At 44.0% G+C, this 55,169-nt stretch overlaps 1 protein-coding gene and 1 long non-coding RNA gene across 3 annotated transcripts; both read right to left on the reverse strand.

Annotated features, from left to right (window-relative positions):
• Positions 1 to 26,333: 26,333 nt before the first annotated feature.
• Positions 26,334 to 26,846, reverse strand: LOC125534383. Of its 2 annotated transcripts, none has more exons than XR_007294465.1 (3): positions 26,816 to 26,846; positions 26,682 to 26,742; positions 26,334 to 26,489 (listed from the first exon to the last, which is right to left on the reverse strand). It is a non-coding gene; the product is annotated as an uncharacterized LOC125534383 (long non-coding RNA). The 2 variants fall into 2 exon arrangements; XR_007294466.1 differs by having other exon boundaries at positions 26,682 to 26,739; positions 26,816 to 26,830.
• A 1,053-nt stretch (positions 26,847 to 27,899) lies between these two features.
• LOC125538239 (glycosyltransferase-like KOBITO 1) lies at positions 27,900 to 30,330 on the reverse strand. Its single transcript, XM_048701514.1, is given in 9 exon segments — positions 27,900 to 27,965; positions 28,043 to 28,110; positions 28,113 to 28,167; positions 28,268 to 28,376; positions 28,471 to 28,528; positions 28,626 to 28,770; positions 28,930 to 29,073; positions 29,435 to 29,554; positions 30,253 to 30,330. Coding segments are annotated over 7 exon segments (624 nt in total). The 5' UTR covers positions 29,053 to 29,073; positions 29,435 to 29,554; positions 30,253 to 30,330.
• Between the last annotated feature and the right edge of the window lie 24,839 nt (positions 30,331 to 55,169).

The raw sequence follows: 55,169 nt of genomic DNA on the forward strand, positions 1-55,169 counted from the left end.
TTTCACGGTCATTTAGCTCTCTAAACAATTAGGCGAAAAACAAAAAATGATGTCAGAACATGTTGAAAATTGATGACGTCGCTTTGAATGCTGCATACTAAACTCAAAAGAAGTCCGGAGTTCAAATAAGTTTAAAAAACATTGAAGCGGCCATGTAACAGATGAGTTCTCGTCCGAAACCCTGATACTCTAAAAGAGTTTGTCCAGTTTGTACACGAAATGCGTCCAGTTTTTGCCGTGACCCTCTCTACTCTTTCGCGCATGCTATGCGGGTGATATGATGATACCATGCCAAGTTTCAACATTTTCAGGATTCATTTTGTAGTGATTTTCAATTTCACGGTCATTTAGCTCTCTAAACAATTAGATAAATGACCGAAAAACAACAAATGATGTCAGAACATGTTGGAAATTGATGACGCCGCTTTGAATGCTACATACTAAACACAAAAGAAGTCCGAAGTTCAAATAAGTTATTAAAAATAAAAAAGAGGTGCAATGCTGGTTAATTTGCTTCAAGCCATTCAGAATAGTGTAGACTGCACTGCACATAGCTCGGTGCAATTTATGCTATTCCGCAAGGCTTGAAGCTAATCAACATGTAGGTGAGCATTGCAACTCTTCGTCATTGTCTGTGCACTCACGGCTTATAAACCGCTCATACTGCCTCTCTCTTGGCGAGGTGGGACAAAATCAGCTTACAAAGAAACTCTAGTACCGGTTCATGGCATGAACCGATACTAAAGGTCTTCGTGGGGGCCCCGGACTGACCATAGCCTGACACAGCCTCATTAGTACCGGTTCGTGGCATGAACCGGTACTAAAGGTTACCCACGAACCGGTACTAATGATGCCCGCCCGCCTAGCCGTTGGAACCGGCACTAATGTCTAATGGTCACATTAGTTCTGGCTCAAATTCAAACTAGTTATATTAATTATTCAACTAGTTCAAATCTCTAGTTCGACAATTTTCTATCTAGCTAATTATCTAACATTCGACATTAATCAAACATTCGATCATCTAATTAACTTTTCTAAAAAATAGAAAATAAGTAAAAAAAATGTGTGTGTGTGTGTGTATGTGTGTGTGTAGTGTGTACGTATATATGCATGTGTGTGTATGTGTGTATGTGTGCGGCCCCGTACGCCGCCGCCCCGTACGTATGAGCGGGGGCGCCGGCGTACGGGGCTGGGGCGGCGACGTACGTACGGGCAGGGGCGCCGCCATACGGGCCGGGTGCGACGACGACGGACGGCGGCGCGGCGGGTATACGCGAGAGCGAGAGACGTACGGGACCGCGGCGGGACGACGACGGACGGCGGCACGCGGCGATCGGGGCGGCGGTGCGAGACGGCGACGACGACGGGCGGCGGCGGGGACAGCGACGACGATGACGGACGACGGGCAACGGGCGGCGAGGACGGGTTCGAGCGGCGCGCGAGAGGTTGGAGATGAAAGAAGTGGGAGATCTAACTGAATTTTCGTAAGTGTTGTATATATAGGAGAGGCCTTTAGTACCGGTTGGAGCCACCAACCGGTACTAAGAGGCGGGAAGAGCAGGCCTTTAGTACCGGTTGGTGGTTCCAACCGGTACTAAAGGGTGGTCTTTAGTACCGGTTGGAGCCACCAACCGGTACTAAAGGCCTCGCGCTGCCATCCCAAAGTTTAGTCCCACCTCGCCGGGCAAAGGGCAGCTGCACTGGTTTATAAACCCAGCCGCGGCTACCTCTTCGAACTCCTTTATATAGCAGGCTTCTGGGCCTAATTAATTAGGGCGCGCTGCCCTGTGAGCCTGCTGGCCCTTCTGGGCCTGCATTTGCACACCCTAGGTCTGGCAGGCCCACTGGGCAGCGCGCCAACAAATTTTTTATATAGTTTTTCTTTTCTGCATTATTTATTTTCTTCTATTTATTTTTGAGTAGTTTTTTATATAGTTTTTTCTTTTCTGCATTATTTATTTTCTTCTATTTATTTTTGAGTAATTTTTTGTATAGTTTTTTTATTTTCTGCATTATTTCTTTTCTTCTATTTATTTTCTTCTGGAAATTGAATGTTGCATACTGAACAATTAGGTAAATGACCAAAAAACAACAAATGATGTCAGAACATGTTGGAAATTGATGACGTCGCTTTGAATGCTGCATACTGAACACAAAAGAAGTCCGGAGTTCAAATAAGTTTAAAAAAGATTGAAGTGGCCGTGTAACAGATGAGTTCTCGTCCGAAACCCTGATACTCCGAAAGATTATGTCCAGTTTGTACACGAAGTGCCTCCAGTTTTTGCCGTGCCATAAGTATTGCACATCTAAGTCATATGTCATTGATCTTACATTAAGATTCGTGTGAATATTTTCTTTTTTTTTCTTTTATACTTAATTCACTCACTTAGATGTGCAATAATTAGAGCACATCTAGATGTGACCTAGACACACCCTATCAAATAAATAGAATATCCCATCGAGTGCGGCGATGGCGTGGACAAGCTCGCCTGCTCCCGGTACTTGTACCAATCGGACAGCGACGCGTTTCAGGCTGTATTGAATGTGATCGTATAAACACACACCAGACATCCGCATGCAACAGTGGAATACGAAGACGGTTCCGTGTAAACAAATTGTGGTCCCAATGTGCTCCTGAACCATTGGTACATGTCTCTTAGAGCGATACAGAATCTAAAAATAAAATGACGAGAATTCAGAAGATCATGCACATACCTAAAAATCATGCCACTTTAATCGCACGATAGTCTCATTGATAAACACTAGTAGAGTGCCCGTGCGTTGCCACGGGCTTTTGAATATATTGCTGGAATTATATAAACATAATACATGTTAAATTTCACGTGAAGAGAATAGATAGCACAAGCAAAATCGGCTAATAATTAAAGTTAACTTCACTTGCAATGTAAATTGATAACAAAAAAGGCAATCTGATGACTTATACATATAGAGAGATTATCTAACTAAAATCAGTTACAAATTAAGATCCATTTGATGCGCTTAAGAAATTCTCGCACAATATTAAGAATATAGACTTTAGCTCCATTCACATGAAATTTGAACAAATATAACTAAAAAAACCCTCCTCAACTCATACCCAACCAGCACAAGCAATATATATAATTAGCACGAAGAATTCACGTCGAAAATCTTAAAATATGTAATGGAGAATACTCATTGGGCACAGTGGATGAACTAATTCTTCACCGTTCCACCAAAGCATAAAATAATATAAATAGTCACACACATCCCTACAATTTTCGAATTAATATTATTTTAAATGTTACGATAATGCAATATATAAATTTATTGTTCGTCTATGCTCATTGGAATACCAAGCAGAAATTAGCATGTCCACATTTTGGTAGTTGATAGGTTAGTCTGCTGGGGTGAACGTTTGACATGGGCCAGGTGATAGTTGTTGATGTGCTAGGTTCCTCAAAAATTAATTAGCATGTCCACATTTTAGTAGTTCTATTATTCATGAATGCAATATTTGATTAACATTTTTTTAGAAATCACGTAAGAGGGATTTCCACCACATACCCAAACACTTGTTTTTCATTTTCAATGCTCAAACGTGAAAACCAGGATATTGTCAAGTGGAGCATGTGTACGGTTCTACCGTCAGAGTAAGTGTCAAGTATAATCCTTGGGCAGGAATTTACTAAAGCTAGTGCTTAACCTAACATTAATAGCTTGATAGAGATTTGCCTCAAAAACTCCATGGCCAATGAACTGCATAGTCCAACAGAACAGCTTTGCTACCAATCCCACCTAGGAGAAAAATCAATAATTTATGATCAATCAATTTGTGTTATGTGATCTTTTTTGTTTGTTATTCCCTCTATTTCTAAAAATAAGCCTTTTTAGATATTTCATTACGGACTACATACGAATGGATATAGACAAATTTTAGAGTGTAGATTCACTCATTTTGCTCCATATATACTCTATATTGAAATCTCTAAGAAGGCATATATTTAGGAACAGGAGGAGTACGAAGCATCTTCAACATCACAAACTAAAGGCTTATATTTAGGAACGGAGGGAGTACAATTGACAATCAACAGCACAAACTATGCTCCATCCTACATCCTAAAAGCAAATAAATGAAAAATTTCAGGGAGTTAGAGCAACTGCAACACACCGACCCATTTTGTCTTTTCGTGTCCGCGCAGACGAAAAAGTTTGCCCAATGCAGTCATCGCCGCCGCAACGCCATCGCGTCCGCTCCCCCGCGCACGCATGAACAACAGATGCATGAGCAACATATGCAGTCACCGCTGCCGCGCAAGCAGGAACAAACAGCAGCCAATCACCGCAGCAGCAGTTGCAGTCGCCGCCGCCGCGCAGTTCTGCCGCCGCGCTCTAGACTCCATGGATCCCAAAATGGACCTCGCGAGCGCCGTGACAGGCAGCGCCCGCCCATGAAGGAGTCCCTCATGAGCTCCACGACGAATAGTGCCACGCCACAGCATCCCTCCGCGGGCGTGTGCTCCTGGTCGACGCAGGTGGCAGCTGCGCCTGCCTGGTGCTCGCGAGTCCGGCCCGGCCTCGCCTCGTCGTGCCGAGCCACCTCCCGTGCCCAGTCGCCAACCTCCGCGCCCCCGCGCACGCAGGAACAACAGATGCCTGAGCAGCATCTACAGTCACCACTGCCGCGCAAGCGGGAACAACAATGTTGAAGTATAAAAACAGATGCACCACATCACATAAGCATGTCCGTGGTCATAGCATAACACAGTAGCATTGCGCAACACCATATCCAAACCATTCGCGCATCCAGAAGTTAAAAAATCTCACCCACAAAAATGAAATATTAGTGGCACACAGTGGGAGAACAAACCTTCTGGCGCTTGAATGTACACATATTGTAGAAACACACATGTGGAGAAAGAAGAGAAAAACTTGTATAATCAAAAAACTGGTAAAGCTAATTATATATCCCCATGAGCAAAACAAACTGATAAACGACTAAAAACCAGTTATGTTTCCTAACTTGTGGCAAACATTCATTACATATGGCAAAAAAAAATGACCACCTGTTACAGTTTTTAGGTTTCTTGTGAAACCTTCTGACAGTGGTTTAATAAAAAAAATATAGTTCCAAATAGAAACTTTGAGAAAGAGTAATGCATATTGATCATCCCAAAGGGTACAGTGCAGAGAAGCAAGAAAAAACACATGGATAAAGTGAACTGCTCTGGTTTCCGAAACACAGCAAAAATGTACAAACAAACCTACAAAATTTGACTTCCATGAAGGCTACAAGACTACATGGATAAAATCCATCGTCCTACAAGAGCACTGTAACTATTTTTGTCCCCACTCTAACCTATCGTGGATTTATTTTCAAGCAACATTTCGTCACAAACCAATCTAATAATTCTTACCATATCAATAAATTCCTGGTGAAACTAAATAGGAGAGTACTTAACAGTTCATTTCACGTCCATCCACAAACATTCCTAGCTAGCATGCACGTGAGAAAGGTATTAAATCTTTCATACAATCACCACAATCTACATTGGCTAGAAACAATAAAAACGATTGGTGCCGGTAGAAATAATGAGTTGGCCAAGCTGCGTGCCCGTTACTGTGATACTGACTTCTCAAAATAAGGAATCCTCCAACAGTGATAAAAAGTAGAGTAATCTCCTCAACTGAAGAAGGCCAGGGATGAGACTGACATTTTTCTGTAAACTGGCTTTTAGTTATATGTATGATAAAAAGAAAGGAACAAAGAACACAATAAAAGTGGCTACAAGTATATATAAGTATAAAAACATGCAACTACAGAAGTACCAATTATCTAACAAAAGTACGATGATACTTTCCCAAGATGATTGTCGATTGATACAGTGATCTAATCCTCTAATTACCAACTTGACAACTAACCTAATGTCTACAAACACAAAGCAAATACTCTTGGAAAAAAAATCAACACACAGAAAAATACAAATGTTCACTACAAGAAATATGTCAACTTATGACCTTCTGTCAGTGACCCTCGAAGAATTGGTCATAAATTTATGACCATTTTAGACCAATTGGTCAAAAGCTGTTCAGGGGGCTCCAAACCCTAAACCATTGCGACCATTTTGGTCAGAAAGGTCGTAATTTCCTTACACGAAATGGTCACAAAGCAAACAGTGCTAGTCCGCTGCCTTATTTCTAGTTGTTAATGACCAATATAGATGGTCATAGCCTTGTAGATTGTGGTGGGTTGTGATGACTAGGCGACATCTCATCAGTTTTGCCTATGTGTCATGTCCATGTGGCAGTTTTTGCCCTAGGTTGTGAAGCAACCTATATTTCTATCATTCCCAAAATTCCCAAAAAAATCTCATAAATTCTTTGGGGCATATCTTCATCAAATATGTAAAAATCCTTCCTTGCCTAGTTCAAAACTAATTCAACAATATTCATTTTCATATTCTGTTCACAACAACACTTTATGAAGGAAGTGCTATTTATATATTCTTGATTGCCCTCGGAATTTTTGGGCACTCTTTCCTATCCAAATCATTACCGCATGACAAAATTCAGCTCCATTTGCCTAGCAAATCTTCTTCGGCAAATTTCCAAAGTTTTTGTCCACCTAGAAGCATTGTGACGGAAGTACCTTTTTTATATCTCTAAATGACATGAAATTTATACAGTTCCTTTATATGTCCAAATTATCACCCTCCTCCAAATTGCAGCTCAGTCAAATCATCTATGTGAGCCCAAGTTCAATTTATATTTTATGGCCAAATTGGCACGTTGCAAAGAAAGTGTTATATAGACCCCTCCTATTACCCTCAAACTTTTCGGGCACTCTTCCATACCCAAATCATTGCCACATGATAATATTCAGCTCAATTTTCCTAGTAAATCTTCCTCGGGAAATTTCCAAAGTTTCTACCTCGAGAGAAGCTTTGTGAAGTAAGTACTAGCTAGGCTTACCCAAATGATCTAAAAATTTACCAGCGCATGACCATACCTAAGTAACTTACCTACACCAATTTTGAGCTCATTTCATTCATCCAATCTCTCTCACTAGTTTTCCCAAGTTTCTGTCCATAGAAGAGCATTGTGAAGGAAGTACTACTTTGGCATGTCCAAATGGTATCAATTTTCTACAATGCTTTCTTATGCCCAAATAACCATCCTTCACAAAATTTCAGCTCACTTCAATCATTATTTTGAGCCCAGCTTCAACATTCATATTTTTGTCCAGCGTGGTACTTTGCAAAGCAAGTACCACCTAGGTTCCTCCTTTTGAGCTCAAAATTTGTGAAGACATTCTCCTTAGTAGATGATCATCCTCAGCCAAAACTCACGCCCATTGGCCATGTGCATTTCCCATACCGCTAATCAAACACTTGGCTGCTAATTCATGTTTGAGCATCGATCGGTCTCCTCGTGAGAATCTTATGTTGTAATTTTCTTCCTAGCACCAACCTGGGGAGTGCCCAACCCACTAGACATGCCTAGACCGCCCAGAACACATGGCAACATTACGGTCACGCGGTGACCACGCGACGGGCATGCGAGTTTACGCGCTCTAGAGTTGGGGCCCTCGGCCACCATCCAAACCTCGACGTATCGCCACCAAACCATGTATTTATGATTAAATAGGTCCTTATGTAACTAGAAATGATTTTTGGAAAAAATAAATAGCAAACTATGAGGCAGCTGTAGTTCAAATTTGACCCGCTTCCAACTGAATCGGCGGAAATTTGTCTTTTTCACGAGAGGTGGATCAAAACTTTTTACACCCAACTATTTTGTCAATTGTGAATTAAATATGTCCTAGTATTTTAGAAAATTGATTTAGTCCAATTTTGCAACAATTATTTGGTAGTTCCTTCACAAAAAAACCCCCTTTCGGGCACTCGGAAAATGAAAAATGGTTTTTTCGTCCAAAGAAAATGAAAACTTCCTTAGGCAACATTGTTTGCCATTCCAATATGCACCCTTGTGCACAATATGAGATCATTTGAACAAACTATGCCACGAATGTGGCCATAAGATAGATCATTTGGCTTGAAAGCCATGAATCTTTAGAGATGATAGCTCATTTCTGAGAACACCTTTTTAAAATAATTACCGTATTACAAGTTTGTTATTTTTCTTAGGAACTTGGCCACATATAATGACACAATGCAAAGGTTTCCCAATTTTTTGATTTTTTTTTGAATTTTTTTATGCCCGTTTCAAAATGCGGTCAAAACGGCGGGCTTGACCGTTCCTAGCTAGTGGTTGAATCTTGGAAAACTTTTGGTGTTTCTCTGATTAAATAGATACTTATGTACCTAGAAATGATTTTTGGAAAAAATAAATAGCAAACTATGAGGCAGCTGCAGTTCAAATTTGACCCGCTTCCAGCTGAATCGGCGGAAATTTGTCTTTTTCACGAGAGGTGGATCAAAACTTTTTACACCCAACTATTTTGTCAATTGTGCATTAAATATGTCCTAGTATTTTATAAAATTGATTTGGTCCAATTTTGCAACAATTATTTGGTAGTTCCTTCACAAAAAAACCTCCTTTCGGGCACTCGGAAAATGAAAAATGGTTTTTTCGTCCAAAGCAAATGAAAACTTCCTTAGGCAACATTGTTTGCCATTCCAATATGCACCCTTGTGCAAAATATGAGATCATTTGAACAAACTATGCCACGAATGTGGCCATAAGATTGATCATTTGGCTTGAAAGCCATGAATCTTCAGAGATGATAGCTCATTTCTGAGAACACTTTTTTAAAATAATTGCCGTATTACAAGTTTGTTATTTTTCTTGGGAACTTGGCCACATATAATGACACAATGCAAAGGTTTCCCAATTTTTTGATTTTTTCTTTGAATTTTTTATGCCCGTTTCAAAATGCAGTCAAAACGGCGGGCATGACCGTTCCTAGCTAGTGGTTGAGTCTTGGAAAACTTTTGGTGTTTCTCTGATTAAATAGATACTTATGTACCTAGAAATGATTTTTGAAAAAAATAAATAGCAAACTATGAGGCAGCTGCAATTTAAATTTGACCCGCTTCCAGCTGAATCGGCGGAAATTTGTCTTTTTCACGAGAGGTGGATCAAAACTTTTTACACCCAACTATTTTGTCAATTGTGCATTAAATATGTCCTAGTATTTTAGAAAATTGATTTGGTCCAATTTTGCAACAATTATTTGGTAGTTCCTTCACAAAAAAAACCTCCTTTCGGGCACTCGGAAAATGAAAAATGGTTTTTTCGTCCAAAGAAAATGAAAACTTCCTTAGGCAACACTGTTTGCCATTCCATTATGCACCCTTGTGCAAAATATGAGATCATTTGAACAAACTATGCCACGAATGTGGCCATAAGATTGATCATTTGGCTTGAAAGCCATGAATCTTCACAGATGATAGCTCATTTCTGAGAACACTTTTTTAAAATAATTGCCATATTACAAGTTTATTATTTTTCTTGGGAACTTGGACACATATAATGACACAATGCGAAGGTTTCCCAATTTTTGATTTTTTTTTTGAATTTTTTATGCCCGTTTCAAAATGCGGTCAAAACGGCGGGCTTGACCGTTCCTAGCTAGTGGTTGAATCTTGGAAAACTTTTGGTGTTTCTATGATTAAATAGGTCCTTATGTACCTAGAAATGATTTTTGGAAAAAATAAATAGCAAACTATGAGGCAGCTGCAGTTCAAATTTGACCCGCTTCCAGCTGAATCGGCGGAAATTTGTCTTTTTCACGAGAGGTGGATCAAAACTTTTTACACCCAACTATTTTGTCAATTGTGCATTAAATATGTCCTAGTATTTTAGAAAATGGATTTGGTCCAATTTTGCAACAATTATTTGGTAGTTCCTTCACAAAAAAACCTCCTTTCGGGCACTCGGAAAATGAAAAATGGTTTTTTCGTCCAAAGAAAATGAAAACTTCCTTAGGCAACATTGTTTGCCATTCCAATATTCACCCTTGTGCACAATATGAGATCATTTGAACAAACTATGCCACGAATGTGGCCATAAGATTGATCATTTGGCTTGAAACCCATAATCTTCAGAGATGATAGCTCATTTCTAAGAACACTTTTTTAAAATAATTGCCGTATTACAAGTTTGTTATTTTTCTTGGGAACTTGGCCACATATAATGACACAATGCGAAGGTTTCCCAATTTTTTGATTTTTTTTGAATTTTTTATGCCCGTTTCAAAATGCGGTCAAAACGGCGGGCTTGACCGTTCCTAGCTAGTGGTTGAATCTTGGAAATTTTTTGGTGTTTCTCTGATTAAATAGATACTTATGTACCTAGAAATGATTTTTGGAAAAAATAAATAGCAAACTATGAGGCAGCTGCAGTTCAAATTTGACCCGCTTCCAGCTGAATCGGCGGAAATTATTCTTTTTACACGAGGTGGGTCAAAGATTTTGACACCCAACCATTTGGTCAATTGTATATTAAATATGGACTAGTACTTGAGAAAATTGATGGAGTCCAATTTTACAACAAATATTTGATAGGTTCTTCACAAAAAACATTTTTGCCTCTCGGAAAATGATTAAAAATAGCTAGAAAGATCAGAAATGCGTAAAAATTGGTCCTTATCCATAAAATATGGTCTAATTCTAGTGAAAATTTGTGTGGTACCCTTTTGCAAAATATTTTTGATACCTACTTCACAAAATCCTTCTAGTTTTAGTAGTACTTGGAAACTCTTTTAAATCACTGGTTTTCTGAACCAATCAGAACCATTCCCACGGATCGATGACATGGCGCCCATCCATCCATCCATCTCTCCATCCCACATCCATCCATCCATCTATCTACAGAAAAAAGGAAAAGGAGATAGCCCACCCGCAGCCCAAACCTTAGCTCAGATCCCCCATCTCCTCGCTGCCGCCGTCCCCTCCCGATCTCACCCCCACCTCTCCCCTCAACCAAGGACGACGGAGATCCAGTCCTCTCCCTGCGTGGCAACCCTTCCTCCCACCCACTGCCGACCTCGCCGTCCTCCTCACCCACCGCCCACCTCGTCCCTCCCTCCTCCCTCTGCCCCTTGCCTCGATCCCCCAGATCCAATCGACACAACCCCGCCGCCCCCGCACCCCGTACTGTCCACCATGGCCGCCTCCTCCTCCTCCGGATCCCCGCACCAACCCACCACCCTGCCGTGGGGGCGTGTCTGCGGCGGCTGCCCAATCGCACGTCGTGCCTCCTTCTCCCTCGGACCAATTCTCGTCACCGCCACCAACATCGCCCAATCCCACCACCGATGGGCCAGATCCCGCCCGATTTTGGCATCCTCCGGCGCGCCCAACACACCACCGTGACCTCCTCCGCCCGTTCCTTCCTCCCATCGGGCCAGATCCGGCGCGCGCGTCCTCCAGAGGCCAAGCGCAACCCTTCCCAGCGGCTAGGGTTGTGGCTAGCATGTCGCCGTCGTGGCTCCGGTGACTCAGGTGAGTCTCTCCACTCCTCTTCGTCACATACCTCCCTCTCTTCCTCACCTCTTCTTGTCTCCCTTGCAGATCTCGATGTCTAGGTTTGTTTCTTGCTCCGTTGACGGCTAGGGTTCCGATGTGGTTCGGTTGTGGCATGGCGGAGCGGGCGACAGAGGTGTCTTGGAAGCCACCAACATCAACAGCGTGCTCCTACTCCAGCTTCTGGCCAGGGTTCGTCGGCCTCCTCTCTCTCTCTCTCTCTTCCCCCACTGTCTCTCTATTTCGATTTACCTATCTAAATTACGTCTCTCTACAACTGACCCCTTCTCTCCCCTCGCCTTGTGGATGCAGATCTGTCGAGGGATACATCATCGCCGGAATGTTGTCCTGGGTGCAGTCCTCCCTCATGCCACAACACCCACACTTGACTGACTCTATCTCCATTGCTGCTGGCTATGGCTATTGCTCTGTGGTGCGGTGTGCTGTGCTGAGCTGGCCTTGGTTGGATTCTTGGGAGGCTATTTGTAGGGAAGGAGGTTATTACGGTTGTGATGGTAGGGGTGGGGATGGGAATTTAGGTTGTTGTTACTTGGTAGTGCCTACATAGTGAAGTCTAGTTGATTTTTCATATGGTATACCTTGTTATCGATCATCATTTGCTTCCTAATACACCTCATCAAAGCTTTCAAAGGCTCTCATTTTTCTGCATTACAAAAAATTGTAGTGCTGACCCCACAAGTACTTAGCATTTCTAAATGTGTCTATTTCTTTTGCTCCCCTAGGTTTAACCCCTAAGCTGCAAAAACTTTAAATTGGTCTGTGGGCAAGTGGGTTGGTAAATATAGAAGATGTAGAGATGTAGAACTGAAGCTTGGTACTTAGCCATTTAATTTGTAGGTACTTAGTCTTACCTACACAATGAATTGTAGTTCGTTTGTCATATGGTTAGTGTTGGTCATATGCAAGTAAACTGGATACCCATCAGACTAACTATTTCCCAAAGTTAGAGTGATACATTCTGTACTACACTGCTAATGCCTATCCGAGTTCGTTGTTTTATTTTCATGGTAACTAAATGTTGAATTTAGCCAAACTTCATGTCACCATGCGAATAATGTTTTTGCTCAAAATTCTTTTCTGTTTGTGTGGTGCTAAACTGCCAATAGAAGACGAGAGTTCTTGTTGAACAACGCTACAATTGCATTGTTGTATGTTATTTAGGGTTGTCCTAGTTGCATAAGAGCATCTTTTACTGTGCATTTTGTTTCTTTGCTCAGTACAGAATGTATTGCAAGTGTTGTTCATTATTTTTTCCTTTTGTCTAAATATATCACAAAAAGTTATGTATGGAGTAGTGATTGTCTAATGTCCTCTTATATTACCAAATGGATGAAGCGAAATCTTGTGTGACCCCGTAGCGTAGCATGGGCATCCTACTAGTTGGTATGATAAGTATGTGTTAGGTTTGTCCAGTCCATCAATGTCGGTAAATGTGTTGTGGTCTGTGAATGTGTATAGATTTTTTTAAATTTTGTTGGCTGTTGCAACACTTGGATTATTTATTAATATAACCCAGCAGCGATGCTTCCATTTTAAGACATGTACTAGTGTGCTAAAACTACTACTGTACCTGCTTCTTCTTAGCCTGAGTAGTACATCAGGCCTGTATTAACTTGTGTTAATTGTATTAACTTGTAGCCTAGTCACTGCAGTCATCTTGTGCTTTTATCTTCTCTGTGATGTCATGTGCCTTTGAGTCTACTTATTGAAAACCTTATGCTCATATATCTTTTTAGTCCCTCTATTTCCATAAATGTGACACTGTTTTGTTTCTAAATACTTGACACATACAAGTTTGAGGGCATTATCCTAAACCCCTGCTATGATTGATCCATCTCCTCTACTTTGTTACTTGTGCTTAATTGAGATGTTACTCAAGGGTAGTGTTTGTGCCAGCATATATAAATGATATGGTCGCTTACTTTAATATGTGTGTTGACTCAAAACTGTCAAAATATCTAGAAAGAGAGTGAACTCACTTCGCATATTCTTTCAATCTTCAATGGTTATGGTTTTTGCATTATAGATTCTTAATCTCGGCTGATTCTAGATTCTTCCAATTGCTAGCTAGCTCCAAAAGCAAATCGTCTTCATTTGGAAGATGCAACATTCTATCAGAATCCATTCTCCTGCTCTTTTTCTTGTACTGTATGTCATCCATTGTTCAAACCTATTGGCAAGTTCTTGTAGTGTGTCGTTCTATTCAGAAGTGCATTTTTATTTTAGGATTTGCTTCCTGTGTGGTACTGGATGGCTGAGTATTAAAACAATTTGGTTACTATCAAAAGCACTATAATTCTCTGGAATTAAACTTTGACAAGCATGCATATATGTGTTCGTTTTTTTGGATTACGTGATGGCATTCTATGATTCTATTTAACAACTTCCGTATTATCTTCTTATTTCTCTTATCCTTGTGCAGCAGGATTTGATTCGGTACAATGGGTTCATCGTGCCAGGCTCCTCTTTTCTGCTGCTTCCATGCAACGGTGGTGGCGGTGGTGCTGTTTGGCATTGGCTACAAACACACCCAAGGTGAGATCCTTTCCTTCCTCTGCTCCCCACCTCTGTGGTTGGTCTGAGCTTGTCGTGGTCATGGAGCCATGACTATGGTGGTCGCTCTGCGTTCATGTCCATTGTGCCATGTGTATGCCTTCTACATCGAGTTAGCATCCTTCTGCACAAAATTTTGATGTGTTATTGGTCTGTAGAGAAAATGCTTTGTGTCACATGCTCAACACACTTTGAACTATATACCTGGTTCAGTTTTAGAGAATGCTCCTGGTTGTTTAACACACTTACTGAACTAATCAGCCTATTGACTAACTACCATCAGTATCCACCAAACGACTGTGGAAATAACTTTTGCTGATAATCCTTTGTTTTAAACAAGTACTAATGTTTTGGTAGGACAAGAAGTTTCAAATTCTTATGCTGGTTTATGTTCTCTTTTTAGGTTATGAGAAGATATGCTGCTGGAAAGATGCTCTTAGCAAACTGGAAGGGTTGCAACCAAATCCAATTGACAACATGGCAGTGGTCTCTGAATATCTAAGCTAGTGATCATCTTTTCAGCGATTCCTTTTCTGTTTGGCCTTCTCGTAGGTAGTGTACATTAGTTGTCTGTTGGAGTTGTGATGGCAGTATATCTTCTTTGTTGCTTCGCTGTCATTTGATATAGATGGCATTCTTTTAGTTGCTATTGCTTATGTATAGATAATCTGATGAAGATGTACATATGATATATGATTGTACGGCGAAACAAATATTGCTTTGATAGCAAAATAAAAAAACTCATATATTTCTCTGTTGTCCAGTCCTATGAATTAGTGGGCTGAAAATATTGATGGGTTGGAAGAGGCTTTCGCCCAAACAATGCTGGACAAAGATGGAACAAAAAAAGTCTCAAAAATAGAAAATGGACCGCAAAAAGGCTGAGGCCCAGAAAATGGAAAAGGCTTAGAAAACAAAAAACGCCATGTTGGGCTAGGCCCATGTAGCTAGCGAAAATTAACTGAAAAAAAACATAAAATGGGCTGAATTAATGGGCTCATGTTGGGCTAGGCCCATGTATCTGACCAGAATTAAAAAGAAAAATAACATTAAATGGGCTGAATTGTTGGGCTCGGCCCATATAGACACCGAATTGGACCGGGCTGAATCTTATCAACGACCTTTTCAATTGGTCACAATTTTGCCACGTCAGATTGCCACGTCGGATCCGACATGGCCCGGGGAGAGAGCTAGCGACCAAAACAAAAGGTCATAGGATCAACGACCTTTTGTTAAAGGTCGCTATAGTCAGTTTACGACGCCCAGCTTTTGACCTTATGTTTTTGGTCACAAAAAGGTCATAAATGGAAATTTGTGACCATTCAGTGACCAATAGTGGTGGTCATAAGTTGACATATTTCTTGTAGTGGTTCCTGGACCATTCAAAGTGTACATGAAAGCCATACATATGAGTGGACTCCCACGTCCATATGCAAATTTTCAAGCCTAAGATGTGGCAAATTGCTTTGGTCAGTTTGATAGCCCCAGCTTCATTAGTCTTTGGATCTGATTGCAAGCTCCATCTGCATCAGTCTAGGAAAGGAATCTGGGTGATTGGTTCCTATAAATAAATTGGACAATATAAATTTAAACAACTTGGCTTACCCATAAATCTAACAAATCTAAGCTGGAGCTGCAAGCTACGCTGAGACAACCAAAAGTTTAAAGATGAACTGATGAAGAAAAAGTAACCACTCTAAAAGGAAAAGAAATAGGAACAAAAACGATGTCGCTCTACAATCGTCTCTCCCAACTCCATTCCCCTAGCTTGCCCTCTCACCTCCCTGCATATCAACCAAAATATCTGATCGAGACCAGACAGAAGCAATGGTGGGAGAGTGATGCGACGGCAATGAGTTGGGCCAATGCTTCCAAGAGAAGAGTGTCTCAGTGATGGGCGTCGTCTAGTCGATGCTAGTGGCGATACCTAGGGTGTTCTTGTTGGGGAACGTAGTAATTTCAAAAAAATCCTACGCACACGCAAGATCATGGTGATGCATAGCAACGAGAGGGGAGAGTGTGATCTACGTACCCTTGTAGACCGACAACGGAAGCGTTAGCACAACGCGGTTGATGTAGTCGTACATCTTCACGGCCCGACCGATCAAGCACCGAAACTACGGCACCTCCGAGTTCTAGCACACGTTCAGCTCGATGACGATCCCCGGACTCCGATCCAGCAAAGTGTCGGGGAAGAGTTCCGTTAGCACGACGGCGTGGTGACGATCTTGATGTACTACCGTCGCAGGGCTTCGCCTAAGCACCGCTACAATATTATCGAGAATTATGGTGGAAGGGGGCACCGCACACGGCTAAGAATATGATCACGTGGATCAACTTGTGTCTAGAGGTCCCCCCTGCCCCCGTATATAAAGGAGCAAGGGAGGAGGAGGCCGGCCCTAGGAGGGGGCGCGCCAAGTGTGGAGTCCTACTAGGACTCCCTAGTCCTAGTAGGATTCCACCTCCCATATGGAATAGGAAAAGAGGAAGGGAAAAGGAGAAGGAAGGAAGGGGGCGCCCCCCTTCCCTAGTCCAATTCGGACCAGACCAAGGGGAGGGGTGCGGCCACCCTTGAGGCCCTTTTTCTTCTTTCCCGTATGGCCCAATAAGGCCCAATACGTATTCCCGTAACTCTCCGGTACTCCGAAAAAATACTCGAATCACTCGAAACCTTTCCGATGTCCGAATATAGTCGTCCAATATATCGATCTTTACGTCTCGACCATTTCGAGACTCCTCGTCATGTCCCCGATCTCATCCGGGACTCCGAACTCCTTCGGTACATCAAAACTCATAATATAACTGTCATTGAAACCTTAAGCGTGCGGACCCTACGGGTTCGAGAACAATGTAGACATGACCGAGACACGTCTCCAGTCAATAACCAATAGTGGAACCTGGATGCTCATATTGGCTCCCACATATTCTACGAAGATCTTTATCGGTCAGACCGTATAACAACATACGTTGTTCCCTTTGTCATCGGTATGTTACTTGCCCGAGATTCGATCGTTGGTATCTTAATACCTAGTTCAATCTCGTTACCGGCAAGTCTCTTTACTTGTTCCGTAATACATCACCTCACAACTAACTCATTAGTTGCAATGCTTGCAAGGCTTATGTGATGTGCATTACCGAGAGGGCCCAGAGATACCTCTCTGACAATCGGAGTGACAAATCCTAATCTGGAAATACGTCAACCCAACATGTACCTTTGGAGACACCTGTAAAGCTCCTTTATAATCACCCGGTTACGTTGTGACGTTTGGTAGCGCACAAAGTGTTCCTCCGGCAAACGGGAGTTGCATAATCTCATAGTCATAGGAACATGTATAAGTCATGAAGAAAGCAATAGCAACATACTAAACGATCGGGTGCTAAGCTAATGGAATGGGTCATGTCAATCACATCATTCTCCTAATGATGTGATCCCGTTAATCAAATAACAACTCTTTTGTTTATGGTTAGGAAACATAACCATCTTCGATTAACGAGCTAGTCAAGTAGAGGCATACTAGTGACACTCTGTTTGTCTATGTATTCACACATGTATTATGTTTCCGGTTAATACAATTCTAGCATGAATAATAAACATTTATCATGATATAAGGAAATAAATAATAACTTTATTATTGCCTCTAGGGCATATTTCCTTCAGTCTCCCACTTGCACTAGAGTCAATAATCTAGTTCACATCGCCATGTGATTCAACACTAAGAGTTCACATCACCATGTGATTAACACCCATAGTTCACATCGTCATGTGACCTATACCCAAAGGGTTTACTATAGTCAATAATCTAGTTCACATCATTTATGTGATTAACACCCAAAGAGTACTAAGGTGTGATCATGTTTTGCTTGTGAGATAATTTTAGTCAACGGTTCTGTCACATACAGATCCGTAAGTATTTTGCGAATTCTATGTCTACAATGCTCTGCACGGAGCTACTCTAGCTAATTGCTCCCACTTTCAATATGTATCTAGATCGAGACTTAGAGTCATCCAGATCTGTGTCAAAACTTGCATCGACGTAACTTTTTACGACGAACCTTTTGTCACCTCCATAATCGAGAAATATTTCCTTGTTCCACTAAGGATAATTTTGACCAATGTCCAGTGATCTACTCTTAGATCACTATTGTACTCCCTTGCTTAACACAGTGTAGGGTATACAATAGATCTGGTACACATCATGGCATACTTTATAGAACCTATGGCTGAGGCATAGGGAATGACTTTCATTCTCTTTCTATCTTCTGCCGTGGTCGGGCTTTGAGTCTTACTCAATTTCATACCTTGTAACACAGCCAAGAACTCTTTCTTTGACTGTTCCATTTTTGAACTACTTCAAAATATTGTCAAGGTATGTACTCATTGAAAAAACATATCAAGCGTCTTGATCTATCTCTATAGATTTTGATGCTTAATATGTAAGGAGCTTCACCGAGGTCTTTCTTTGAAAAACTTCTTTAAAAACACTCCTTTATGCTTTGCAGAATAATTCTACATTATTTCCGATCAACAATATGTCATTCACATATACTTATCAGAAATGTTGTAGTGCTCCCACTCACTTTCTTGTAAATACAGGCTTCACCGCAAGTCTGTATAAAACTATATGCTTTGATCATACTACCAAAGTGTTTATTCCAATTCCGAGAGACTTGCACCAGTCCATAAATGGATCGCTGGAGCTTGCACACTTTGTTAGCTCCTTTTGGATCGACAAAACCTTCCGGCTGCATCATATACAACTCTTCTTCCAGAAATCCATTCAGGAATGCAGTTTTGACATCCATTTGCTGGATTTCATAAAATGCGGCAATTGCTAACATGATTCGGACAGACTTAAGCATAGATACGAGTGAGAAACCCTCATCATAGTCAACACCTTGAACTTGTCAAAAACCTTTTTGCGACAATTCTAGCTTTGTAGATAGTAACACTACTATCAGCGTCCGTCTTCCTCTTGAAGATCCATTTAATCTCAATGGCTCGCCGATCATTGGGCAAGTCAATCAAAGTCCATACTTTGTTCTCATACATGGATCTCATCTCAGATTTCATGGCCTCAAGCCATTTCGCGGAATCTAGGCTCATCATCGCTTCCTCATAGTTCGCAAGTTCGTCATGGTCTAGTAACATGAATTCCAGAACAGGATTACCGTACCACTTTGGTGCAGATCTCACTCTGGTTTACCTACGAGATTCGGTATTAACTTGATCTGAAGTTACATGATCATCATCATTAGTCTTCCTCACTAATTGGTGTAGTAGTCACAGGAACAGATTTCTTGTGATGAACTACTTTTCAATAAGGGAGAAGGTTCAATTACCTTATCAAGTTCTACTTTCCTCCCACTCACTTCTTTCAAGAGAAACTCCTTCTCTAGAAAGGATCCATTCTTAGCAACGAATGTCTTGCCTTCGGATTTGTGATAGAAGGTGTACCCAACAGTCTCCTTTGGGTATCCTATGAGGACATATTTCTCCGATTTGGGTTTGAGCTTATCAGGATGAAACTTTTTCATATAAGCATCACAATCCCAAACTTTAAGAAACGACAACTTTGGTTTCTTGCCAAACCACAGTTCAGATTGTGTCGTCTCAACGGACTTAGATGGTGCCCTTTTAAACGTGAATGCAGCTGTCTTTAATGCATAACCCCAAAACGATAGTGGTAGATCGGTAAGAGACATCATAGATCGCACCATATCTAATAAAGTACGGTTATGATGTTCGGACACACCATTATGCTGTGGTGTTCCAGGTGGCGTGAGTAGTGAAACTATTTCACATTGTTTTAACTGAAGGCCAGACTCGTAACTCAAATATTTTACCTCTGCGATCATATCGTAGAAATTTTTATTTTCTTGTTACGATGATTCTCCACTTCACTCTGAAATTCTTTGAACTTTTCAAATATTTCAGACTTGTGTTTCATTAAGTAGATATACCCATATCTGCTCAAATCATCTGTGAAGGTCAGAAAATAATGATACCCGACACGAGCCTTAACACTCATCGGATCTCATACATCAGTATGTATTATTTCCAATAAGTCAGTTGCTCGCTCCATAGTTCCGGAGAACGGCGTTTTAGTCATCTTACCCATGAGGCATGGTTCGCAAGCATCAACTGATTCATAATGAAGTGATTCCAAAAACCCATTAGCATGGAGTTTCTTCATGCGCTTTACACCAATATGACCTAAACGGCATTGCCACAAATAAGTTGCACTATCATTATTAACTTTGCATCTTTTGGTTTCAATATTATGATTATGTGTATCACTACGATCGAGATCCAACGAACTATTTTCATTGAGTGTGTAACCATATAAGGTTTTATTCATGTAAACAGAACAACAATTTATTCTCTTACTTAAATGAATAACCGTATTACAATAAACATGATCAAATCATATTCATGCTCAACGCAAACACCAAATAACACTTATTCAGGTTCAACACTAATCCCGAAAGTATAGGGAGTGTGCGATGATGATCATATCAATCTTGGAACCACTTCCAACACACATCGTCACTTCACCCTTAACTAGTCTCTGTTTATTCTGCAACTCCCGTTTCAAGTTACTAATCTCAGCAACTGAACTAGTATCAAATACTGAGGGGTTGCTATAAACACTAGTAAAGTACACATCAATAACATGTATATCAAATATACTTATGTTCACTTTGCCATCCTTCTTATCTGCCAATCACTTGGGGTAGTTCTGCTTCCAGTGACCAGTCCCTTTGCAGTAGAAACACTTAGTCTCAGGCTTAGGACCAGACTTGGGCTTCTTCACTTGAGCAGCAACTTGCTTGCTGTTCTTCTTGAAGTTCCCCTTCTTCCCTCTGCCCTTTTCTTGAAACTAGTGGTCTTGTCTACCATCAACACTTGATGTTTTTCTCGATTTCTACCTTCGTCAATTTCCGCATTACGAAGAGCTTGGGAATCATTTCTGTTATCCCTTGCATATCATAGTTCATCACGAAGTTCTACTAACTTGGTGATGGTGATTAGAGAATTCTGTCAATCACTATCTTATCTGGAAGATTAACTCCCACTTGATTCAAGCGATCGTAGTACTCAGACAATCCGAGCACATACTCACTAGTTGAGCGATTCTCCTCCATCTTTTAGCTACAGAACTTGTTGGAGACTTCATATCTCTCAACTCGGGTATTTGCTTGAAATATTAACTTCAACTCCTGGAACATCTCATATGCTCCATGACGTTCAAAACGTCTTTGAAGTCCCGATTCTAAGTCATTAAGCATGGTGCACTAAACTATCAAGTAGTCATCATATTGAGCTAGCCAGACGTTCATAACGTCTGCATCTGCTCCTGCAATAGGTCCGTCACCTAGCGGTGCATCAAGGACATAATTCTTCTGTGTAGCAATGAGGATAAACCTCAGATCACGGATCCAATCTGCATCATTGCTACTAACATCTTTCAACACAATTTTCTCTAGGAACATATCAAAATAAACACAGGGAAGCAACAACGCGAGCTATTGATCTACAACATAATTTGCAAAATACTACCAGGACTAAGTTCATGATAAATTTAAGTTCATTTAATCATATTACTTAAGAACTCCCACTTAGATAGACATCCCTCTAATCCTCTAAGTGATTACGTGATCCAAATCAACTAAACCATGTCCGATCATCACGTGAGATGGAGTAGTTTCATTGGTGAACATCGCTGTGCTGATCATATCTGCTATATGATTCATGCTCGACCTTTCGGTCTCCGTGTTCCGAGGCCATATCTGTATATGCTTGGCTCGTCAAATATAACCTGAGTATTCTGCATGTGCAGCTGTTTTGCACCCGTTGTATTTGAACGTAGAGCCTATCACACCCGATCATCACGTGGTGTCTCAGCACGAAGAACTTTCGCAACGGTGCATACTCAGGGAGAACACTTCTTGATAATTAGTGAGAGATCATCTTATAATGCTACCGTCAATCAAAGCAAGATAAGATGCATAAAAGATAAACATCACATACAATCAATATAAGTGATATGATATGGCCACCATCATCTTGTGCTTGTGATCTCCATCTTCGAAGCACCGTCATGATCACCATCGTCACCGGCCCGACACCTTGATCTCCATCGTAGCATCGTTGTCGTCTCGCCAATCTTATGCTTCCACGACTATCGCTACCGCTTAGTGATAAAGTAAAGCATTACAGCGCGATTGCATTGCATACAATAAAGCGACAACCATATGGCTCCTGCCAGTTGCCGATAACTCGGTTACAAAACATGATCATCTCATACAATAAAATTTAGCATCATGTCTTGACCATATCACATCACAACATGCCCTGCAAAAACAAGTTAGACGTCCTCTACTTTGTTGTTGCAAGTTTTACGTGGCTGCTACGGGCTTAAGCAAGAACCAATCTTACCTACGCATCAAAACCACAACGATAGTTTGTCAAGTTGGTGCTGTTTTAACCTCCGCAAGGACCGGGTGTAGCCACACTTGGTTCAACTAAAGTTGGAGAAACTGTCACCCGCTAGCCACCTTTGTGCAAAGCACGTCGGGAGAACCAGTCTCGCGTAAGCGTACGCGTAATGTCGGTCTGGGCCGCTTCGTCCAACAATACCGCCGAACCAAAGTATGACATGCTGGTAAGCAGTATGACTTTTATCGCCCACAACTCACTTTTGTTCTACTCGTGCATATAACATCAACACATAAAACCTAGGCTCGGATGCCACTGTTGGGGAACGTAGTAATTTCAAAAAAAATTCCTACGCACACGCAAGATCATGGTGATGCATAGCAACGAGAGGGGAGAGTGTGATCTACGTACCCTTGTAGACCGACAGCGGAAGAAGTAGCACAACACGGTTGATGTAGTCGTACGTCTTCACGGCCCGACCGATCAAGCACCGAAACTACGGCACCTCCGAGTTCTAGCACACGTTCAGCTCGATGACGATCCCCGGACTCCGATCCAGCAAAGTGTCAGGGAAGAGTTCCGTTAGCACGACGGCGTGGTGACGATCTTGATGTACTACCGTCGCAGGGCTTCGCCTAAGCACCGCTACAATATTATCGAGGATTATGGTGGAAGGAGACACCGCACACGGCTAAGAATATGATCACGTGGATCAACTTGTGTCTAGAGGTCCCCCCTGCCCCCGTATATAAAGGAGCAAGGGAGGAGGAGGCCGGCCCTAGGAGGGGGCGCGCCAAGTGTGGAGTCCTACTAGGACTCCCTAGTCCTAGTAGGATTCCACCTCCCATATGGAATAGGAAAAGAGGAAGGGAAAAGGAGAAGGAAGGAAGGGGGCGCCCCCCTTCCCTAGTCCAATTCGGACCAGACCAAGGGGAGGGGTGCGGCCACCCTTGAGACCCTTTTTCTTTTTTCCCGTATGGCCCAATAAGGCCCAATACGTATTCGCATAACTCTCCGGTACTCCGAAAAATACCCGAATCACTCGGAACCTTTCCGATGTCCGAATATAGTCGTCCAATATATCGATCTTTACGTCTCGACCATTTCGAGACTCCTCGTCATGTCCCCGATCTCATCCGGGACTCCGAACTCCTTCGGTACATAAAAACTCATAAACTCATAATATAACTGTCATTGAAACCTTAAGCGTGCGGACCCTATGGGTTCGAGAACAATGTAGACATGACCGAGACACATCTCCAGTCAATAACCAATAGCGGAACCTGGATGCTCATATTGGCTCCCACATATTCTACGAAGATCTTTATCGGTCAGACCGCATAACAACATACGTTGTTCCCTTTGTCATCGGTATGTTACTTGCCCGAGATTCGATCGTCGGTATCTTAATACCTAGTTCAATCTCGTTACCGGCAAGTCTCTTTACTTGTTCCGTAATACATCATCTCACAACTAACTCATTAGTTGCAATGCTTGCAAGGCTTATGTCATGTGCATTACCGAGAGGGCCCAGAGATACCTCTCTGACAATCGGAGTGACAAATCCTAATCTCGAAATACGCCAACCCAACATGTACCTTTGGAGACACCTGTAGAGCTCTTTTATAATCACCCAGTTACATTCTGATGTTTGGTAGCACACAAAGTGTTCCTCCGGCAAATGGGAGTTGCATAATCTCATAGTCATAGGAACATGTATAAGTCATGAAGAAAGCAATAGCAACATACTAAATGATTGGGTGCTAAGCTAATGGAATGGGTCATGTCAATCATATCATTCTCCTAATGATGTGATCCCGTTAATCAAATAACAACTCTTTTGTTTATGGTTAGGAAACATAACCATCTTCGATTAACGAGCTAGTCAAGTAGAGGCATACTAGTGACACTCTGTTTGTCTATCTATTCACACATGTATTATATTTCCGGTTAATACAATTCTAGCATGAATAATAAACATTTATCATGATATAAGGAAATAAATAATAACGTTATTATAGCCTCTAGGGCATATTTCCTTCAGTTCTATGTAACAAGTTCACTGCACATTTTTTTGTCTAAAGCAACACATATATGTGGAAATCATGTAAGAATAATTAAACTATTATAAATATATGTATTTTACAACTTTGAATTAGTGTCATAAACATATTTGTTCTTGAATGGAACTGTCGTAAACCTAGCGAAATTGAAGAAAGAGTAACAAGATGTGTTAGCATTACCTTGCAGTTGGACCACCATATCCGAGCACATCCTTTGACTGCCCAGCAAAGGTCCTCCCTCTCGCTCAAACAGGGGGCACACACCCAGCTTGCAGGCTTTTTCGCATACATGCTGATAATTCTGCCTTGGTTGTAGGCAAGTAGGCTGGTATATTCAGCTATAATCAGGAACTCCTCTTCACAACTATATTTTGGCGGAAAAATAATCTACTGTGACCAGATGCATAATCATGGAGGTAGCTTAGTTTTCAAGGCATAAGATGAGTAAGCTATCCCAAAAAATGAACAACCATCATGCATATCCATATGGGAAGGGAGTATTAATTACTAACCTTGAAGAACATTTTTTGGAGAAAATTACTAACCTTGAAGAACTTTTTTTTTTGAACCTGATGCTGCGGAACGGTCATTATGCGTGCCCAAATAAAAGGAACTGCTTATAACTTGGCAGATTATGCATACCTAAAAGAGTAATTGAGTAGTGGATATTCAAGCATCAAAAACTTTTCAACTGGATGTTCCTTACCACACATTAAGTCAATCTTAACATTTTTCTGACCCCATGTCTTCTTCCTTCAGCAGCAACTTAAAAGATTGTACTTAATTATAGAATAAATAAAAGGCATATCAGACTTGAGTATATATTATATAAAAGATGTGAGTCCAGAAAGAAGTCCAATTTTAGTCCATGATGTGTAAATAGTCCAATTTTAGTCCATGATGTGTAAATAGTCCAGAATGTAGTCTGCTTGGCTAGCGAGCTAGTGTCACCACACCATTTGGCAACCCCACCCTTTGAGCGTCATCGCTCTCTCGTGCTGTGGCTTCCTGGATGCCTTGCCTGCCGTTGACCTAGTGCTTCTTGACAGCCAACACGTCAAGCCCTTCATGGTTGCATTGCCACATGGTAGCAGAGGCAACTGCAAGTAACAACGACAGTCCAAGTAGAACAAATAAGATGATTATGAACTGGTCCTTCTCTTGCTTACCTATCTGGTGGTCCATGCTGCCCACATATTTGAGGACTTACAGTGAGGAAATTGAACCTTAAATTAGATGACAACAAGCTATATAAATAAATATTTTGCAAGAACAGAATGAATGTATACTAACTTCAAAATGTAGTTATCTGATTATCTAGGTGTGGTTAGTTGGGAGTCAATTGTCGTTTTATCTGATTATCTCTCAGACAAAATCAGTAAGACCAAAAATTGTCGTGCACCCATCAGACTGACAAAATTAGTAAGACCAAAAATGTGAGTACTCATCATCTGCAACCCATGAGGAATCAGTGGTTTGCCACCGAATGATGGGTAAGCAAAAATGCAGCTGAAGCATCTTCAGAGAAGCACATGCCCTTGAAAATATAGAGCCAACGCTGAACATCTTTTACCCATTTCAGAAAAATGATGACAGGTCCACTACGCCCCCTTGCTAGCTCAACTAAACACCTAACAATGCCCTCAAAATCAACACTGACACTCATGGCTGAATAAAAAAATCCACAACACTTCCCCCAACTAAACATTGGTCTGGACATGAAACTGCAAGGATTAATTAATAATGATCTTATAGTATGCCTATGTGCGTACCCGCGCGTGGTCGTCACGACAAGGCAGACTTTGTCATCCATGGTAAGAAGGCTTAAGCTGTGCACGCCGGAGGAACTACGCGAAGAGGCACTAAAGGGGTGCTCTCCCTCACAAGTATTCCATGGTCGACCACCATAGCGAGCCGAACACCACAGATGCAGGGACCCCTTGACTGACACGTCAACCATGCTTGTTTCAGTAAGAAATTTGCATGCACTTTTAGCGAGTCAAGATATTGGCGCCAACAATTACATAAACCAAACAATGATATAAGTATAGAAGTCATTCGATTATTTAACTGCAGCACATCCATCTAGCTAACTAAAGCAATAACCAAAATATATGAAAAAGGGATAATACTAACCATTAGCTTGTATATCTTCAGTCTTGGCTCATAAACAAACAACTTGAAACGGTAGAAACTGCTGATAGTAAAAAGAAGGTAAGTGAAACAATTATGAGATTTTCAAAGCGAAGCTCACTTTAGTTGTATGCAACCTTCGGCAACCATGTTTTCATGTGAGCATCTCCTCAAGCTAGTAATAGTTCACCGTGACCCTTGTCTGCTTCTCACCCAGCCTGTAGGATCGGCAATCAATTTATTCAATGAGAGAAACAAACTTAAGTACAAATTTGATGAAATTCGAACATAATTAGAAATAACCTAACGCAATCAAATCAACCAATAAACTGATTAAGATTTTTTTTTCAAAAGGGGATAACCCAACTGATTAGAACATTACTTGCTATATTTCTTGTCCTATGTATCATATGAATACTCCATGCACATCAACTTGTCAGGGGTGATGTGGCCACAGATGGGTTCCTCTTGTGTACCGATCGAATGGAACCACTTCATCCACGGAGGCGGCGTCCCTAGGGATCAGCAGAGGCGACAGCGTGCCCTCGGCTTCCGCGATGGCAGAGGCGAAGGCAGGGAACCCTAGACAAAAATCGAGGGAGGAGCGGCGGCACGGTTTTTTTTCTTCTGTAATATTTTGTAAAGAGAATAAAATGCAGCTGGTGGTGGGAGGTGGGACGGAAAAAACCCGGACGAAAGTGGTGGGACAAAAAAAACTGTGCCGTGGACGCAATCCTACCAACTGCTGCATTAGGAGTAGAGATAAAAGCAAGGCTGCACACACCTAGGTTCGGCGCTCTTAATTAAATTTAACAAGCAGCAAAGAATTGAATGTCAAAATTCATCAAAGTTACTTAATCTGTTGTCAGCGATGACTTGTTGCACATACCAGAGGTCTAATATTCTTTCATTCTCTTCTCTTTTCTTTCGGAGTAATATGCAAAATTAGCTAGATCCATGCCCAGTCTACACTAAAAGAGTATAAGAACTTATTTCTGGGATTATAGGCTAAACAGAAGTGTGGCAAGCTTCGCAGATAACAAGGCAACTCGAAACTATTTTTTCAAGCAAATGTAAACAGTATCAGACACACATAAATCATACCACAGTATCATACTTCAGACGTAAACCGAACAAACAAAATTCATATCAGAGTATTTAGACATAAGTTGTTTACATCAGCCAACATTATATCCAACGGAACTTGAGGAAATTATGTTCCTAAATACAGAGAAGGTTTACCTCACTGAATGGATCTTCTATATCATCACGCTCGACGCTGTTTTACTGCATAGTGCAGACATGCAAGTTAATTACTATGCATAAGAAGTCCAGCAGGTGTATTAGGACCACTGTATACTTACATAGTTAGGAAAAATAACCATGTCAACATCATCGGGGACGTCAGCTAACAGGCATCTGATGGAATACTACCGGGATATAACAACTCATCGGTGTCTAGATGCATTATCCAATCCATGCCAGATTCCTACCATGAAGAAAAATGCTTTTTGTTTATGATAAATAGAATACACTAAACGAACACTATTAATAATTGCTGGTGATAAGCCGAAAACAAACATACATACCCGGGCCATCACAATGGCCATCTCCATGTTGAGTGCTTGCTTCAAAAACAGTTTGTGGTTGCAAGGCTTGTAGAAGAATCCTGCGAGCCAGGTTTCGTTCCAGATTCGGCTGCAGGTGAAACATATACATCATCAGAATGGGCATCGAAATGAATTTGTGTATAGCCCGACGAGGCACGTGGGCGGCGAAGATTGTTTCGCACCACCTGGCCTGCTGCTCCTCAAGCTCCTTGGTCATGTACACCACCTTCACACCCCTAAAGAAGAAGAAGAGAAACAGAGTCAGGCATTGAGAACAAGCAGAGTGAAACTGGTACTACTGGATTCTTCAAAATCTCAAGCGAGGAACGCACGGGGATGGACTCGAGGACCCTGACGACGCTGGGCTTGGCGGCCTTGCCCTCGACAAAGAGCAAAAAGTGTGCGACGCCGATGACCTTGTGGTAGAAGAGCCACGGCAGGATCCGGTCCAGGCCTGCGGAGGTGCTCGTTTGCACGCACACCTGGCAAGCAAGCAAAAGATCAGCAGGTCGGACACATAGGCCATGGTGAGTAGCTTCATGGTGGTCCATGGTGAGTAACTTCAAGTGTAATCTTCAAAAGCAATCAGTATTAAAATCAGTTGATTCGAAAATAGAAAAGGCATCAAGGAAGTAACGTACCTCAAACTCTGGAACAAGACCTTGGTCTGCAGCAACCTTTTGCATCAAACGGAACCATGGGCCAATTCGAGGGTTTGGCACCGCTGCCCATCCAGGCCTCCCACCTTGGGGGGGGGGTCTCATCCTCCCTCAGATGTGGCACACCTTCAGAAGTAGATTGTGGTAAGAAGGAACCACTAATTAGTAATCAACATGCATGTATGCATGTGGGTTGAAAGCATGGACATTGCTCAAAAACCATGAAACCAAACAATCGCAGGCTCACAGTATACAGGGAAATCAGGAAAAATATAGAATATAATTAACTGCCTGTATGCTAGAAGAATAGGTGCAGTAACTTTCGAATGTATTAACAATTTGTATATGATATCATATTTACGTATTTAATAGGATTTTACACATAACATATCGAGGTTTGATTGCACCTGTGTGTTAAACAAGATACAGACAGATGAATGCAGAACCAACCGATTGGATGGACAGTGAGCGCAGGGCGGTTGGAGACCTCGGAAACAGCCTCTCCAGTGGCTTCCTGCCACCGACAGTCAAGATCATCCTCTGCAACAATGCTGCGTTCATGCTTCAATAACCTAACATTCCCATTTGTAAAGCTCTCCATCCCCTCCTAAAAACAAATATCAACAACGGTTAGTTGGGAACTATGGCACAAACACATTTGTCAGATACCTTACGAATAAATAAAATAAGGATAAAAATTGCAGGTAACTTTTAACTGAGATCAGAGCCAGTGGAACATAATGGACCATTGTTTTGTTACATTACATGATCCTAGATCCCTGTACACCAGTGAGGTGTGCAATTTACTACGGTATACTCATGGATAAAAAAATCCAGGGACAACGCACTTACTAAACAGTGTGCTTGTTACTCCCAGATTGCGCTCACTGCCACTATGTTGGCAGCAACAGCGGCCATGCCTCCGGTCACAAGTGTACTTCCAGATACCGAAATAGTCTCCATACACTGCTTTGGCAACAAATTTTTATTTTCTGTATCAAAACCTAGAAGTATAGGTCGAATCTATTCTTCAAGACAAATCTAACCAAATTATTTCTTTTAGACTAACCAAAATAATGATACATAATACAGTCAGAATAATTTTACTGCACGCATTCTATGATGACATCTATCCCCACATGGAGGTTTTTCAGTAGACAAACAAAGAGCGAAATTCTGGCCTTCACGAAGCAAATCGTGAGGCAGGGATTTATCTCATCGAACAAGCTTCCTGCTTCACAGGTCGGACACATCGGCCAGTGACCGGCGAGGAAGAGGGCGGAGGTGAGATTGGAAAGGTAGTACTTTGGTGTGGTGTGTGTCCGGCGCGTCGAAGTGGAAGGACCAGCCGCGGAGGTAGGGGAAGGCGGGGCGGCGGGGGGGGGGGGGGGGGGGGGGGGGGGGGGGGGGGGGGGGGGGGGGGGGGGGGGGGGGGGGGGGGGGGGGGGGGGGGGGGGGGGGGCGAGCACCTCGACGCAGGAGGCGGCGGAGGAGTGGAGGGACTGCGGGCTCGACGGGGCCGGCATGGCCAGGCGAGGGGAGCCGGCGTCGTCCATGCCGCTGCCGCGGCACTGGAGCGCGAATGCGAGGAGGGCGAGCGCGAGCAGTTGGGCGGTGAGGAGGAGGAGCAGCAGGTGGTGCCACGCCGCGGCGCCGCCGCCGACGCGGTGGAGGACGGCGACCGGAGATCGGGCCGAGGGCGACACGCCGACACCAGAGAAGAGCACAACCCTAGAGCGGCAGGGGCGAACGTGAGGAGGAAACACTCGGGGACCAATTCCCCTGCCCTGGTTTTTTTTGGGTTAACCTTCGTAGATTTTATTTTCTAGACGTTTTTTTTTGTCGATCGACAGTGTGGGAGGACGAAATAGACGTTCGAACTAGGACAGGTTTACTGTTACGTACGAGGTGGGATTGAGGACGAAAATAAACCAGGGGAAGTGGAACGAAAATTAACCGACGGAGATTACCAACTGCTTCATTAGAAATAGAGATACAACACGCTGTCAAGTTAACAACCTTCCGTCTGTGGTTGGAGGCCGTGCCAGACAATGTACGGGTGATGATGGCCAGCGATCTAGCTGAGCCAGTTGAGTAATGGATCTCCAAATGATCCAATTTCAAAAAAAAAGTACAGCAGATACTCGTAAAAAAAACAAGTACAGCAGATACCACAAAGCATCAGTTATACAAATTTCCAACGACTGGCTACGGAGCCCTCAACAACAGAGATAAAAAACATCAAATATTAGGGGACGAGGATTTGAGGCACACACGTGTGGGGGCACTCGGGTCCATGGTGCCGGCTTTTTGTTTTGGATTTCGATTTTTAAAGTTATATATATTTTAAATAAAAAAATAAATTAAATTTTGTTTTCATATTTGTGTTTTTCGCGGCCAGCTTTCAAATAAAATCCATTTTGAATTTATTTTGACGATTTTAAAAAATGTTAAGTTTCATTGTTCAAAACTTAGTACGAGCGACCGATTAAAATCAATATTTTGTGTCTAGGACTGACAGAAAAAAATGCTTAAAATTATACTCCCTCCGTTTCAAAATATAGCGCGTCATCGGTTTCCGCGCTTCAACTTTGACCATAAATTTAACCAACGATACCGGCTGCAGCGGGAGAAAATTATATAATTGAAAAGTTCTTTTGAATACGAATTCACTGGTATAATTTTTGCAGACGGTTAGATTTACTGTCAAAATTGAACCTCGAAAAGCGTGGGCATGCTATATTTGGGACGGAGGGAGTATCTATAAAACTTGTTAACATTTGACAATTTTACATGCAAAAACCATAAGTTTCATAGTTGAAACTTAAAACTTTTGAGGGATTTTTTTTTACTTTTTTTCTAGAACAAAGGGATTTTTTTTCACCATGCACTCGTGCGGGATTCAACAACTTTGTGAATCACGAGACAACTCAAATGGCCGGCACAGCTTGGCAGGTGAGTGCATCCGCCGTGCTTGCGAATTTCCGAATCTAAGGAGGCCCGCTACATATTGCATTTGTGCGTACAAACTAGTATGTTTGTATGAAATAGGTTCGAGTTTATCGGAATGCATGTATGTTGATAAGATTATATCTTTGCTGAGTAAAAAAAAGTCCGTCGCGTGTGACACGCCGGGTGTTGTGGGGACATTGTTTGCTCTTAAATCAACAAAACAAGAGGTAATAACACCCCAGGTACCCTAACTTGTATAGAATGTGACAATTTAGTCCTAAACTTGTAAAACTTGACTTCACTATACCCCAACTTACACCTCATGTGATGATTTAGTCCCAGGCCAATGAGAACTCGACAATTGGCAGCCAGGTGGTAGGACCGGTCAGCACATGCACTTTTGCACAAAACCCTCCGCGGTTTCCTTTAATCAACACGCACTTATACCCATAAACTAGGCCCGTACTCCTGATTCGCATTCTTCTCTCTATCGTCACTTAGTCCATGTTCGTGTGCGTGTGTGTGTTCACGGCACGGCAGGCAAGCGGCGACCGTATATACATAAACGACGACGGACGACGAGAGTACAGTACAGAGTAGCACTACGTAGAGGGAAGCTCACTCGGGGAGGTCCGAAAGGGCGCTTTTTTGCTTGGCATCTGCTGGGTGCTGAGTGCTGATTTGGTTGGGCAAGCTGAACTCCTGATGGATGATGGTCACAGCACAATTACTCCCACCCGACAACCAAGCGTACGTACGTACGTACTGGCCAGTGGGCATGATGAATTGATGATCATTGATGGGAAGGCGGGGTCGGAGACATAGATGGATGCATGTGTCGTGCCCGGGCGTACGATGAGCTCGAGGCCCGGCGTCGCAGGCGCGAGGAGGGTGGCGTCATCATCCTTGACAGCGACGAGGACGAGGCCAGGCCGTCCAGCGCCCCACCGCGCGTTGGCGACCCTGGCCAGGGCTGCAGCAGGGGCGGCAGCGACACAGGCGAGGCACGCGACGACGACGACAACGACGATGATGGCGACGGCGGCGACTACACCCGCTTCAACAGGCTTCTCGACATGTAGACGATGGCGACGGCGGTGGCGGCTAGGCGTAGTTTGCATGTTTTTATGATTTTTGTATAAATTTCAATGAAGTTTCGCTGAGTTCGCGCCAGAATCGCCGAGTTTTCATATTTTTATATGGAACACCGCCGACGACTGGAAACAAAGTCGTCCCCACACGCCATTCTAGTGTCGGCTCACCCTCAGACGGCTCTTTTTCAGCGCCCTGGAGGGCCGAACGGCTGAAGATGCTCTTAATAGACTACAATATGTTATAGCATATGGAACCAGAGTGTGGGTGTTTTTTTCGAAACGGAGAGAGTGTGTGGGTGTAAATTTTACAAAGAAGGTGATCATGCGATCATGCGAGGAGGTGCTAGTTTGGTTTGTTGCCTCCTATGTGTTGGGATAAGTCGATTAGATTGACTATATGGATCAGGTACAATGAAAATATGTACAATGAAAATATTAGTATATACTTCATCCGTTCTATAATGTCGTGTGCATAGATTATTTAAAAATTTAAACTTTGCAAACTTTGACCAAGTTATGTCTCCGACTCAGGTGTTCGAGTGCGCGTTGGCCCCGGCGTGGGCATGAGGACCCAGCGGTGGCCAAGCACCACCTCCGGAGCAGAGGGTGCTGGTGATGGGCGACGTACCTGGAGGAGCGGAGCGGAGTGGCTGAAGCTGCACAACTGGCGGGAAGGGCCGGAGCAGAGGGTGCTGGTGATGGGCGCCGGGCCTTGACGAAGTGGATCCGCCCATGTCGGATCCGTCTTGGTCGATGATCGAACGCCTCAATGCGATGCGGAAGGTGACCTACTCCATATCATTGGGCTCCGCTTCGTGCAGCAGGCTAGACCAGTCGCCGTCGGAGCCAAAATCCCATCGGAGGTAGCGCTGCTTCGGTCACCGGCCATTGGATGTGTTTGGAGGGGATCGGAAGTGAAGTGAAAGGAAAGGGGAGTGAAGTGAAGTTCGGACTGACTGCGGTCTAGGGTTTTTTCGGACGGCAATATTTGTGGGCAGGCATGGGCCAGGCTGGGCCAAGCCGACATGGCGGGTGCACCCGAACCGCCTCATATCCGCCCATATTTAGGCTGGATACGAGGGGTGCTGGTCAGTCCGGATGTTTGAGGCCCTTTGAGGCGTTCGGATGGGTCAATTTTTGTAACCTATCAGCCCGTTCAGGCGCCTGTTGAAGATGCTCTAAGTAGCGAGATATTCTGAGGTAGAGTATAATTGATCATGGTGAGTTTTACGAATTCATTCACGTGCACGTGACGCGTGATCTAACATTCACCGGCGTCTCATCCTCGCACCGGCGGCCGGCCATACAAGGCAACTCCTAGGAAGAAAACGCGTACGTCCGTCTTCGCTCGTCCCAGGTAGTAGGAGGTATGAGTACACGGTACCGTACCACTGTTCTTCCCCGCACGGCACATGCATCCATCTATGTCTCCGACTCGGCCTTCCCATCAACGATCATCAACTTATCATGCCCACTGGCCAGTACGTACGTACGTACGCTTGGTCGTTGGGTGGGAGTAATTGTGCTGTGACCATCATCCATCAGGAGTTTAGATTGCCCAACCAGATCAGCACTCAGCACCCAGCAGATGCCAAGCAAAAAAGCGCCCTTTCGAACCTCCCCGAGTTAGCTTCCCTCGCTAGTAGAAAAAGGGTTAAACGTGAAGCACATTAGTGCCGGTTTAAATTTAAGCCGGCACTAATGTGTACATTAGTGCCGGTTCCAACGGCTAGCCGGGCCGCTCTCATTAGTACCGGTTCGTTGCGAACCTTTAGCATCGGTTCGTGCCACGAACCGGTACTAAAGTGAGTGGTGGCAGGATGTTGTCAGTCCGGGGCCCCTCCAGCACCTTTAGCACCGGGTTGTATCACGAACCGGTACTAAAGGTCGTCCTACATAGACCCTTCGTCCACCTGAGCTCGCTCTGTTCTTCCCCTTTCCCCTCTCCTCTCTGTTCTTTTCCCTCTTCCTCTCAAACTCATCACATTTTGCCCAAGATTTGAAGGTCCTCATCCATTCAAATGATCACAAAGGTTAGCAACTTTTTCCTTTCATCTCTCATTGCTAGATTAGCTCGTGCAATGCTTTATATAATGATTGATTTTTGAGTTTAGTAATTTGGGAGGAATTATATATATGTGCTAGTATTTGATTTATATGCAATTTGAGGTCAAAAATAACACTTAGTTTGCATATGTAGGTGTGGTTTACTTAGTACCTTCTAAATCTCCGTCGTAACCACCGTCGATCGCTCGCAACGTCCCGTCGCCGGCACCACCTTGTGGTGAGCCCCTTGTTCATGAAGTTTTATATAAAAAATTGATGTTTGTGTGTTTTGGATATATAATTACTCGTATAATTATCTTACCCATACATTGTTTGTTATACATAGTGCCATGGTTTTGATATCCGTCCCCGTCGGCCCTCGTCCGGGTTATGATTCGGATGTGGTATATTCTCTTTTAAAACTATTCATTGCATTTCGTGTTTATGGCAAATTATGCCCATCAAGTTGACATAGATATTTGTATGTAGGAGGTAGTTGAACCGGAAATTCCAACCGACCCTATTGTCGAGAGGTTAAATTTAGTTGAAAGAGAAAACGAGGATTTGAAGGAAAAATTGAAAAGAATTGAGGGGGAGAAGATGGAATTGGAGTTGCATGTTGCCGATGTCGTCGATGATCACAAGATTAAGGTGGAGAAAATGCGCTTGAAGATTAGAAAGATTAGAAAATATGCCATTCATAGTGAGGCTTGGTATCATTATGCTGTTGGATTAATTGTTACCTTAGTTGCGATCTTGATCGCATTTGTTGTTGCATTTAAATTCTTTAGCTAGAGAGTTATTTGTTTGTTGCATTTAAGTGTTGTATGATCTTTATGTATGAACTTTATGTATTGTATTAATTTGATATTTTCGGTGCTGTGTATTGAAGATGAGACGGCAATGGATGTACGATGACCGATGCTCTCCCGAGTTCATTAATGGCGTGCGTACTTTTCTACTTACGGCTGAGGCAAACAAGCGAGCGGATGGTTTTATGCATTGTCCATGTGCTGGCTGTAAGAATTGTCACAATTACTCTACGTCAAGAACCATTCACGTCCACCTGTTTGAGTCCGGTTTCATGCCCCACTATAATGTTTGGACCAAGCATGGATAAAGAGGGGTTATGATGGAAGACAATGAAGAAGAAGAGGACGACGACAGCTATCCTGGCCATGGGTTCCCTGAATACGATGATACAACAATGAGGGAAGAAGCTGAGCCGGTAATGCGGGAAGAAGCTGAGCCGGCAATGCGGGAAGAAGCTGAAGAGGAGGCATCGGATGAGCCCGTTGATGATCTAGGTCGGGCCATTGCCGATGCAAAGAGAAACTGCGCAAGTGATTTGAAGAAGAAGAAGTTGCAGCGCATGTTAGAGGATCACAAAAAATTGTTGTACCCGAATTGCGTAGGTGACAAGAAAAAGCTGGGCACCACACTGGAATTGCTGCAATGGAAGGCAGAGAATGGTGTATCTGACAAGGGATTTGGAAAGTTGCTGGTAATGATAAAGGATATGCTTCCAAAGGACAACGAATTACCTGAGAGTACGTACGAAGCAAAGAAGGTTGTCTGCCCTCTAGGGTTAGAGGTGCAGAAGATACATGCATGCCCTAATGATTGCATCCTCTACCGTGGTGAGTACGAGGATTTGAACGCTTGCCCGGTATGCGGTGCATTTCGCTATAAGATCAGCCGCGATGACCCTGGTGATGTCGAGGGCGAGCGCCCCAGGAAGAAGATTCCTGCCAAGGTGATGTGGTATGCTCGTATAATACCACAGTTGAAACGTTTGTTCTAAAACAAAGAGCATGCCAAGGCGATGCGATGGCACAGAGAAGACCGTAAGAAAGACGGAAAGTTGAGAGTACCCGCTGACGGGTCGCAGTGGAGAAAAAACGAAAGAAAGTATGGAAAGGAGTTTGCAGATGACGCAAGGAACGTATGGTTTGGTCTAAGCGCAGATGGCATAAATCCTTTTGGGGAGCAGAGCAGCAACCATAGCACCTGGCCTGTGACTCTATGTGTGTATAACCTTCCTCCTTGGTTGTGCATGAAGCGGAAGTTCATTATGATGCCAGTGCTCATCCAAGGCCCTAAGCAACCCGGCAACGACATTGATGTGCACCTAAGGCCATTAGTTGAAGAACTCTTACAACTGTGGAATGGAACAGGTGTACGTGCGTGGGATGAGCACATGGGGGAAGAATTTGACCTAAAGGCATTGCTGTTCGTGACCATCAATGATTGGCCTGCTCTCAGTAACCTTTCAGGACAGACAAACAAGGGATACCGCGCATGCACGCACTGTTTAGACGATACCGACAATATATATTTGGCTAATTGTAAGAAGAATGTGTACCTGGGACATCGTCGATTTCTTCCAAGCAGGCATCCCGTAAGAAAGAAAGGCAAGCATTTCAAAGGTGAGGCAGATCACCGGACGAAGTCTCGCCACCGTACTGGTGCTGATGTACATGATATGGTCAAGGATTTGAAGGTGGTCTTTGGAAAGGGTCCTGGTGGACAACCTGTTTCGAATGACGCTGACGGACGCGCACCCATGTGGAAGAAGAAATGTATATTTTGGGACATGCCCTATTGGAAAGACCTAGAGGTCCGCTCCGCAATCGACGTGATGCACGTGACGAAGAATCTTTGTGTGACCCTGCTTGGCTTCTTGGGCGTGTATGAGAAGACAAAAGATACACCTGAGGCACGGGAGGACCAGCAACGTATGCACGGAAAAGACGGCATACATCAGGGTCATGCAAGCTACGCTCTTACCAAAGAAGAGAAGGAAATCTTCTTTGAATGCCTTCTTAGTATTAAGGTACCATCTGGCTTCTCGTCGAATATAAAGGGAATAATAAACATGGCAGAGAAGAAGTTCCAGAACCTAAAGTCTCATGACTGCCACGTGATTATGACGCAACTGCTTCCGGTTGCATTGAGGGGGCTTCTACCAGAAAAAGTTCGATTAGCCATTGTGAAGATGTGTGCATTTCTCAATGCAATCTCTCAGAAGGTAATCGATCCAGAAATCATACCAAGGTTAGAGAATGATTTGGTGCAATGTCTTGTCAGTTTTGAGTTGGTGTTCCCACCATCCTTCTTCAACATCATGACGCACGTCCTAATTCACCTATGCGAAGAGATTAATGTTTTGGGTCCTGTATTTCTACACAATATGTTCCCCTTTGAGAGGTTCATGGGAGTCTTAAAGAAATATGTTCATAACCGTGCTAGGCCAGAAGGAAGCATCTCCAAGGGCCATGAAAATGAGGAGGTCATTGAGTTTTGCATTGACTTTATTCCTGACCTTAAGCCGATTGGTGTTCCTGAATCGCGGCATAAGGGCAGACTGGATGGAAAAGGCACGCTAGGAGGGGAACAAATAATATGTATGGACGGACATTCTCTCACTGAAGCACACTACACAGTTCTACAGAATTCCGCCTTGGTGGCTCCGTATATGGATGAACACAAGAATTTGCTACGCTCCAAACACCCGGAGCGGTCTGATGACTGGATTACACGTGAACAAACCAGGAGTTTCGCCAGCTGGTTGCAGACACGTACCATGCATGACACCTCTATTGAAGATGACCTGTACTTGCTGTCCCAGTTACCATCTTCGAATATAATGACTTTCAAAGGGTACGAGATAAATGGTAATATATTTTACACGATCACCCAAGATAAGAAGAGCACCAACCAAAACAGTGGTGTCCGCTTTGATGCAGAAACCAAGACGGGAAAGGAAACATATTATAGTTATATACAGGACATATGAGAACATGACTATCGACGTGGTTTGAAGGTCCCTTTGTTTCGGTGCAAATGGGTCAATATGACACGAGGCGGGGTAACGGAAGACCCGCAGTATGGAATGACAACAGTTGATCTCAACAATCTTGCGTATGCAGACGAACCATTCGTCCTAGCCAATGATGTGGCACAGGTTTTCTATGTGAAGGACATGTCTACCAAGCCAAGAAAAAGAAAAGATAAGGAAGCGAATTCATCGTACGATGAGCCAAAGCGGCACATAGTTCTTTCTGGGAAGAGAAACATCATGGGAGTGGATGACAAGACAGACATGTCAGAAGATTATGAAAAGTTTGATGAAATTGCTCCATTCACAGTGAATATTGACCCGAGCATCCCGTTAAATGATGAAGATTTTCCATGGTTACGTTGCAAAGGGACACACGCAAAAAAAAAGTTTCACACCTAAAGATCTGGGATGTGATCGGCTTCACTATCATCACTTTCTTCTGTGTTTCACACCCACGAGGGAATCTCTGTAATAGTTAGGGTAGTTATGTGTTTTGGCATTTGAAACGCGAAGAAATTTTATGTGCAAACAAATTCTTTCATGTGTTTACTGATTTTTAAAGTTAAGTTATTCACAAACTAGTGATTCACACTAATTTCAAATAATTCAAAATTTAAACTATTCAAATTTGAAAACTACGGGCACTAACAGAAAGTTTGTAATTTTTTGTACCTAAAGCAAAAATATTCACAAAGAAACTCTAAATACACTGATTTTTAAAGTTAAGTTATTTACAAACTAGTGATTCACACTAATTTCAAATAATTCAAAATTTAAACTATTCAAATTTGAAAAGTACGGGAACTAACAAAAAGTTTGTAATTTTTTGTACCTAAAGCAAAAATATTCACAAAGAAACTCTAAATACACAAAAAAAACAACTCAACAAAAATAAAGCAAAAAAAATAAAAAAAGCCCGCCTACTGGGCCAAAGCGACTTGCATACGACTAGAAACCCAACCTGTTGTTGGGCCAAGATGCAGGCCCGCAAAGGCCCAGTAGGCCCACAAGGCAGCACAGAACATGTAGTCCCAGTAGGCCTGCTTTGGAGAGGAGCTCGAGAGAGCTACCGCAAGGGGGTTATAAACCAGTGTGGACGCCCGTCGGCTAGTGAGGTGGGACTAAACTTGCCGCACCGCACCTGCGCCAGCGCACCCCTTTAGTACCGGGTGGTGGCACCAACCGATACTAAAGGGGGGACCTTTAGTACCGGTTGGAGCCACCACCCGGTACTAAAGGGGGTGCGCTTCCCGCCGCTTGGCCTGGCCAAAACAGGCCTTTAGTACCGGTTGGTGGCTCCAACTGGTACTAAAGGTCCATCCTATATAACTAAACACTTCAAAAATTTCAGTTTCTCATCTGCTTCTTCTCCTCTGCCCCGTCGCCCGCTGCCCCCGTCTCCATATCCCTCGTTGCCGCCCCCGTCGCCGCCCCGCCGTCCCCATCCCCGTCGTCCCCGTCCCCGTCATCGCCGCCTCGTCCCCGTCGTCGCCGCCCCGGCCCGTACGTCCCCTTCCCCGTCGTCGCCGCCCTGTCCCTGTCCCCGTCGTCGCCATCCCCGTCGTCGCCGCGCCCGTCGCCGTCCCCGTCGTCGTCCCCCGTCGCCTCTCGCCTCGCCGGTGAGCACACACACACATACATTTTTTAGTTTTTTAGTTATAGAAATAGTTATAAAAATGTTAGAAATTTTTCTTTTTTTTAGTTATAGAAATAGTTAGTTATATAGCATTGTTAGAAATGTTATAGAAATGTTAGAATGGTTCAAAAATTTTCTGTTTTTTAGTTATAGAAATAGTTATAAAAAAGTTAGAATTGTTAGAAATTTTTCTGTTTTTTAGTTATAGAAATAGTTATAAAAAAGTTAGAAATGTTATAGGAATGTTAGTTATATAGACATGTTAGAAATTTTAGTTATCAAAATCCAATCATTAAAAAAATGTTACTTTTTGCGGGCATATAGCTAGTATTTGTTCTCGACGATGCCCGACCCGCATCCTCGCCGTCAACCCGTCCGCGACGACGTCCGGCTGACCCATGTCCGGGACTGGGCTCCGCTGGGCTGGCACTGGGAGGTGCTGCCTGGAGGGGCGCGCCGCTTGATGAGGAACCCGGCCCCGGGTCCCGTCATCGACCCTGATCTCGTTTGGTGGCGTTCGCGTGGGCCAGTTTCGGTGCGGAGGGAGCCGGCTCCGCCGGAGGTGGTACGTCGCCGTGTCAGGGAGGAGGACGAGCACGTCCATCGCTACATGGTTGCATTAGAGGGCGGCAGGTTCTCCAATACCTGGCAGTTTCTTCAGGGATCTCACTTCAGCTATGATCCTGTGAGGGTTCCTTCTCTTTGGGTGTCCACCGCCCGCGCCGGAGGAACCGCGAGTGTCCTAGATTCTTCTGTAGTATTCGATCTTTATTAGCTACCAAGCCAGTGATGTATTCGATATATAATATTCGAGACGATGTATTCGAGGTTATATATTATTCGAGACGATGTATTCGAGATTATATCTATTATTCGAGACGATGTATTCGAGATTATATCTATTATTCAAGACGATGTATTCGAGATTATATCTATTATTCGAGACGATGTATTCGAGATTATATCTATTATTAGAGACGACGTATTCGAGATTATATTCGATGATGCTTATTATGTACTATGATTGATTCAGTTTTTCCTTATTAATTGATTGCATCCATGCATTGTAATTTGAATATATTTCTTTTGGATTAGTTAAACAAAACATATGGCGGACAATACCGGCAGAGAGGGAGAAGAGGCCCTGTTCAATATCATACGCAATCCTTGCGGGCCAGATGATGATCATAATGAAGAAGATTATGACGGCTCCGAATATCTAAACAACACCGGGGAGGGTGATATGATATTCGATCGCGACGACCGAATTGATGAAGTCATGAACTATGAACATGACGAACATGACGAAGAAAATGTTGATATTGAAACAACAAAGACCGGCGAGGTATATATATTTATATAAGCAGGCATCTGGTGATCATCACATGTTTTAAATGACTTGAAGATATATTAACGAATCAATCTTTCTTCTTTCAGCCATTCGGATCGAGCAAATCTTCAGGCAACAGGACGAAATGAGGGCCAAACAAAAAGTTGAAGGAGGGCGTAAAGTACAATATCGAGGCAATCAGACCTAATGGAGAACCATTAGAGCCTAAGAAGATTGCAGACAAGTTCATTCGTTAGTGCGGAGTTCTTGTGAAGGACCAACTCCCGATCTCCCTTCAAGAATGGAGAGAGCCAGCAAAGCCACGTCCAGGAGTTACTTTTGTCGACGACAGACAAAAACATCTGCTTTGGGAAACGCTCATGGAACATTTCACCCTACTAGATCATTTCACATATGCAGATGTGGAGAAAGTCAAGGACGCTGCTCTTAGGAAAATGGCGGTTGCATTCAAGAACCACAAGATTCGTGAATGGGCCAAGTACGTCAAGGGAGGAAGGAAGACTCCAGTATTCGAGGGAACACTAGAGAAGCAAAGTGCTCATTGGGACGATTTCATGAAATTCTAGGATTCGGAATTATCTAAGGAACGGTCCAGAATAAACAAGGCCAATGCCGCAAAAAAGGATAAGTTCCATAAGCTGGGGCCAGGTGGCTATGCGGTGGGAATGCCTAAGTGGGATAAGTCTGAGAAAGAGATGATGGATGCAGGTGTCACTCCAGAAACATTGAGCTGGCCCCCCAGGTGCAGGACTTGGTTCTATGCGCATGGGGGGGGAGTTGGACCCGAAGACAGGCAAAGTTTCGAAGAAGGCATGTCTGGACGGAGCCGAAGATAAGCTACTTGTTGCAATAGAAGAGGCTCGATCGGGGTTGTTCGAGCCCAACAGAGAGAACGACGAGCTTACGCGTGCCCTGGGAAATCCTGAACACCCGGGAAGAACATGAGGCATGGGCACTATTCCGTGGTATGAGGGGTTTTCGGACTGGAACGCCGACTACAGATCCCATGCGAGAAAGAAGATTGCGGAGGAGAAGAAGAGGAAGATGGAGGAGGACCGGAGGAAGCTAGACTATGAACGCCTTCAAGGCCTAGAATCAGCGCACGCAGACTTGGCAGTCAAATTCCAGCGGCAGCAGGAGCAGATCGACTCACTTAGCCAGCAAAGGGGGTCTCAGCAGCTAGCGGATGATCCACCAATGGATAGCACCGTCCCATCCATGCCAAGAAGCAGCGTGGGTTCCGCCCTGGGCGACGCATTGCTGGATAGCTACCCAGTGGATGACATCATGGAGAACACTAACTGCGAGCTACACTTCAAAATGAAGAACATATCCATGAAGGTGGCGGATGCCCTTGCTTTTACAAATCCCCCCAAGGCAACCTTCCATTGCAACCCGATTCCAGCGGGCTATGCTCGTGTCTTGGTTGATGAGGTGGTGGACCAATATTCGGGGCTAGAGCTTGACATTCCTGGAGGTGACGATGAGCACACACTAGGAGAGGCCAACCATCGTATCATCCTATGGAGAAAGGATTGCATCATCTCTCGAAGGCCACCGACACCGCGTCATCCGACTCCTCGTCGCAGTCCACCACCGAGTCAGCAGACTCCCGCTCCTCCAAGTCCACCAACGCGTCAGGACACTCCTCCAAGTCCGGCACAGCTTCAGGCCACTCCTCCTCCTCCAAGTCCGGCAAAGCGTCAGGCCACTCCTCCTCCAAGTCCGGCACAGCTTCAGGCCACTCCTCCTCCAACTCAGCCACGTCAGCCGTCTTCGCCGCCTTAGCAATCACGAAAGAGAGCCGCCTCAGCTATGGTGCGTAGCGGTACAAGTCGAGGTAGTACTGGAGGTACAGGCGGAGGCAAGCGATTTCAATATGGTCCAAGCCTCGCGCCTCTTCCGCACAGGCCTTACGACAAGTCCGAGGAGGAAAACACAGCCATATCGAAGGCCGAGGTGGAAGCCCATTTTGCACCGAAACCGCCACCGCCGCCAAGGGAGAAAGTGCCTGTGGAAAAGATTGACCACTTCATTCGTATGGCTAGAGCACCAGCTCCCAAGCCTGTTGACACATACTATGAGCGCCACATCAAGAAGTTAAATCGAGCACGTCTACAGAAAGAGGCGAGCTCGAGCTCGAGCAAATCAGCTGGCAAAAGGAGCGGTAAAACCGGTCCCCAGCTGGGAGAACAGGCGGCGCAATCAATCCCCCCGCTTGTTGTGCCAACAACACATGAGAGTAGGAGCGCTCAATATTATTGTGGGCAAACCGTTAATGTTCTCGGGGTGGGCGATGTGGTGATAACCGAGGAGCATATTGCGCAGGCTGAATCGATCGGGATCACTGTTGGACAACTCCTCGATATCGAGCCTATCACTGGTAGAAAAAGGGCCTATAGTCCCGGTTCCTGAACCGGGACTAAAGTGTCTGTACTAATGCCCCGACCCTTTAGTCCCGGTTCAATCCAGAACCGAGACTGATGGGCCTCCACGTGGGCAGTGCGCAGAGCCCAGGCAGGAGACCCTTTGGTCCCGGTTGGTGGCACCAACCGGGACCAATAGGCATCCACGCATCAGCATTTCTGTGCCTGGGGTTTTTGTTTTTTTTGAAAGGGGGGGTTTAGGGGTTTTGGGGGGTTAATTTAGGTGTTTCACATATTGTGTTAGCTAGCTATAATTAATAGAGAGAAGTGTCCTCTCTTACGTCCGTGCTTGGTCGACGCTACGTACTATACATACGTATAGAGAGGACTAGACACGCTAGTTAGCTAGTAAGAAAACGAAGGAAACAGAAGATCGTCATGAACATATATGCATACAGAGAGAAGTGATATCGACCACCTCTCTTTCTCCGAGAGATTGGTCGAACAACAAGTTCTCGTATATCTATCCGACACTACCGGCTACATATATACAATAATTATCTCTTACAAATATAATCATACGGACTCATGGTCCACATAGTATTCTCCGTCTTCAGCGATCACTTGGTCAAGAAAGAATGCCGCCAATTCCTCTTGAATTGCTCGCATGCGAGCTGGTGCTAGGAGTTCATCCCGCTTCCGAAACATCTAACTTGAAGAAGGCGGTCAATACATATATATATGAATGAATGAAACTCAATACAAATGATGGTAATAAAATAAAATTGTGAATGTTGTTATTTACGTACTTCATATTGTTCGTCAGAGTACCCGCCCCGCTCACAGGTCGTGTGGCGGATGGACTCGCAGACGTATTATCCACAGAAATCATTCCCTTGTTCCTGCCACAACCACTTTACAATAAATAGAGGTCAATCAAACTGATAAGCAAGAATGCTAAATGGTATTGATGAAACTAGCGCTTGAATCACTAGGAGATGCGCGGAACATGCTACTATAGTACTTACTTTCGGGTGTCTAAATTCCAGCTCCTTCGGCAGTCCCGGAACGTTTCTGGTGAATTTTCTCCAAACCCTGCCGGACAAAGAAAACAATTACTTAAAATCAGGAAATGAACAAAGTTGCTGATATGGTGGATAATGATCGATTTAACTTACTTCTTGAGGATTTCAGTCATGTCCGCATACTCCTGGGGATCTTTTCGTTTAGAGTCCAAGACGGTTACTACTCCCTACTCAAGCCTAATCTCTAGGAGAATATAGTGGAAACTGCGCACGCATGCATAACTCATCAATTACATTACTATAACCTGGACTAATATATAAGGGAAACTAAATATGCACAAGACAGTAACACTCACTTGAAGTTGTAAGGAAAGAGTATTATATCTTTGTTTTCATTTTTTTGAATGATCGTAGCAAGTTGGCCTCGGTATCTCCGGGGCGATGTTCAACCTCAGTTGCATCTATGAGATATGTGTTAGCGAACCCAATATCACCGATTTGTCTTTTCTTCAATTCGGCGATCTTCATTCTGCATAATATAGTGAGGATAATTATAAATACATGCAATGAAAGAGATGAGCTATATAGAGAGACTTAATGACAGAAGTAGTAGTACTTGCAGACAGTAGCAGGTGATCGTTGTTTTATCGAGGGCCAATTGATTGAAAAACTGATAGAACTCCTCAAATGGAATAGGCAACAGTTCAATTCCAACGAGGTCATGCTCCGGTTTAACTCTCGCATACAAAGTACTCCTCCCCCAGACTCTCTGCAGATTTTCAAATACCAATCATGTAATCTTCGCATCATCGTTGTTAAAGATTTTTCATCTTTGACGAGAGGCTTCCCGTACTCGTATCTGTGTATCTGCACCTCCATGGGATCATAATGTACATCGTCGGGCAGGTAATCGTCAACATTGCCATAACCGGGCACCATCCTCGGATCGACGATGTCGCTAGGCACCTTGAGGGGGGGCACGATTGCTTCGCTTGTTCGCCGAGCTGGGCAATTTGTTTCCCAGCTGCTCGTCGTTCTTTCAGCCTTTGATCACTAACTGTACTTCCCGACCGCTCCGCTTCGGCCCATGTCTTTGCAATAATGCGCTCATAGTTGCCTTTCGGCGGAGACTTGGGTGGTTTTGCCAGGGCAGCCAGAGTGCGCTTCACTTTCACCGGATCTACCTTCTCCTCCGGAGGTGGATGTCTCTTTGCTTTCAACCCTTGAAAACAGTCATCCACTTCGGTTCACGCGATCTTCGCGTTCTCCTCCGGGGTCCTCTCGTATGGTAACTTCTCTGGAGTCTTCAGAGAAGGACTGAATCTGTATGTCCTCCCGCCTCTGGTTGTACTGCTAGACGCTGATCGAGCAGACGGAGCGGTTGTCTTCTTTACTTGCTTACGAGGCGGAGGAGAAGGACTACGACGCGCCGGAGCAGCTGGAGCGGCGGTAGGTCTCTTCCGCCCTTGCTGATGAGGCGGAGAAGGAGGAGGCTGGCTGCTCGGGCGCGTCGGCGCAGGCGGAGAAGGAGGCGGAGTGCCGCCACGCGCCGGAGAAGGAGCCGGCCGAGGGCCCTGATCGTCACTCGCCGGAGGAGGAGGCGGTGGAGGAGGCGGAGTGCCCTGACTCGTCGTCGGAGGAGGAGGAGGCGGAGGCGTTCAGTTCGGAAGGTTGATGAGCTCCTTCCGCCATAGGCATGGAGTCTTCAGAGCAGACCCCAGCCGAGTCTCCCCTTCACCGGTAGGGTGGTCAAGCTGGAGGTCCTCAAATCCCTCCGTTATTTCATCCACCATCACCCTAGCATATCCTTCTGGAATCGGCCGGCAGTGAAAAGTTGCGCTGGGTTTAGTAGGATAAACAGAGCCAACAGCCGCCTTGACCTTCAAATTCATCCATTGCGTCATAAGGTGGCAATTTTGAGACTCCGTGATAGCATCCACGGGATAGCTGGCAGGAGCCGTCAAGGCATGCTCCGGCTGAAGCAGCTCGGTGGAAGCCACGCTGCTTCTGCGCTGAGATGGCGGGGTAGCTTCGGGTGAGGCTTCGGCAGTACGTTTGCTGCGATTTGCTTCTCGTTCCTCTATCGCGTCTACCCTTGCTTGCAGCACCTGCATTTGGGTCTGCTGCACTTTTTTCCTCCTCTCATGGGACTTTTAACCGCCTGCGTCCGGAAACCCAACCTTCCACGGAATGGAGCCTGGCGTGCCTCGTGTCCGTCCAGGGTGCTCAGGATTCCCGAGGGCCATTGTGAGCTCGTCGTTCTCTCTGTCTGGAAAGAACGTCCCTTCCAGCGCTGCTTCGATATACTGCTTAAGCTTCCTGACTGGTATGTCCATTTGATCGTTCGTCCAAATGCACTTCCCTGTTACAGGGTCCAAGGTTCCACCAGCCCCGAAGAACCAAGTCCGGCAACGGTCTGGCCAGTTAATTGTCTCTGGTTCGATCCCTTTATCAACCAGATCATTCTCAGTCTTGGACCACTTAGGCCGGGCTACGAGGTAGCCACCTGACCCCGTGCGATGGTGAAGCTTCTTCTTCGCAGCATTTTGCTTGTTTGTCGCCGACATCTTCTTACTCTTTTCCGATGTCTTGTGGGCCACAAATGCGGGCCAGTGATCTCTGATCTTCTCATATCTGCCCTTGAATTCTGGTGTCTCATTATTTTCGACAAACTTATTGAGCTCTTTCTTCCACCTCTTGAATAGTTCTGCCATCCTCTTAAGAGCAAAAGACTTGATTAATTTCTCTTTAACTGGGTTCTCTGGATTATCCTCTGGCGGTAGGGTGAAATTTGACTTCAGCTCAGTCCAAAGATCATTTTTCTGCATATAATTGACATAAGACACCTCAGGGTCTTCTGTAGCCGGCTTAAACCATTGCTGGATGCTTATCGGGATCTTGTCCCTAACCAGAACCCCGCACTGAGCAACAAATGCATTCTTTGTTCGGATGGGTTCAATCGGTTGGCCGTCGGGCGCGATTGCTATGATCTCAAACTTTTCATCCGAGCTCAACTTTTTCTTCGGGCCTCGTCTCTTTACTGAAGTTGTGCTCGATCTGGAGGGCTAGAAAAAAGAACAAAGACTTAACTAATATGTGTACATACCAAAACAATGAATGCATCAATCAGCTAGTCAGCACAGGCTTAACTAATATATATACCTGGCCGGACTCGGTTCGGTCACCGGAGCCGTCATCACGGTCTCCTTCTTGCACCGGCATTGGATCACCGGAGCCGTCCTCATGTTCTTCTTCTTGCACCGGCATTAGGTCACCGTAGCCAGCTTGTTCACCCTCTCCTTCCAGACCATCGGTTTCGTTGAGAAACAACGAGACAACATCACTTCCTTCTGTGATTATGTCCCTCAACAATGCTTCTTTTGCTTCATCTAGGGCGGTGTCCATAGTTTCTACAAATATTTACAACATGGCAATTATTATTCAAACATGACAAATGGATATATTAGTGTCAAACGTAGAACTAGCTACCTAATAATAGTAAGCTATCGGGAGGGGGTATATATCGACAACGACGACACTACATCTATGTCCCTCGACGACCCTCGTTCCCGATAAAAAAAAGAGGAAGAAGAAGAAAAAAAAGAGGAGAAGAAAGAATAGAGGAGAAGAACTCCTCTATTCTTTCTTCTCCTTTTTTTTTCTTCTTCCTCTTCTTTTTTTATCCTCTTCTTCCTCTCATGTTCGAGAGGATCGCCGAGGGGTCGGGAGGTTGCCTAGTGTCAAAGGATTCAACAAAACCATGTCTTCATCATTAGGCGAAAGTAACATGTGCATGATGGTACGAAGCTCTTCAAAGTTGTTCTGGAACGGAGTCCCAGATAGGATAATTCGCTTTTTGGTACAAAGTTCAGCAAGAGCCTTCCGAATATCGCTATTTGGAAGGCCTTTGCTGAATTCGTACCAAAAGGCGGATTATCCTATCCGGGACTCCATTCTAGAACAACTTTGCAGAACTTCGTACCAACATGCCCTGGTTACTTCCGGCTAATGATGAAGGCATGGATTTCTTCAATACTTTGACACTAGGAAACCTCTCTCGACCCCTCAGCGATCCTCGACCCCTCAAACCCTTGACGACCCTGGAACCCTCGACCCCTCGGCGATCCTCTTCTTCCTCTCATGTTCGAGAGGATCGCCGAGGGGTCGGGAGGTTGTGTAGTGTCAAAGGATTCAACAAAACCATGTCTTCATCATTAGGCGAAAGTAACATGTGCATGATGGTACGAAGCTCTCCAAAGTTATTTTGGAACGGAGTCCTAGATAGGATAATTCGCTTTTTGGTACAAAGTTCAGCAAGAACCTTCCAAATATCGTTATTTGGAAGGCCTTTGCTGAAATTCATACAAGAAGGCAAATTATCCTATCCGGGACACCATTCCAAAATAATTTTGGAGGACTTCGTCATGCCCTGGTTACTTCCGGCTAATGATGAAGCCATGGATTTCTTCAATACTTTGACACTAGGAAACCTCTCTTGACCCCTCGGCGATCCTCGACCCCTCGAACCCTCGATGACCCTGGAACCCTCGACCCCTAGACGACCCTGAAACCCTCGACCCTATAGAACCCTCGAACCCTCGACCCTGAAACCCTCGACCCTTGACCCCTTAACGACCCTTGACCCTCTACCCTAGTTCCCGACCCTCGACCCCTCGGCGATCCTCGACACCCTCGTTCCCGATAAAAATTAAGAAGATGAAGAAAAAAAAGAGGAGAAAAAAAGGACAAGAAGCTCCTCTATTCCTTCTTCTTCTCCTCTTTTTTTCTTCTTCTTCCTCTTCTTCCTCTCCTCGTCTTCTCCTTCTTCTTCTCCTTCTTTCTCTACTTATTTTCCTTTTCCTTATTTTACTTTTTCCTCTCCACTAACATAAAATGCACTAACCTAAAATGCAACAAACATAAAATGCAATAAATCGATCAACTAACCTAAAATCAGTGATAAAATGCACTAACCTAAAATCGATATCTACTAACAACTTAAAAAAATTAATACATATATGAAAAAATGCATATATGAAAAAAAACATCATCATATCATCAATAGAAAAAATAGTATTTTTTCTAAAAATCTATCTTTTGCATATATACATCAACATATATATACACTAACCTAAAATGCGCAAAAATGCTATCGGAGAGGGGGTATATCGACCCCCCTCATGTATCCACATACATACATCTATACACACATACATTTCTCATATATACATACATACATTTCTCTTATATAAGTTTTTCTTCTTCTTCCTTTCTTCCTTTTTCCTAGCTAGATATATAAATTTTTGCATATATAAAATACATATATACTTGCATATATGTATAAATTTTTGCATATATAAACTTTTGCACATATAAAGTTTTTCTAAAATCTAACTTTTGCATATATGAACATATATACACAGAGAACATATACACATATGCACATTTCTATAATAATGAAAAAAATAATAGGAAAGGGCGCTGGCGGCTGGACCGAAGGTGGCGGCGTGTGGTCGGGGCGACGACGACGGGGTTGGGGAAGGGGCGGCGTGCGCGGCGACGGCGACTGGGTCGGGGAAGGGGCGGCGCGCGCGGCAACGACGACGGGGTCGGGGAACGGGTGGCGCGCACGGCGACGGCGACGGGGTCGAGGTAGGGGCGGCGCGCGCGGCGACGGCGATGGTGTCGGGGCCGACAGGGGCGGCGGGCGCGGCGACGGTGTCGGGGCAGTGGCTCGGCGGCGGCAACGGCGAGGTGGACCAGCCTGACGGCGTCGGGGCAGGGCTCGGCGGCGACGGCGACGAGGAGAAGAAGGCGTCGGGGCGAGAAGAAACAGATGGATTTTGGCGAAAACTGCAAAGTGCTGTATATATAGCAAGAGCATTGGTCCCGGTTCATGCTACGACCCGGGACAAATGCCCCCCTTTAGTCCCGGTTGGTGCCACCAACCGGGACCAAAGGCCTCTTTTCAGCAGCCCAAAGGGCGGGAAGCAGCGGCCTTTGGTCCCGATTGGTGGCACCAACCGGGACCAAAGGCCTGTGCTGCCCCGAACCCAAATATTTAGTCCCACCTCGCTAGTTGAGAGGGAGGCGCACCTGTTTATAAGGTGCGGTGCGCCTTCCCTCTCGAGCTCCTCTCTAAAGCAGGCTTTCGGGCCTAACACTGCAATCTATGCCTGTGGGCCTACTGGGCCTCCCGCGGGCCTGAATCCTGGCCCATGGTAGGGTTTCTAGTCGTATTCAGGCCGTGGGGGCCCAGTAGGTGGCACTTTTTTTGTTTTTTGTTTCTACTTAGAACTAAATACTTATAGTTTTGTAGTGTTTTCTTTTTTATTTTAGGTCACAAAAATTATAAACTTTCTGTTAGTGCCATTAGTTTTAAATTTTGAATAGTTTAAATTTGATTTTTTTTAAATTTGTGTGAATCACTAGTTTATGAATAACTTTACTATAAAAATTGATTTTTGAGTCAATCTTTTTCCTGCTATTTAATATTACTGTGTTTTATCATTATACTCAATTTGGTAATTTTAGTTAGTCATAGCAAATATTATAGGGGTGAGCCCTATTTTTTCCAATTTTTTTCTTTTGTTTTCTGCATTATTTATTTCCTTTTGTTTTTTGCTTTATTTTTCAATTCTTTTTGCTTTTAGTTTGAGAAAAATTATAAAATTTCTGTTAGTGCCATTAGTTTTCAAATTTGAAAACACTTTTTAGTTTTTTTGTTTTCTTTGTTGCTTTATTTATTTTATTTTGTTTCTACTTACAACAAAATACTTGTTGTTGCTATTTTTATTTTTTTCCAGTTTTTTTGTTTTGTTTTCTGTATTATTTATTTTCTTTTGTTTTTTTGCTTTAGTTTTAAATTCTTTTTGCTATTAGGTCAGCAAAATTATAAACTTTCTGTTAGTGCCATTCGTTTTAGAAAAAATATAAACTTTCTGTTAGTGCCATTAGTTTTCAAATTTGAATAGTTTAAATTTGAACATAGATGCACCTATAGAGAAAATTCGACCTAAATTCATAGTTTTCAAATGAACTCTGAAAAAGTTGGCATAGCATACTCGTCTGTTACAAATTTGGCATGGTATCATCATAATAGTTGCGGGAGAAAGTCTTCACTTTTTCTTCGCTTGTGTCATTTGATTATTGCGCCATAACCATGGATAATCTTCATTGTTTATCAGGATGCTTGGTCAGCCTTGACATTGAAGGGAGGAATTTCATGAAACTTTTCGTAATCTTCAGACATGTCTGTCTTGCCGTCCACTCCCAGGATGTCCCTTTTTCCTGAAAGAACTATGTGGCGCTTTGGCTCATCGTATGATGTATTCGCTTCCTTATCTTTTCTTTTTCTCGGTTTGGTAGACATGTCCTTCACATAGATAACCTGGGCCACATCTTTGGCTAGGACGAACGGTTTGTCAGTGTACCCAAGATTTTTCAGATCCACTATTGTCATTCCGTACTGTGGGTCTACCTGTACCCCGCCGCCTAACAGGTTGACCCATTTGCACTTAAACAAAGGGACCTTAAAATTAGGTCCGTAGTCAAGTTCCCATATGTCCACTATGTAACCATAATATGTATCCTTTCCTCTCTCGGTTGCTGCATCAAAGCGGACACCGCTGTTTTGGTTGGTGCTCTTTTGATCTTGGGCGATCGTGTAAAACGTATTCCCATTTTTCTCGTATCCTTTGTAAGTCAATACAGTCAAAGATGGTCCCCTGGACAACAAGTACAACTCATCACAAACAGTGTTGTCACCTCTGAGACGTGTTTCCAACCAACTGTTGAAAGTCCTGATGTGTTCACATGTAATCCAGTCGTCGCACTGCTCCGGGTGTTTGGAGCGCAGACTGTTCTTGTGTTCATCGACATATGGGGTCACCAAGGTAGAGTTCTGTAGAACTATGTAGTGTGCTTGAGACCAAGAATATCCGTCCCTGCATATTATTGAGTCTCTTCCAAGAGTGCCTTTTCCAGTCAGTCTCCCCTCATACCGCGATTTAGGGAGACCTATCTTGTTAAGGCCAGGAATGAAGTCAACACAAAACCCGATAACATCCTCTGTTTGATGGCCCATGGAGATGCTTCCTTCTGGCCTAGCGCGATTACGAACATATTTCTTTAGGACTCCCATGAACCTCTCAAAGGGGAACATATTGTGTAGAAATACGGGCCCAGGATGACAATCTCGTCGACTAGATGAACTAGGACGTGCGTCATGATATTGAAGAAGGATGGTGGGAACACCAGCTCGAAACTGACAAGACATTGCGCCACATCACTCCTTAGCCTTGGTACGATTTCTGGATCGATCACCTTCTAAGAGATTGCATTGAGGAATGCACATAGCTTCACAATGGCTAATCGGACGTTTTCCGGTAGAAGCCCCCTCAATGCAACCGGAAGCAGTTGCGTCATAATCACATGGCAGTCATGAGACTTTAGGTTCTGAAACTTTTTCTCTGGCATATTTATTATTCCCTTTATATTCGACGAGAAGCCAGTCGTGACCTTCATACTAAGCAGGCATTCAAAGAAGATTTCTTTCTCTTCTTTCGTAAGAGCGTAGCTGGCAGGACCTTTATACTGCTTTGGAGGCATGCCGTCTTTTTCGTGCAAACGTTGCAGGTCCTCCCATGCCTCAGGTGTATCTTTTGTCTTCCCATACACACCCAAGAAGCCTAGCAGGTTCATGCAAAGGTTCTTCGTCACGTGCATCACGTCGATTGAGGAGCCGACCTCTAGGTCTTTCCAGTAGGGTAGGTCCCAAAATATAGATTTCTTCTTCCACATGGGTGCGTGTCCCTCAGCGTCATTCGGAATAGCTAGTCCACCGGGACCCTTTCCAAAGATTACGTAGTGTAAATCATTGACCATAGCAAGCATGTGATCATCGGTGCGCATGGCGGGCTTCTTCCGGTGATCTGCCTCGCCTTTGAAATGCTTGCCTTTCTTTCAACATTGATGGTTGGTCGGAAGAAATCGACGATGGCCCAGGTACACATTCTTCCTGCATTTGTCCAGGTATATACTTTCAGTGTCATTTAAACAGTGCGTGCATGCGTGGTATCCTTTGTTTGTCTGTCCTGAAAGGTTACTGAGAGCGGGCCAATCGTTGATGGTCACGAACAGCAACGCCTTAAGGTTAAATTCCTCCTGTCTGTGCTCATCCCTCATACGTACACCGTTTCCATTCCAAAGCTGTAAAAGTTCTTCAACTAATGTCCTTAGGTGCACATCAATGTCGTTGCCGGGTTGCTTAGGGCCTTGGATGAGAACTGGCATCATAATGAACTTCCGCTTCATGCACATCCAAGGAGGAAGGTTATACATACATAGAGTCACGGGCCAGGTGCTGTGATTGCTGCTCTGCTCCCCGAAAGGATTAATGCGATCCATGCTTAAAGCAAACCATACATTCCTTGGGTCCTTTGCAAACTCATCCCAGTACTTTCTCTCGATTTTTCTCCACTGCGACCCGTCAGCGGGTGCTCTCAACTTCCCATCTTTCTTTCGGTTCTCACTGTGCCATCGCATCAACTTGGCATGCTCTTCGTTTCTGAACAGACGTTTCAACCGTGGTATTATAGGAGCATACCACATCACCTTCGCAGGAACCCTCTTACTGGGGGGCTCGCCGTCAACATCACCAGGGTCATCTCGTCTGATCTTATACCGCAATGCACCGCATACCGGGCATGCGTTCAGATCCTTGTATGCACCGCTCGTCTGATCTTATACAGCAATGCACCGCATACCGGGCATGCGTTCAGATCCTTTTATGCACCGCGGTAGAGGATGCAGTCATTAGGGCATGCATGTATCTTCTCCACCTCCAATCCTAGAGGGCATACGACCTTCTTTGCTGCGTATGTACTGTCGGGAAATTCGTTATCCTT

The sequence above is a fragment of the Triticum urartu genome, chromosome 2 (assembly GCF_003073215.2).
Source record: "Triticum urartu cultivar G1812 chromosome 2, Tu2.1, whole genome shotgun sequence".
NCBI lineage: Eukaryota > Viridiplantae > Streptophyta > Magnoliopsida > Poales > Poaceae > Triticum > Triticum urartu.